The sequence below is a fragment of the Myotis nattereri genome, assembly GCF_964212035.1.
Source record: "Myotis nattereri genome assembly, chromosome: 3".
Classification (NCBI taxonomy): Eukaryota; Metazoa; Chordata; class Mammalia; order Chiroptera; family Vespertilionidae; genus Myotis; species Myotis nattereri.
In genome coordinates this window covers 62161610-62233698 of record NC_138077.1, presented here as the reverse complement: position 1 = coordinate 62233698, position 72089 = coordinate 62161610, and positions in this window count along the sequence as shown.

The window sequence follows — 72089 nt, the reverse complement described above, 5'->3', positions numbered from 1 at the left end:
GCTGTCATATTTACAGCATGAGATTGTAAGGGAGAAAAAAAAGATACAGTCTTGGTATTTAAGCAACTTGTACTCAGTTTCAAGATTGAAATAAGTCTTTCTATGTCTAGTTCCACTCTAGCCATTACATTTTACTTATCATTATTTTTGCAGAAACACTCTTCCTAAAATTAGACTGGTCTTTTCACTCCACTCAAAGAATAATATTCTAGTTGCTTAAGTCTCATTTTTCCTTCTGCTTGAAAGCCTGCTTCTACCTGTCTGTATCAGTCAGGACAGACTAGTTTCCATTGCAGTAACAAATGACCCCAATATCTCAATGTCTTACTAAACAAAGCCCATTATAGGTTGGCTGTCCTTCTATTCCACTGGGAAGACTTTATTGGAACAATTCCCATTGTGTGACAGAAGAAAAAGACACCAAAACAAAGCATGACTGATCCTTAAAGTTTCCTCTCAGAAATGACGAAAATGTCATTGGCCAGAGCAAACTACCTGGTCAAGCCTTATGCCAATAGCCCAGAAAAGTAAAATCCTCCTCGAGGGATAGGCAATGAATATTTGAGACCCACAATACAGTCTACTCCTCTGCACCAAACTTACTCACATAGAAACTGTCAGCTCAAAGCCCACTATCATTTGTCCCCATCTCAATTCTTACTAAACCTTGTAATGTTCTTCAACAGGGTCTATCTTTGCTAGAACCATAAGCATTTATCTGTTATTTATTATTTTGCAACACTTTTAAATAATCCCACATTTTGTTGCACTTGTATTTTTCACTGAATTTTAAATTCTTTAAAGGCAGGAAGCATATTTGAAATATCTTTCTTGCATAACCACATAGTTGACAGATCTCAGAGTTGTGTACCGTAGAGGTTCTACTAGCCTTATATATTCCATGTTGATTGACTTTAAAAATAACTCATCCTAATGCATGAGCTATGTTTCCATCAAGGCAAGTAGAAACAAGAAACAAGACTCCGCCCTCTGCAAGTACTTGAAAACTGAGTCCTTGTAACACAGCTTACTTTTATAGCACACAGGAAAACCACGTTATATGTAATGTTACCAACAACTCATGTCAAATATCAAAAATACATTTATACCTTATAGAGAAAAAGAAAAGGTTGCCATTATTTTAACAAATATAGAACCTTCAGGTTACATTTCAAGACTACATTGGGATAGAAAAAAATGCAGTTATCCCATAATGATCTAGAAAATAATTAGACTAAAAGATTAAAGGAGTTGAAGAAAGTATCACTAAACAGTTCTTGCCTACATTTAATATTGTTGGATAAAAATATTTTCATGCACTTGCACCTCTCATTAGATTCTATATTATGTTTGTCAAAGCGCTTCGAGTATTGGTTCTGATTTCCCTGCTTGTAACTACAGACACATTGGGTGCATAAGCCTGTGCATTGTTTACTTTTTGAGAAATGCTTGAAGCATTGGAAAAGTACTGTGATGGATGTTTCATTCAAGGGGAATACAAGGGAACCTGTGACAAAGGTGCTGACCAGGTGCCTCCAAGAGGATGTGCAACTAGGAAATGGAAACATCAGCAGGCAGACAACATAACAACCTCAGGACTGTAAAGATCCACTTAATAACAATCAACTAAACACATCAGTTGTATTTGGCTCCTTGAAATGATTTCATTAGTCTAAAAAGTAAGCATATGCTACTTCTGAGAGGAGGAACAAGGGAGACTGGTTTGCTCGGTAAAAAGCATGCAAAGCTATTTATCTTGAAACTATAGGTCTGGTCTCAACCAAGAAGCTGAAGACAGTTATTGCTACTTTATGGTCCAGATGAAATGAACTATCATTATCAGTTTAGATGCTTATTTCAGTAGGCTGTCACCATAATATGGGTTTGGGTAACTGTAGTGGCGATGGGGACATGTCTGCCTTGAGAGGTAATATAGCACACTGAAAAGAGCCTTTGGCTGGGAAACGGGAATCAGGGTTTTTTCCTCCTTTGCCTCTGAGAGAGGAGTAACATGGGTGCCACCTCTCTGGGCAGAGTGAGCAGAGAGAGAGGGAAGCAATGAGGTGATCTCCCAATTCATTCCTAGTCTTAATAGTATCCTGTGTAGGAAAGTTCCTTTCGGCTCTTTCTAATAGGAACCTTGTCCTCAGTTGCCCCAAATCATCCCTGGACTTGCTTTGGGATCTTAGTCCAGATATTACTGCCTTCCCCTGTATATAAACGGGATGGGATGGGATCTTCTCTCTTTTCCGTCCCAATGTGTAATCTCCAAATTATCCCTTAATCTAGGAGAGAGTCTCAGGCCTACTTATACGATCTATCTCACTCCTCAAGCCTTGTTCTTTGATCTTTATAATATACCACCACCTACTACAGAAGATATAAGGATACTAACCAAAGCACATTGGTTTCAAATAAATTTTTAAATAACACCATATTGTTCATGTAAGTCTTCTATCACTCCTTTAAATGGAATACAGTGTGCTGAGTTTTGAGTGATGCAGAGTTGCCCTCAACTCTTTGAGAGGCTCGCCATTATTAAAAAAAGAACAGCAACAGGACAGAACTGCACATCAGTAGCTTAATTACAACCTACCCCTGGGCCTCCCATTCATTTGCTATTTCTTGCTGCTTTCAGAGAAAGCTGCATGTTGCTTTGTGGGAAAGGACAACATAAGTGCATATTATTCTGTTTGTTCCTTTTTAAATTTTGTATTGAATTTATTGGGGTGACATTGGTTAATATACAGGTTTCAGGGGTATAATTTTATGATACATCATCTGTATATTGTACTGTGTGTTCACCACCCCAAGTCAAGTCTCATTCCATCACCATTTATACCCCCTTTCCCTTTTTTTTTTTTTTTACCTCCCCCAGCCCCCTTTCCCTCTGGTAATCACCATTCTGTTGTCTGTGTCTAAGAGGTTTTTTTCTTTGCTTATTCCCTTCACCTTTTTACCCAGAACCCCAACCCTCCTCCCCTCTGACAGCTGTTAGTCTGTTCTCTTTATCTATGAGTCTGTTTCTATTTTATTTGTCAGTTTATTTTGTCCATTAGATTGCACAATAAGTGAAATCATAGGGTTTGGTGTTTACTTATTTTCATTTTCTAGTTTGAACCTTGGGGTTTGGTTCTGAAAGAGAAAACATTTATGCGTAGGAAACCTACTATTTGTTAATAAAACCTCTGTTGTCTGCTTTGAGGAGCTCTAATCATAAACCTTGCAATTAGTTGCCTTTGAATTACAGATGTGATTTATTTAGTTTTAAACACACTACAACATCTAGCACTTCAGACAGATTTACTCATCAGTTCAGAGGAATGAAGAACTGGACTTTGATCCATTACCCCAGTGCCAGGAATTGATTTTGGGGAAGGATATGTGATTATGGTATAGAATGTGAATGGGGACGGTTTGGGCCAACCTCAGCCCTGATTCTCCATTTGTGTGTGGTGCGGCATGAGTGACATGGGCGTGAGGAGTGTTTCATAAGATGTAAAAAGGACTGATTGATTTATCGATCTGAGGAAGACAGTCTCCTTGACGGAGACATGCTGTCAAACAGTGGCAGGATGTGCTGCTAAAAGCCCTCGAGATTGATAACCCTACCTGGCACCTGATGCCTCGTCACCTTGGCAGGTGGAGCGTGCTGGAAATGCACTCACAGCTGCATTAGTAAGATAGCAGAACAAACAAGAAAGCCTGTGTCAGGCAGGGCTCTCAGACTGAGAAGAGCGTTCCCCCTTGTTCTGAAATTCCTCAAAACGGAAAGTCTCTCAAATGGTGTGAAGCACATAGCCTGACATGAGACAAAATAGCTAATCCAGCTGAAAACGTGTGTGGCAGTAAGGGTACCTCTGGCTTCTGAAGCTCTGTGACTCGGTTCTCCCATCTGCTACTGCTTCTAAAATTTTACAATTCCCATTTGAAATCTTATGTAATTAGAAAATGCTTTGGAAATAGTATAGTAAGACACACACCTGGTGTAATATGCAAAACACTTCTCCTTTTAACCATGCTAGAGTATCTCCTCCACACATAAACACTGCCACCTCCTACCAAGTTGATCAATAAAATAACTTACAAGGTGCACACACAGACACTCTCACAGAAGTTATCTTTAACCCAGACCCTTCTAGACAAGTCATAGCCAAAGATCAACATGAGTTAATCAGGGAAGGGATCCAGCTAAGAGTACCCCCGTGAATGAAAGTAGTGGGGGAAAATAATCATTAAGGTGTTGAAAGAAGGCATTGATGCTGTTCTCTCTCAGAAGACCAGTATAATCTTTGACAGGTAGAGTCATACCCTTCTCCAAGAGACAATCCAAAGTCTTGAAGTGTTAAAAGAGAAATTAGTCAACTCCAAATCCAGAAAGAAAATTGGAGTTTTGACATGACATTTATGTGTTGAAAAGATGAAAAGAGCACCTACAGATGGGAAACATTAAAAATGGTATTGCAGGATTTCTAGCACTAAAAGTTAAACTGTAGAATTATAAAACGTTTGATCTGAAGAGACTGGAGAATTCTCAATCATCTTATTCTACTTATGAGAAAACTGAAGCATAGGGAGGTTAGTGAAATTGCCCAGAGTGATACTTTATATTACTGGAGATGGAGCTGGGATTTGAATGCAATCTGACTTCTGGATCCAGTGATCTTCCAATGATATTACCAATGTACAGTCAATCTCTTCTCTTATCCAGATCTTCCCACACCTCTTAAATATGCTTAAGTCTCCCCTCACTAATAACAACAACAATAGCAACAATCAAAACAACAATGCTAATAAATGTACTCTCCTGTGGCCACAATATCAACAAGTGTTCTTTTAATTTAAATCTACTAACATTGCCTGGCTGGTGTTGTTCAGTGGTTAAGCAACCACCTATGAACCATGAAGTCTTGGTTCCATTCTTGGTCAGGGCACATGCCCAGGTCGCAGGCTCAATCACCAGTAGGAGGTGTGCAGGAGGCAGCAGATCAATGATTCTCTTTCACATTGATGTTTCTTTCTCTCTCTCCCTTCTCTGAAATCAATAAAAATATATTTTTTAAAAATCTACTAACATATATCTTTCCAGACAAGGTCTAATTGAAATAGAATTCTCTCCTTGCTGGGGAGATGATAGCATTACACATGGTTGCCCACCATGATTCTAGAAAGTGTGCCCTAACCTTCAATGCAGTATCAGTACAAATAGGAATGTTACAATGTCAGATCATGGTCTTGGAAAGAGAGGTCATTAAGGCTCCGTAAAAATAAAATCTGGGGGTGGGGGGTGCAGAACCCTTTACCAACCAAAATTTTAGACAGAGACAGGTACAGTGAATTAGAACTCTAAAGGTAACACTTCAGATGGAGCAATAGGTCTATGCAATTTGACAACCTACTGGATAACCCTTCTGGACTAGGTTTTTAACAAGGGATCTGTGAACTTTGACTAGAAAATAAATATTACATCATTGTTTTAAATAAGCTCTAACTGTTGATACAAATCAACATACAAAGATCAGTTGTATTTTTTTTTTTGCAGTAACAATGAATTATCTGAAAAGCAAAACAAGAAAACAATCCCATTTACAATAGCATCCAAATAAAAGCAAAATACTTAGGAATAAACTTAACCAAGGAGGTAAAATACATATGCACCAAAACTATAAAACACTGATAAAACAAATTAAAGCAGACACAAATGGAAAGATAGCCTGCATTCATGGATTGGAAGAATTAATGTTGCAATGTCTATTTTGTAAATTTTGAGCTGACTATAGATAGTTAATTGTATCAAATTATACAAAGAGATATCAGGTATCATTTATACAATTATCCCCAATGGTAACATTTTTCAAAACCACAATATAATATACAACCAGGATGTTCACTTTGATATAGTGAAGGTAAATAACTGTTCCATCTCCACAAGGATAACTCCTGTTGTACTAATATTTCCCACCTCTTAAACTAATCACACTTACCCCTCTCCCATGCCCCATACTCTGCCCTTATTCCCTGGCAACCACTACTCTGCTCTCCATTTCTATAATTTTATCACTTCAAGATCCTATCTAATAAAAGAGAAACATGGTAATTAGCGTACGACTGCTACCCTTCCCATTGGCTAATCAGGGCAATATGAAAATTAACTGCCAGCCAAGATGGCAGCTGGCAGCCAGGCAGCTTGAAATTAACATGAGGCTTGCTTGCTTCAGTGATGGAGGACTCCAAAGTTCCCTGCCTGCCGCTGCAGGCCTCTGAGCTGCAACTCTAAGCAACTATGTAACAAATATAGAAGCTAAACAAAACCCCAGAAACCTGCTTTAGTCCACCAGGCTTCAGCCAGTAGAATCGCAACATTGTAAGCAAAGGCCAGAAACCTACTTTCAGCAGCAGAGGCCTGAGAGCTGGAGTCAAGCCTCAGAGCTAAAGCTGGCCCAGAATAAAAAAAAAAGAAAAAGAAAAAAAAGGAGCCAGTTCCGAGCTTCAGTCACCCCCAGCCTGAAAACAGCCCTCAGCCCCTCACCCAGACTGGCCAGGCATCCCAGTGGGGACCCCCACCCTGAAGGGTGTGTGACCAGCTGCAAACAGCCATCATCCCCTCACCCAGGCTGGCCAGGCACCCCAGTGGGAACCCTCACCCTGATCCAGGACACCCTTCAGGGAAACCAGCCGGCACCCTCCCGTGCACCAGGCCTCTACCCTACTCTGCTCTCCATTTCTATAATTTTATCACTTCAAGATCCTATCTAATAAAAGAGAAATATGGTAATTAGCATACGACCACTACCCTTCCCATTGGCTAATCAGGGCAATATGAAAATTAACTGCCAGCCAAGATGGCGGCCGGCAGCCAGGCAGCTTGAAACTAACATGAGGCTTGCTTGCTTCAGTGACGGAGGACTCCAACGTTCCCCACCTGTTGTTGCAGGCCTCTGAGCTGCAACTCTAAGCAACTATGTAACAAATATATTACCCTATATAGTAAAAGGGTAATATGCCTCCCAGCACTGGCATCAGCGTGACAGGGAGCAGCGCCCAAACCCCCTGATCACCCTGTGGCTCTGTGTGTGACAGGGGGCGGGGCCACAACCTCCCTATCCACTCTGCTCTGTTCCTGACAGGGGAAGGCGCCCCAACCCCCTGATCAGCCCTGCTCAGTGCCTGATAGGGGGAAGCTCCCCAACCCCCTGATCGCCCTGTGGCTCTGTGTGTGACAGGGTGCGGCGCCCCAACCCCCTGATCGGCCCTGCTCTGTGGGTGATACAGGGTGGCACCCCAACTCCCTGATGGGCCCTGCTCTGTGCGTGACAGGGGGCAGTGCCCCAACCCCCTGATTGGCCCTGCTCTGTGCATGACAGGGTACAGAGCCCCAACCCCCCTGATGGGCCCTGCTCTGTGAGTGACAGGGGGCAGTGCCCCAACCCCCCAATCGGCCCTACCCTGAGTGTGACTGAGGGTGGCATCACAACCTCCCGATCACCCTGCTCTGTGCATGACAGGGGGCGGTGTCCCAACTCCCCAATCGGCCCTGCTCTGAGCCTGACCAGGGGCTGCACCTAGGGATTGGGCCTGCCCTCTGCCACCCAGGAACAGGCCTAAGCCAGCAGGTGGTTATCTCCCAAGGGGTCCCAGACTGCGAGAGGGCACAGGCCACCCTGAGGGACTCCCTCCCCCCCCCCCTGAGTGCACAAATTTTTGTGCACCGGGCCTCTAGTTGTAATATAAATGGAATAACATAGAAAGTAACATATTGTAATTGGCCCTTTTTTCTCACTATAATTCTCTGAGGATGTATCCAGGTTGTTGCATGCTGAGTAGTATTCCATGGTATGCACATACCACAGTGCATTTAATCACTCACACACTGAAAGACATGTGCCTTGCTTGCTTCCAGTGTGGAGATATTTCAAAGAAAGCTGCTCTGAGCAGTTGTGTCCAGCTTTGTGAGTGTGTTTGTGTGTGTGTGTGTACATTATCATTTATCTGAGACAAATATCTAGGTGTTCAATTACTCAGTAATGATAGTTTCATGGTTAGTTTATTTATAAAACTATGAAACTGTTTTCAAGCTGTAGAAAATTTTGCATCACCAACAGCAATGCATGGGTAATACATTTCCTCTGAATCCTCATCATCATTTTATATTGTCACATTTTTAAGTTAAAAAAATAGTCATTCTGATAGGTTTCTAGTGACATTTTATTGTGGTTTTAATTTGCATTTCCCTACTAGCGATATTGAATATATTTCTATATGCTTATACTTAATCTCCATATCTTCTTCCATGAAATACTTGCTCATGTTTTTTGCTCCTTTTCTGATAGGACTATTTGGCTTTTTACTTTTGAAATTTTATATTTCTTTGTTTATTCTAGATAGTAGTCCTTTGTAGAATGTGGTTTGAATTTTTTTCTACTAGTGTATAGCTTGTCCTTTCATATTCTCTAAGGTTATTTGCAGAAAAAAAGTGTGCATAATTTTGATGAAGCCTAATTTATCATTTTTCCTGTTATGGATGTGGGTCCTGTGTCAAGCAGAAAAAAATATTTTCCAAGCCCCAAATTCCAAAGATTTTCTGTTGTGTGTTTTTCCTGAAAATTTTTTTTAATAATTTTATGTTTTACAGTTAAGTTCATGACTATTTTTATTTATTTCTATATAAGTTGTGAGATTTAAATTTATAATTGTTTTGGTCTATGATTGTCAAATTATTCCATGTTCCATCTGTAAAAAAGCCTATCCTTCTTCAGATGCTTTTCACATTTTTTTGTAAGACTCAGTTGAGCATATCCACGTGTATATATTTCTGGGCTGCCTGTTCTGTTCCATTGTTCTATAAGTTTATCTTGCTTCCCAAAGTATATACTCTTGATTATTATGGTTACATAATAATTCAGGAAAACAGTAGACTGATTTCTCACATTTCATTTTATTCTTCAAAATTATTTTAGATATTCTAGTTCCTTTGTCTTTTTAAATAAATGGTATACTAATCATGTACAGATATACAAAACATATATTTCTGGAATTTTAATAGGAATGGCATTAAACATGCGTATCAATTTTGGGGGAATTGAAATATGTATATAGTATATATTTTTTGTTTATTTAATTTTTCCATCATCGTTTATCACCTCTATGCCCTCTTCCACCTTCACTCACACCTCTCCCCCCAGCAATTACCACACCTGAATCTTTCAATCCATGAATATGGTATGGTCTTTATTTATTTAGCTATTCTTTAATTTCTTTCTTTAGAGTTTAATAGTTTTCAGCATACAAAATCTGAATATTTTTGGCTACATTTACATCTAAGAATTTAATTTTTGAGAAAGAATAAACAGGACTGAATTTTTAATGTTGGTGTCCACAGTATATAGAAATACATATTTTTGTAATATTTATCTTATATTTTCTGTCCTCTCGCTCACTCATTAGTTTTAGGAGTTTTCCTATAGAGTCCTTGTGATTTTCTACCTACACAATCATGCTATCAGGCTATAGGTACAGTTTTATTTCTTCTTTTTGACCTCTAGGCCTTTTATTTCCCTTTCTTACTATTTCACTGGCTAGGATTTCTAAGATTGTCCTAACAATCTTATGTTGAATAAGATTGGTAAGTATGGATATACATGACTTGTTGGTAATATCAGGGGGAAAGTATTAATTTTTTCAATTTTTAAGTAAAATATTAGTTGTAGGGTTTTTATAGATGTTTTATATCAAGTTGAGGAAGTTCACTTTTATTCCTAGTTATCTGAGAGTTTTTATAATGAAGGGGTGTTGAATCATGCCAAATGTGGGTTTTTTTGTATCATTAATACGATTATGAGATTTTCCCTCATTAACCTGTTAATATGGTATATAACAATAATTGATTTTAGATACTGAACCAACTTTCTATTCCTGAAGTAAATTTCACTTGAGCAGGGTGCAATTTTTTTTTAATAAATTACTGAATTCTATTGGCAACATTTTGTTAAGAAATGTTGCATCTGTAATCATAGGGACATTTTTATATATTTTTCATTATTGCAAATGAAAAATTTTTATTTAGCTATGGTATCTGGAGAATGCTAGCATCATAAAGTGAATCAGTATGTCTCCTCTTCCCTTGTGAAGAATTGGTGTTAATTCTTCCCAAATGTCTGGAATATATTATAAAACCATCTCATCATAAATATTTATTATAGAGAGTTTTTAAACTACAAATTAAAATTTAATAGTTACATGGTTATCAAATTTTGTATTTCATATTAGGTGAATCATAGTAGTTTTTGCTTTTAGAGAAATTATCTATTTCACCTAAACTGTCAAATTTATGTTTATAGAGTTGTTCATCCTTTTATGTCTGCAGCTTCTCAAGTAATATCCCCTTTTTCATTCCTGATAATGGTAATTATCTCTTCTCTTTTTTTCTATGGGAAAGGAGAGTGGTCAATTTGTCAAATGTTTGTCAAAGAACAACCTTTTGGTTTCATGTTTTCCTTTATTGTTTTTATGTTTTCATTTTCAAGGCTTTTTGTTCTTATTTTCTTCTTTCTACTTTTTTTAGGTTTATTTTGCTCTGCTTTTTCTAGTTTCTTCAGATAGGAGATTAGATTATTGACTTGAGATTGTTCCCTTTTCTAATGTAGGCATTAACTGCTATAAATTTCCTTCCCGGCACTGATTTAGCCATGCTCCACAATTTATTTTCATTCAGTTAAATATTTTTAAATTTTTTTCTCTTGAGACTTCCTCTTTGATTTGTTGATTGTTTAGAAGTGTGTTGCTTAGTTTCTAATTGTTTGAAGTTTTTCATGTCATTTTTCTTGTATTGATTCCTAATTTGATTCCACTGTGGTCAGTGAACATACTTTGTGTGATTTTAATTCTTTTGAATTTGTTGATATTGTTTTAAGTCCCAGAAAACTTACTACCATGTTGATTTTTTAGTTTAAAGGTGCCTCATCAGTCTGCTCTTTTCTCTCCACCCTTCAGAGTTTTCTAATATTTCTTTTATATATAATGTCCAAAGTGTTTATCTTAGTGGGAGAAGAAGGCATAGCACATCTATTCCATCTTATCAGAACTTGAAGTCTAAATCCTATATTTTTTTTGTTTATGTATTAAGCATTATTCTGGGAATAGGCCCATTGGCTTTATCAAAATGGCAAAGGACATTAAGGCACATAAGAGGTGATGGAGCCCTTTGCTAGGCCTTTCCCTTAGAGTGAGTAGCCCATAGCTACTCTGCCTTTTACATGTCTTGATAGCTGACTAATTGAATAGTTGTTTTTATTAGTACTAAACCATTCCATTATACCCTACACACTTCCTGACCTCTCAGATATACTCTGGCACTTAAAGCCAGCTTCTGTCCCTATCTATACCCTGCCTGATGATGGGTAACACAGTTGCTTCCCTCCTGCATGGACATGTGCCTTAGCCTGACTTAAAATACTACCTATGATGTTAGCCATAAGATGGACTCCAGGTCAGCTTTACAACCCAGGATCGTATTGCAGTTACCATGGCATTATTATTTTTGGGGGTGGGGGGAAGGGTCAGCCAGCTGCTACATATCCAGGTAATGCCTTCACATCTCTCTGCAGGAATAAAAGTTCACCAGGACCTCAGACAATGCCATTTCTTAGATAAGCCCTCTTGATGATAAATAGCTCAGTTTCTGCAGCAGAGATGAGGAGGAGAAAGTAAGAGAAAGAGGTAAAAGGATGTGTGTGTTAAAGTAGAGGGTGAAACCTGTGCAGCCAGGATAACACCTGCCATGCTGATGGATTCTCTGAAGCCCCTAAGGGGAATCTACTGGCAGCCTTCACATTCTCAAGTTTTGAAAATGAGGGTATGATTCAAGAAAAAACATCTATTGATCTCAAATGTAGAGGGTGTGAGATTTATGATTGAGAAATTATATTAAGTAATTAATTTATTTACTCACACAAGTGCTGATCTTGGATTCCTTGTAAATTAAATTAACCACAAGGACAGAGTCATGCAGAGGACAACCATGCATCTCTGTGAAGTTAGAAATAACTAAGTCAGGAAATATCTGGGGCCTGAAAGTTAGACCACCTGTCTGGGTTGAATGACGACTCATCTGCCCTGTGTGATTTTTAATAATTTGTTAGATATGGTTGAGGTGAAGAATTGTTCAAGTAAGAGAAAGAACATTGGAAGTGGAAAAGCATGAGGCAAATGTATAATTATTCTCCATGCCCCTCTACCTTGGGCCCTGGGATTGTTTACACTGAGCAATTTGAGATGCACTTAAGATTCAAGCTGTCGCTTTCCCTGAATACAGGCAAAATGTGGCTACATTTTTAGACTTCAGCTGCAATCCATGAATTTAGGTAACAAAGGCACTTTATTTTTTTAAGGTATATTTTTATTGATTTCAGAGAGGAAGGGAAAAGAAGAGAGAGACAGAAACATCAATGATGAGAGAGAATCACTGACTGGCTGCCTTCTGCATACCTCACACTGGGGATTAAGCTCGCAACATGGACATGTGCCCTGACCTGGAATTGAACCATGACCTCCTGGTTCATAGGCTGACACTCAATCACTGAGCAACGCTGGCCAGGCAACAAAGGCACTTTAATTTAAGGGCAGGATGAACCAAAGAAAAACATGACAAATTTCCACTTACTAATTTTCCAGAGAAGAGGTTTCACATATTCCTAAAGCTCTTTCGGGTACTAGCTGATTATAGAGACACCTGGACCCCAAACCATGCAGTCCGTATTGCAGTGGCTCTAACTACAACCTCAGGCTCAAGTGACTACAGAGTGAAAGCGACTGGATGCAGATGGAGAGAAATGGAGTGGCAGTGCAGATGTGAGTACGATAACGATAATGGCCTATTCCCCCGTAGCCTGTGCTCATCATCGCTCTGACCTCCATCCAGACGGGAGATTGCAAAGGAAAGTCTGACCTCTCTTCCACATTCCTCTAACCTCTATTCTACCTCCAAACAGCTAGGAAATAATAAAGTGAGGACAAGAATGACTACTGAAAAACATTACTTGAGAAAATGATTGTGTGAAACCGATATGCTGAAAATGGCACTGGAACCATGCATTATCCAATCACAAAGGAAGGAACAGCCTATGGAGCTTTCCCCTCTCACTCTGTGTTTGAATGACAGGGAATATTTAAGTAGCTAGATGAGAAATGAGTGCCTGAGACCCAATATCACTACGTCCAGCTCGCTTTAAGTTATCTCCAAATCTAGGTAAGTATATGATAGGCAATTGCTCTGACATACACCTTCAGCAAAAGAGGATGACAAAACACAGGGACCGATGTGGGGACTACTCTCTGCATTTCCATCTGAATACTGTTCATCCTTCATTCTCTTTGCACATTGGGGACACAGGACTGGTCTCAGGGTGGCTATCTCCCACAGCCTCTCCTTTTCTTTAAAGCTCTGGAGATATCTCTGTAAAGCAACCACCCTTTCACTGGCTTCTAGACTCCACCCTTAAACAAACAGTGGAGTGAGAATGTGAAGGGAGGAAGAGGACAAAAGGATAACAGAGCGAGGAAGGATAGAAATAAGAACCACTCATTCAATCGATCCTCCCATTATTATTGCACCCTGGAATCATGGAAGATTCTCTTCCCAAGGCTCTCTTCAGTGTACAACACTGGGAAAATGATAGAGCTGGAAAATCCAGAGATTCTGAAACTCAACAAAACACAGTATCATCAATAATATATACCTTCCCCACAGCTTGGTGAAAATAAAATATTAATATCCCCAATTTTAAAGAGGAAAACAATGCTGTGCTTGAGAATGTCTCTCATCTAATATCGATGCTCTTGTTCACACACACATGCTCCAGTAAATCCCATGGTTCCTACCCCATCTGCCACCCTGACTTATACCTCAGCCAGGAGAGAGAAGTCACGGGCTCCTGGGCTCATGAACGGCAGGATGGCTGTTCAGAGGGGCACATGGGATGCTGTTACTTTTACTTTGGAGATCCTCCAAGTACTTTCTTTATCTTCCTCAGGGCTCTGTGTTTTGTTTGTTTGTTTGTTTGTTTTTTCTTGTCTTTTCAGAGTCAATGTGTGGGCTTTGCATTGCTCATTGGCACCCCCTCAAACAGGCTCTTCACTTGCTCTAAAATTATAAGAGTAGTTATTGAGAAGAGATTTTTTAAAGCCAAAGGACTAAGGTAGGTTTCATAGCATCCCAGCCCAAGGGAAATGTTAATGTGACTTGATGGGACATCGTTAAGTTTATGACAGTATAAAAGCAATAGCAGAGCCAGTAAGAAAGACATAATACCCTTCAGATCAAATCTAGAAAGCTGGTGTTCAGAAACTCTAGGACTGAAGCTGGATGCTATGCACATGCAGAATCATTTATCACATTTCTGTTACAGAATCCCAAAAAGTGTTAAGAAGAAATCCTACCCTAAAGACTAATGCCAAATTTCAATTTAGTAACAAAATTTAAAAGTATTTTTGAGTTTATGATCATTTAATATGATTTTTAGTCATTAGAAAAAAGTGCAGGTAATATTTTCTTAAAGATATTTATTGATATCAAAATATATCACAAAAGAAATACAAATATAGGCAAATAATATCCAGATTTACAGAATATTGGTCTAAGAGAACACCAGAAAATGTCTAATTCACTGATTTCAAACAGTTTTTCAAACATTAGAGCACTATTGAGTTACCTGAAGCTCCAGGCATGGGCAGGGGAGAGGTGAGCAGATGCCAATGAACAGGACTCAGAGGCCTTTAGTTGGTTCAAGTAGGGGACTCTACTTTTTTTTTATGTATCATAGTCTGACATCCAAAAAGACAGTTAGGGACAACATACCCATTGGAAGCATCCCTCTCGTTTATCAAAAAAACATCATTTTCCTTGAATTGGTGGGAAGGATTACATAAAACACCATATGTGGGGGAAAAAAAAAAATATATATATATATATATATATATATATATATATATATATATATATATATTAATTTAAAAATAATTTAAAAATAATAAAAGTAATATAAGTAATGTGTCTTGTATAATTGAGAAGTTATTTTTGGTAAGGTATATTGCATATGTGTATCACCGAATACTACAGATTCCCAACACTGCCAAATTTCTATGTTGTGATTTTTCTGAACTTAAAATTGCATTATCACATCGGTAAAATTAACACTCTCAATTACCTAAAATAAATATGCATAGATGTGCACCTGTGCATTGGCCATGCAAATGAGCACATGCAAATATGCCTATAGATTAAAATGAATCAGAGTATAGAACTAAATGAAATCAGTTGGTCAATTTAAACTTCACTAAATCCTCTACTTTGGTATATTTAGGGTAAGTGCCCGTTGTGATTTCTGAGAAGTTACCACCCCACAAGGCTTCAGATACCCTGTGCTTTATGGAATGGCCTGGGAAGGACAATTATAAATGCCTTGCTGATAGGGTTGCTAAAAAAGCTGATGAAGATGGTGTTTTAAAATAGAAATAAGAATAAAAGCATGTCCATGGAAATTATGGAAAAGCTCCTACACAAGGTATGATCATGCGTGCTGCACAAAGCAAATTAAATATACACTGTCCTTGCACCCCAGAAGTTTAAAACCCAGAAAGACCACATATGAGAGGATGGTTATTAATGGGATTATAAGTAACTGCATAGGAGGAAGAATCAATATCAAAGGGTAACAGTAGTTATAGTTGGAAATGATAGCAATCATAAAAGGTATTAAAAACACAAATGCATAGAAAAGGCATGGGAGGTGGGCTGGTAGAAGAATGCCGAGCAGGTTGCTATGACAGAATATGGTATCCTGAGCAGGAGGACTATGCAGTTCAGTCTAAAATGGATGTCTTTGCAGCAGGTCCAGCACATTGTAACTATTCAGAAATGATGTTACCAAATGACGAAGTGATTGACATTAAGGAAAGTTAAACACAAATCTCCTGATTTTTTTTAAAACTCAGTACTTAATTCCATAAAGTAAACAAAACAATAAGGACCAAGCAAAACATAAATCTGATGTACAATCACTGACCCATATACTCTCAGAGTTTATAATTAAGGGAATTGAGTTCTCAAGAGGTACATGGCGCCCAGGAGCTTCTAAGAGGGCACTTGAAGCTTAGATTTCAACTCTTCTAACCTTTATTTTTTTTTAATATATTTTATTGATTTTTTACAGAGAGGAAGAGAGAGAGATAGAGAGTTAGAAACATCGATGAGAGAGAAACATCGATCAGCTGCCTCCTGCACATCTCCCACTGGGGATGTGCCCGCAACCCAGGTACATGCCCTTGACCGGAATCGAACCTGGGACCCTTCAGTCCTCAGGCCGACGCTCTATCCATTGAGCCAAACTGGTTTCGGCAACTCTTCTAACCTTTAAACAAATAATCTGCACCGTGGAGATTATAAAGATGAGAAAACTTTCCTCCCTGCCCTTACCGATTCGGCTCAGTGGATAGAGCATTGGTCTGAGGACTCAAGGTTCCCAGGTTTGATTCTGGTTAAGGGTATGTACCTACCTGTCAGGCTTGATCCCTTGACCCGGTCAGGGTGCATTGCTGGAGGAAACCAATCCTTATGCCTCTCTCGCATCCATGTTTCCCTCTCACTGTCTCTCCCCTTCCCTTCCACTCTCTCTCTGAAAATCAATAGAAAATATCCTCAGGTGAGGATTAACAAAAAATAAATAAAACAAACACACGCACACATTTTTGTCTGTTCCACTTTTCATATATTCTTTTACTTGCTGAAGCCTTGAATGATTATCTTTTATACATACTGGCTCCTTGCTTTCACCCTAACAATGTGTTCTGCATCTCAGTGGTGGCCATAATACAAATGAGACACTGCCTTCCCCCTTCTCCCAGTGGCTGTGAGGTCAGCATTGTGCTCAGGCCTGGAGGGGCAAGAGCCTACCTTTCCCTGCCACCTCCCCACCAATTCTCCAGGACAGAATTTCAGGACAATCATGTTCTCCCTGTCACCGAAAGACCTGCAAGTTATTTAAGAGGTTTTAGGTCAGAACATATTTAAATTGTATTCATTTTTCATTTCGCACTCATGTGCCCAGCATTGCAATTGTTCCACTTTAAAAATAGTTTTACTTTGCTATTTTGGTTTCCACTTTCTTGGCTGGCATTCATTTCTGTCAAAGGAAGGAAGCAGAAAAGCAGTGTTGTACATGTCAGAGGGAGGAATCTGCTAAGTGTCATTGAAAGAAAAGACAACGGCCTATATTCTGCAGCTGTTATGCATGAGCACACTGTCCTGAAGAATAGGGTTAGGGTTACAGAAAATTATTCCTGAGAAATAGCTTGTGCAAACATAGCAATCACCAGATAGTGTCTAATAAAAATTAAGCAAACTTCTTATTCGATCTCATTTCTAAGTAAATGGGGGTCTTGCCACTTAGCGTTATCGCTATAAGTGACCTTGTCATATCTGGCCAATTGAAATAGCTTGTCAAGGTGGATGGCAGAGTTCGAGGGCGAGTTCTTGCAAACAGAAAACACACTGGTTGACAAACAGAATGGAGTGTTCTCTGCATTTATCAGGAGAATATCAATCAGGAATTTATGCCTAGGCTTAGGAGGTGAATAAACAGAATCATGTCTTCTAAAAATATCTGTAAATTTACCCTTCTAACTCCACATGCGATGTGGGGTCAAGATAAGATGCTCAACTGAGCAAAAGTTACACTTTTTACTCATTTGGAATCCTTCATAAAGACTTTAAGAACTGACATGCCCACAGTCATGCTAGGTACCAAGAAAAGTAATGTAATATAATCTTCGACTTTCAAGTGAAACGGTCAAGCAAAACAATATAAGAGAGTTTTTTGACAAGATAAAAATATTTATAAACATTTGCATATTTGGCATTATCAACTATGATATTCTTTGATTGGCTGTGCCTGCGGACACCCTGGAAAGGATGAAGACATAGAGGTAGAGCAGAATTTGGTGCAGAGGGCAGTCTTTGGTGAGGGTGGGGCAGGGGAGTGGGAGCCCCAGACACAGAGCACTGAGCAGGCAGGTTAGGTCAGCCCTGGCCATATTTGAGGCCTCCTGAGTTAGTTAGTATAAGGCTTTTCCAAAGAGGAATGGGACGCTCTGCACCTAGTCCTATTTTTGGCCACAAACTGTTATTCTTCACTGGGGAAACTCATCTAACATTTCATATTAGAAGGTTAAATTACATAGAAAAGTAAAACATAATCTATGAAAAGTCCTCACTGAGAGACAGATAAGAGTGTTAGAACATAAGTCTTTTGCACAGAGACAAACACTACCCCAGTCTACTGAGTGGTCATTTGATATGTTTTATTTTACCCCTCTCTTCAACATGATTCCTCCATAGGTGGGCAATGTAAGATTCAGGACAAATTCTTATTAATGCTTTAGTAAAGAAAATAAGGCCACACTTCCTGCCCAAGTTGGGGCAGTTCCATTTGAATAGTGCAAGACACCTGCAGGGCAAACAGTCACCACTGGTGGGGCTCCCTCCTGCCCAGGCTCTCAAAGGGAAGTCACTCTGGCTGGCCTGGCCATGGCTGTTCTGCCTTTACTCTTCAGGGCCCGCCTCCTGTTGGACAAGCAGGTTTCTGAAAAGGAGTTGATTTCAGGCACACAGAAAGAGACATAGAACCTCAAGCAAGAGAACAGAACTTTATTGATGTCTCTCAATTTGCCCGTGAATCACAAGTAACTGCTGGTGAGCTTGATTGACATGCATTAGGTGCTGCCATATGAGGATGGAAGTTCCCTGAGAGCCTGGGGTTTGTCCACCGAGTCATTGTTTTATACCCAACTAGAGGCCTGGTGCACGAATTCATGCACAGGGGGCAGGTGTGTCCTTCAGCCTGGCCTGAGCCCTCTCCCAATCCAAGACCCCTTGGGGTATGCAGCAGTGTGCCAAGTGGCAGGTGGCCAGGGAGGAGCCCAAGCCGGGGCTGGGTGCCGTTCTGTTCCTGGCCCGCTGTGCCTGCCACCACTGCTTGGTAGTGCTTCCTGATGCTGCGGCAGCTGTGCTCACTGGCCATGAGCCAAGCTTCTGACTGAGTGGCGCTCCCCCTGTGGGAGCGCACTGACCACCAGGGGCAGCTCCTGTACCGAGAGTCTGCACCCTCATGGTCAGTGTATGTCATAGCGACTAGTTGACCAGTCATTCTAGTCATTCCAGTCATTCAGTCGTAATGGTTGCTTGGGCTTTTATATATAGAGATAGAGCCCAGAGCCAGCATATTGTGCTCATTACATACTAGTACTTATTAAACTAATACATTAAATGTGAGGGACGTTTATTTACATTAAGGTCCTCATTCTGTCTTACTGAATGACATTGTGAGTATGCTTTCCTTCCACAAGCAGGCAGGCTCCTCTCCCCCTCCAGCTTATATGAACCCAAACTAGCATTATTATACATGAACACTTGCTATAATCTATCCCTAGAGTCTTACAGAAATTAAAATTTCCTGACCACCTTTGAACTCAGCTGTCTGGAGAATTGATATGATCCATAAACCACAAAGTGGAGGGCATCCCTATGGTTGGTCATAGTTCACCTGGGATGGGAAACTTCTCTGGGACACATTTACTAGAAGGAATTTGTCAGTGTTATAAATCCTAATGAGTGATCTAAAATGTCTTGAGCTCTCTCTGTGATGTGGAGGAAAGGTTCAGAGGACATCTTTCATAAACATACTTCAAAGACAGTAGTAAATTTTAAGTTTATACTAGGTCACATATAATTTAAGTACATTTTCAGTATACTTAGATAAAAAGCTTTAGGCCTAGCTCTCTAGATGTTTAGAACTCCCATTAAAATAATATATATACAGTAATTTATATATATATACAAAATATAGTCACATATATTTTTACTGTATATTAGTAAAAAAGTATGAGACTTTTCTAAGTTTAAATTCCTATTTAGACTAATAAACTAAATTTGGTGGTTAAAAAGTAAGTTGGAAAATAATAAGAATTTTTCTTTTTTTCCCATAGTATGTATGATTGATTTGACATAAGCATATTCACTATAAGGTGAGTTAAATATTATTAGCAATTGTATCAAGTAACAATATAAGAAGCTAGGAGAAAGAATAAAATGTTAAATCGAATAATATAAATTGGACAGAAATTCATAGATGCATTAATTAATTAAAAAGGTTAAACTCCAACTATGAGCCAAGCATTATGTTGGGTAGAGTAAAACAGACATAGTTCCTGTCTCATGACTCTTAAAACCCAGTGGAGGACACAGAAATCAATATAATAAATATAACATTTCAAAATGTGACCCACACTTTCAAGGGAAACCCAGGTCGCTCAGACAACACATAACGTGGAACCTATTCCTGACTGGGTTAATGCAGGGGGTGGAGGGGCTTTCCTGAAGCACTGAGGCCTGAGATCGGAAGGGTGAGGAAGGACAGAGGTAACCAGATGGGGCAGGTGGTTATAGTAAAGAGAGCACAGCATGAGCAAAGACCCAGGGTAGGAGGGAGCCCATGCTTTCCATGACCTGGAGTTGGCTAGTGTAGCCTGAACAGAAAGAACGAGGCACAAAGCAGTTGAAGGAGTTGCTAGAAGGTCTGCCTGCAGGTCACACAAGGCTCTGAAACCATGATAGAGACTTTGGTCTTTAGACTAAGAACAAGGAGAAGACTTGAAAAATTTTAAACATCAGGTGATTCTCATTGTAAAAAATAATAATAATAATTAATAAATAAATGAGAAACTTCTCTGCTTGCAACATGGAGACTGAACTAGAGCGAGGCAATAGCATTTGGGAAATAAGTTAAGGAAGCTTTTTCCCTGTCCCAGATGAAGAGGGACGGTAGTTTGCACTGGTGTGGCAAAAAGCACCTGAGTTTGAGCAGCACTGGGCAAGTAAAACTGGTAGTGTTCAGTCATCTGTTGGATGTCGAGGATGAAAGAAGAAGACGCAAAGGTACTTTCAGAATGAAAAAAGCTAAAGAACTCTGCGGCACTGTTATGGGTTGAATTGTGTAAGGGTGTCCTCCCAGAAAGATATGTTGGTGTCTTAACTCCTTTACCTCACAATATGACCTTATTTGGAGACTGGGCCTTACAAAAGTAATCAAGTAAAACCGAGGTCATTAGAGTAGACCTAAGCCAACAGAGGTGGGGCGAGGTGCAGAGACACAGGGAGAAGATGGTCATCTGCCAGCCAAGGAGAGAAGTCTGGAACAGATCCTTCCCTCCCAGCCTCAAGGAACCAACTGCACCCACACCTAGAATTCAGACTCCAAGTCCCCAGAGCTCTAAGACAATACATCTCTGTTGTTTGGGGTACTCTGTTTGTGGTGTTTTGTTGTGGCAGCCCTCGCTAACTCACACATACATATGTAGCCTGAGTCGTTATTTCCACCATGGACACAGCAAGGAATCATAAACAGAGAGTTCCGTTTTCTTTATGTGATCATCCTATGTAAGCAGGGCTCATGAACCCCAAACTAAGAAATTAACATGGTAGACTACTATTGACAAAAATGCCAGCTTTACTCAAATTCTACCAGTTTTCCGATCTTTTTCATGTTCTGGACCCAGTGCAGGATTCTACCTTGCATTTAGTCACAGCCTCTCCTAAGTCTCTATCTGTGATAGTTCCTCAGATTGGCCTTTTTATTCAAGACTTTGGCGGTTTTGAAGAGTACTTGTCAGGTATTTTGCAGAAAATCCTCAAACTGGATTTGCCTGCTATTTTCTTCTCATGATTTTTCTGGGGTTATAGGCTTGGGGAAGAGCACCAGACCGGTAGCATGCCCTCCTCAGCATAACATATCAGGGTTATTGATACCAACATAACTCCTTACGGGTGATGTTAACCTGGGTAACCTGGTTAAGGTAATGTTTGCAAGATTTCTCCAATGTAAAGTGACTATTTTTCCCTCTCCATACTGTAGTCTTGGGAGCCAGTCACTATGTCCTGAACACATCCAAGGGAAGGAAAAACTTTTAGATTTTATTTTTAAAGGCTAAAAGAAAATAGTCTTCATAGCATATCTGTTTCTCTATCTCTATATCTATCTAGCATTTTTACTACTGGCCTCACCCACCCATCAACACTGCACTGAAATAGCTATCCTGGTGTGATCCTGCTAGATAAGAACAGAGCCTCTGAGTGCTAAGTGTTGCTTTTAGATTGCAAGAAACTTACTAATGACTGAAAGGCAATGTGGAAATTGCAAGGTAGAGTATAAGATCAACAGAAAATGTTGGATAAATTCACAAAATGTTGCCTATAGACTTAGCAGATAAAAGTCAGTGTATGTTCTTAGATGACACACCTTCAAATAAGGTCAGGAAATTTACTAATTTGTGACAGCCTTGGCAAGTCACAGCATAATTACTAAGGGCAATTAAGAATGGTGATGAACAAGAAGCATGGGATCCACTAATTTAGATGGGTGAGGAGGTGTCCATCGCTGTTGACCTCTCACTAAGGTTGTATTTTGTATCCTGTCACAAATGATTAGCTATGGTACCTTTAATGGTTGAAACCACCTAGTGGTCCAGTGCCAGGATGTGCCCTTAGACATTGCTCCCTCACTGCAAACATCTCATGATGCAAGTCCAGAACACCTAACTGGCATTCTCAAGTTTATACGAATACCTTGGATCCCAGGAGAGATTAGAGTGAAAATTCCTGACTTTTCTCAAGTATTTATCCAGCTACCACTTCCTCCTTATTATATCCATCTAGTCTGAAGATAGGGACAAAATTGAGAACGTTATATAGCAGTTGGCCCAGATAAACCACACAGACCTAGTGACTACAGCTTGAACTGATAGCGATGACATGTTAATTAAACTCTTTGTTTTCACCCAGATTGCAGAACTATGTTATAAGGCTCATCCTATCTAATAATAGACAAGCGTGGTAATTGACCGTACCTTCGCTACGCCTCCCATTGGCTAATCAGCGTGATATGCAAATTAACCCAACCAAGATGGTGGCCGGCAGCCACGCAGCTGAAGCGAGTAGGAGGCTTGCTTGCTCCAGTGATGGAGGAAGCCAAGGTTCCCCACCTGCTGCAGCCCGGCTCTGAGCTCCAAAAGCAACAAAGTTTCAATTATAGAAGCTAAACAAACCCCAGATAGCTGCTTTCAGCAGGCCATGGCCTCAGAGCTGGAGCAAGCAGGAGCCTCTCAGCTCTCAGTGCCAGTGACAGCAACAAAGTTTCAATTATAGAAGGTAAATAAATCCCAGAATAAAAAAAAGAAAAAAGAAAAAAAGGAGAGGCTGGGAGCTTCAGTTGCCAGCCAGACTGAAAACGGCCCTCAGCCCCTCACCCAGACTGGCCAGGCACCCCAGTGGAAACCCCCACACTAAAGGGGGTGTGGCCAGCCTGAAAACAGCCATCAGACCCTCATCCAGGCTGGCCAGGCACCCCAGTGGGACCCCCACCCTGAAGGGGGTGTGACCAGCTGCAAACAGCCATCAGCCCTTCACCCAGGCTGGCCAGGCATCCAAGCAGGACCTCCACCCTGATCCGGGACACCCTTCAAGGCAAACCATCCGGCCCCCACCCATGCACCAGGCCTCTACCCTAAATAGTAAAAGGTTAATACGCAAACTGACCCTAACAACAGAAAGACTAGGAATGACTGGTCACTATTCCACACACTGACCACCAGGGGGCAGACGCTCAATGCAGGAGCTGTCCTCTGGTGGTCAATGCGCTCCCACATGGGGAAGCTCTGCTCAGCCACAAGCAAGGCTGATGGCTGCCAGTACAGTGGTGGTGGTGGGAGCCTCTCCTGCCTCCTCAGCAGCACTAAGGATGTCCTACTACAGCTTAGATCTGCTCCCCACTGGCAAGTGGACATCCCCTGAGGGCTGCCAGGCTGCCAGAGGGATGTCTGATTGTCAGCTTAGGCCCAATCCCCTGGGGAGCAGGCCTAAGCCAGCAGGTGGTCATCCCCCTAGGGGTCCCAGAGTGTGAGAGGGCACAGGCAGGGCTGAGGGACCCCTACCCCCCGAGTGCACAAAGTTTTGTGCATCAGGTCTCTAGTTATTACAGAATTCAACTTCATCTTAGGTAAAAACTGTTTCCCAAAAAGTTAACAACTCAAAAAATAAGGAGCACCAGGATCCAGACAATATATAATCTACCTAGAATATATTTCATTTTTGTTTTCCAACAGTATAAATAAGATTGCCCATATAAACCCTCAAAATGATATCAACTATTCTTATTTTATATTTTTACATTATTTTTCAACAGGAAATCACTGAGGAAAGTCTTTTCCACATTAGAACTCTTGAAAAACCTACTTAACCTTAGACTATTAAAGTCACATTTTAAAAATGAGACTAGGAGCAAACAAAATAACTAGCACATATTTGGAACAACAACAAAAAAATCTATTTAGATTGTTTGTTAAATTAGCAAAAATAATGAAATAGAAATTGCCAGATATTCCAGATGTTTAGGTGAACATTTTTTTAAAACTACATCAATTCATACTGCTGATCTTTTAGTCTGGCAAATAGGGCCATCTTCTGAGCTCAAAACACTTCCTGAATGTCAGAAATTAGCTTAGGCCTGGACACCTAGTGATGCACTAAATGGGTTATGTTTCTGTAACTTCATGCTTTCATACACTCAGGTAACCTGAACAAGGGAATTTATACCACATGGCAATAAATAATTCCCTGCTTCTTGCTGGTTAAATCAGCTTGATAAAGAAAGTACTTTCCTTACTTCTATTCTCCTTCCTCTCTTTCTCCCCGTCTGTTCCCTGGCATCTTCTCCATTATCACCACCTTTACCATCACTTCCTTCCACTGACCCTCCTCTATCATCAGCCCCTGTCTCTTTTTATTCCTGCAGTGTACCTCCTCCTCCTCATCCTTCTGAGAAAAACAAATGAGAGCCATTCCAAGTTACCCAGTACTGGAGTTTGAGGAGAAAACGAATGATTCCTCCACACTTGAATGGCTTGGGAAGAGAGTGGCATGTGGAGGACACCCCAGGAACTCTGGAGCTGTTCTTTACAATATCCTTTCAGTGAGAAATGCTGATCCTTCAGGTTTCATTCAATGTGCTTTAAAGTTATCTTTAGGCTTCCTTTTAATTTTTTAAAGTTTATTCACTTAGAAGCACATTCTTGAAATAGACTGTTAACCATAATTCTGAAAATTCACATAATACCTGTTGCCAAGGTAACACAATATGGGCTGATAAAGGGAACAGGGACCCCATTGATTATTTTCAAATTCTCAAGTCATATGAACGTGTGCAATGATATAGCTCTAATTAAAGCATGTCAGGGCCTTGGCCCACGTCTAAGGCTACTCAAATGTTTCTCCAGACACAGTGATATTTAATAATCTTTCAAAAATCTTTTTTCAGTTCTCTGGCTTAAATCAATGTTTGTTTCCTCCACTTACTTATGTACAACTTGTTATGTGATCTCTACAAGCTTTACCTGAAGCCTTGTCCACTTTTATTTGTTTTCCCTTTTCGAGACTTTGTGGTGGAGCCACTCAATTCTGAGTATATTTATTATAGGGAAGAACAAATTCCCTTATATTGCCGAACATACCAAAGGTTGGCATGAGTATCCAGAAGCCGCAGGTAATCAAACAAACAAACATGGATCCCACAGTCAATTTATCTCTGCATGTGGCCAACAGGGGAGAGGAATGCACTCCAGAACCTCAAAGTTGTATCTTTTCACACTACAACATGCTGAAAACATTCAATGATTCCCTATTTTGTCATTTTGCTATAATTATGCTATACAGTAAATATGACTATATACCTAAGTTCTCAGCACAGTTTAGAAATGAGAAGTAATGGCATTTCCTGATATAAAATGTGATAGAGACATTTTAATTTTAATAATAAACTGCTGTGCACTTGGCTGACTAGGTTCCACCTGATCTAATGGGTTTATAACAGATAATATGGATTATGAAATGTATTATTGTTATGATTGCCACCAATTTACTGAATATCTATCACTACCAAATGACCTCATGGTGCACTCACAAAGAATAAAAGCTCATGGCTGTTCAATTTTAAGAATATACAAAATCACAGATTTGGGAATCTTAAGGGATTAATATCAAAATAGTGCATAACAGCGCTTGTACATATTTACAGCATATTTGTCCCCAGGTAGTCAACAAAAGAAAATAGATTTGTCCAAGAAAACAGATTCAAATTCTAAAACGTGACCAAAATACTGGAAAGAGGTATAAGGAGAATGGCAACCACTTCTTCTGATAGAAAATCATGATTTGATCATTTGTGTTTCCATGTTTATTAACTAAATCCAAGGGCCCAGCCAGTTGGTGTCCCCAAAAGAGTTACGCTGGGTGAATACAACCCAGAAACATTCCCAGGAGGTGTCAGTGAGGGAGCACTCAGCAAGTACACACTGACTCCCATGGGGATTCACTGGGTCTAGGACCCCTCTGGTTAACACAAGACCCTCCGAAGCAAGCAGGAAGGCGCCCCATCCTGAGCATAAATAACGCTTAAAGCCCCCTTCCTATGAGCAGAGCCACCATGCTTTCCTCTATCAAACTATACAGCTTTGAAAAATTTTTTTCAGGAAACACCAGAGTATGAGCACTGTCACAACATATGTGGAGGACCGAGGTGATAAAAGGCAATGACTAAGTATGTAGCAGCAAAGGCGGGATGGAAAGAAGCATTCTCACCTTTGCTGGGTGTCATACCTAAAGAGAAGAGAAAAAAAAAATGTTTCTGTAAGGAATTTAGGACAGACTTATACTCTCCTCAGACATATGAAGTCAAAGGTAGAGTAAAAAGAGCAATGAACTTGGAGTTTGAAGGTCTGTCAGGATTTTCGTTTTGATTTTGCAACTAACACATTTGCTAAAAATGTGCAAATTATACCACCTTCCAGTGCCTTGGTTGTCTCATCTGGGAAACGAAGAGGTTTGAACTATCGGCTATCTGAGCTTGCCTTTTGGTCTACTATTCTTTGATCTTAAAATAAAAATACAGGAAAAGTCTGTGAGGGCAGCCGTCATCTTTGTTCTTTCTTTTTCCCATAAGGGTCCCCAGTACCTCCTGCTCCCTGAGAGCTGTCAAATGAGCAAACTGAGGAGCCAGACTCAGACCTCCTACAAAGCCATCCCATGACTTTCAATGTTTGAATTTCAGCTCCCCCTTTCTTTCCCTCCAACTTTGAAGGGCATTTTACCTCATTCTCTCATCCGTATATGTTTCCTATGTCCCATCTTCTGTATAGAACCATTAGTTCAATAACTAAAGAGATTCCCTTTACCATTATTAAAACAGACAACAACAAAAAGCCATGTACCTCAGCAAGTCCAGAGTTTTCATAGTGGCTCCACAAATAGTTCTCCCCATTCCTTGTTTAAAATACCTTCAATGTGTCGCAAGTGGTCCTGAGGCCACCTAGCTTTGCAGGGGAGAAGTTAGTGGCCTAGAAAGGCAGATGCTCAAAACCTGACATAATTTGTGGGTAGAAGAGCAAATGTAAGATGCCAGAGCTAATTGCTGTCGGTAGCCCCTAGGGACTCCTGTCTAGCGGATACTGCTGACAAAACTTTCCATCAGACATAAATGAGGGCTTTAAAAATATCCCAGGATTTGGTTTGGGCAGGCATGGCAAAAAACAAATCCCTAAAATCCCTATTATATGTGCATCTCAAATCAATCCTTTAAATACTCAGTGACTCTCACAGGTTGGAGGTGTTTTCTCCTCCTGAATGGGTGCCTTATTGGCTGGCCTCAGAAGACAAGGTTTATGGCAAAAAGAACTCATCAGAACACTTTCTTGATTAGAACTCAGGGAGACTAGTAGTTCTCGGCTCTTTCTGACCTCTCTACTGCCTTCAAGTTGGGTGTTGTGCTGAGGAAGGAGCACGGATGGAGTGTAGGTGTATACTCTGGTTATACCCTGTAACCAGTGGAATATAACAAATGTGAGATTTCTTGAAGGAGCCCAACCTTGTTGAGTCTCCGGCCCTATTCACCAGACCCTGGAAGAAAATGAACTTGCAGCTGTGATCATGAATTAATAGACAGAACATTCAAAACCAGAAGCTGATTTCCTTACTTATAATTTTCTACTTTCCTTTTTTGCTGTTAATGCCAGTAATCAATGAAAGTATTTGTGTTTGAGTGAGATTTCTGTCCCTCCCTCTGCATTGTTAGTGTTGGCTTTGGGATCCCACAAGCTTCTCTCTATTTGTGAGTCAAGAACTACACCCCGAGGTGCCATGGTTTAGAGGAAAACCAGGAATAAGGCCAGGGAAAAAGGCAAAGCAAGAATGAAAAGAATCTAACCTCTAGAATAAAATAAACTTGTTTCAACTAAGGATTATTTAGTCAGAAAATACTACTTTTTCTTGACTTAACTGAATTTATTATTTCAGTGTCAATGCGTGTATATAAATTAATCATCTCTGAAAACATGCTTTTTTTCAACCTAATGTAAGTTCCCTTACCACACAAGGACATTCAAGGACATGCTATTTGAATTGTAGGGGGAACACTTGCAACATGTAGCTCATAATCAAATGTCAATATGGAGCCTAATGTCATTGTTAACTTTTGTAAAGTGGTCTCTATGCAAGTTCTATTACATAATTTTATTTGATTCTCACAACAACACAATGATGGGGTATAAAAGTAGTGAAACTTAGACTCAAAATGTTCATGTAGCCTTTATAAGGCCACACAGCAGTTAAAACTACTGAGTCCATGTGATCACAAAGCCAGTGATCTTAAGGACTACTTTACAGTGTGAAATAAAGGCCTGTGGGATTTTCTGCAGGTGAGATTATGTGCAATGTGTAGTCATGAGGTGAGAGTACTGAGTGAGAAGTCAGTAAGTATGGATGTGAATCTGGATTCCATTGTGCATCCATTACATAACATTCACTAAGTCATCAGTGCCCTTATCTGTGAAATGGGCATAATTGATTTGTTGTTCTTGTTTTAAAATACAGTTTTTTATTGATTTCAGACAGGGAGAGGGCGGGAAAGAGAGAGAGAGAGAGAGAGAGAGAGAGATATCAATGATGAGAGAGAATCACCTATTGGCTGCCTCCTGCATGCTGCACACTGGGCTATTAAGCCTGCAACCTGGGTATATATATATATATATATATATATATATATATATATATATATCCTGAACAGGAATCGAACCATGACATCCTGGTTCACAAGTCGATGCTCAACCACTGAGACACCTCGGCCAGGCAGGCATAATTGTTTGACGAACCTGAGGCCTGGGTTATCCTGAAGGCCAAATGAGAAATAAACACTAGCACTCAGGAAACTGTAAAAGCTCTAAATATAAAGTTTGATTATTTCAACATTATAAAGAGATACATTACCATCCTAGTTTCTTAAATGATAGATAATGATGTAAATAAGAACAGAACCGAGTCTTGCAGACATAAGGAGAAGTAAACGGAATAATGCAGAATAAGAGAAACAAGATCCATTGGAGGGGAAAATATATGAGAAAGGTTGGTGGGCTCCCATAGCAGATGGAGCTCAGGGAAACCACACACAGCCCAGAGGCATTGTCTACCACACAAGATCCAGAGGAGTCAGCCTTTCCAGGCCAGACAGAAAAGCAGATCTGCTGGGGCAGAAAATTATTTGACACTCTCTGGACTCTCACAGTCTATTTCTTAGGATTTAGAGAAATATAAATCTGATCATTAAGTCTTAGACAATAAAAAATATTGTGTGCAAGTAAAAAAGTGAGGTAAACATGGGATGGAATTTGAAATGAGCCAGCAATACAAATCTTGTTCCAAAAAGGAAGGCTTTATGTACATCTCTGTGGATGGAGTTAACTTCCTGCTCTTGAACATTAGCCAACCATAGAAGCCTCCATTTTTACACCCATTCTCTCCTTAACCCCCTGTAATTCACATTTTGTCCTCAGTAGAATAGGATTCTGATTTTTCCCCCATTTCCTAGAGTGGTCCATCTCTGAAAACTGTATTTTTTACTTCTGACCTTTGAGGGAGGTTATAACACAGTCTCATGTCTTGGCTCTCTGTCCTTTGTCCTGTACATATTCAACTTTCAATATGTTGTATCAGCTCATGACTTCATACTTGTATATACATGGCTTTATGCTATTAGCTCCAATGGGCCACCTTTACCGAGCACTGGCTCTGTATGAGCACCACAACCTTCTAGTTCATATCCCACTGTTACATACAACTCATTATTCATTCTCTCAATCGCCTTATATAATATCTCTGCTATTTCACCTTCCTTCATATTGTCAGTTATGTTACCATTTTCCAATGAGCCAAGGTCAAAACCTCTGAGTTGATCACATAAAAAAAAATCAACCCCTTTGACACAACTAGGAGAATTATGTAGACAGATGACTCTCACATCTAACCTATACATCATATTTACCCCCTTCTTCTTGATCCCATAAAGTAAATGGAGCTGCTCCATTATTTCTGTGCAGTATTTCTCCCACCCACTCACCAACCCATCTTTACCTTCCTTTTTCATTGGGCCCTAATTTACATCCTTTAACTTATGACAGTTGACAGATTTTTCTCTAACTGAAACCAGTGTCTCTCACCTTTAGTCTTTCTAATGAATTGTTTACATGCTTCCAGATTTATATTCCTAAATTTTTAAAGTCAAATCTTCCCCTAATAAATATTGTCATTGGCTCACAGATCTTAAGAGGAAAATCTCACAAGAGATAGGTCATTCTTTTCAAAATTTTATGTCCTTACACCCTACCAAAACCCTTAGGTTCTCTCAAAACAATTATTTTGTTTCATTGCCTTTACACACATCTTGTATTTTCCTGCCTTTGTGCCATCCATCTTGTGGTATGTCCTAACAATTTTTGTGTATGTGCCTATAACCTTTTAACTCTGAGGTATTATGCCTCATATAAACTTTAAGTCCTGCTTTCATTACCTTCCATTTGCTCTTCTGAAACTATAACTGTCATACATGTTCTATATATATCTAATTTAATGTGTAATTTACAAAAGTAAATGCATATTATTAAACCAGAATAATTTGTCCCAAGGAGCCCTATCATGATGTAAATTCAGGTCCTCTGAGTTTCACCTTGTAGTTCCCTGTCAGTTTGAGAAAACATGTAGACATTTCATGACCTGAAGGTCAACCCACTCAGGTTCATGGACAATAGTCCTATGTAAACAAACCCAGTGTCTCATCTTATCTTCGTACCCATCCATCAAGCTGAGAAACCTTAAGCTGTTGCAGATGCTCCCTGTGGCCACCTCCCATGTCTAACACTCCTAACCTTGGCAGAGGTACCTCCTTTCCTTTCATGTGGTGAGAGAAATGCTGGGGGTAGATCATAACCTCAACGCAGCAGGAAGACAGTGTTGGACTTCTACCTGCCTCCTCTGAGACACAGCTACAGAGCCAGGCACCTGCTGTTGGATGAATGCCCAGTGCCAGGGAGTGCTCGTCAGCACATGAGGCAGAGCTCTGCCAGAAATCAGTGAGGCTCCATGTTTCCATGCATAAGTTAAGTTGCAAATGCAGCAGAAACAGGAACAAATATAGGACTAACCCCATGTGTGTTTGGGAGCGGTGGTAGGATGAGAAGGTAAAGGCAAAGAAGGACATGGCAGACTACAGGAAGGATGGCCTTGGTTGCTGTAGCAGGAATCTGAAAGTTTAAGTTTTAGTTCAGTTTCTTAATAACCAAGTTTCATCTGTTAAAAACAAGATTGGTTTTCCCCCTGTTTATATGTTTATAATTCTAGGAAAGAAAGTATCAGAGAAAAGAGAGGAGGAGAGAAAATGACTGCAGTCTGACCAGGTAGATTTATCCATCTAGCCAATCCTACAATCTTCTGCTATCTTCCACATATTAGGAAATAAATGAGGAAGGGTTATAGAAATTTACCACTCCTTTTATGCTTTCTTCTTTTGTCCCTTCCTTCCTTCCTTGCTTCTTTTGTTCTGCTTCTTTTCAATACCAGCCTCAGCTGCCATCAAAGACTCACTGGGGCCCTATGGGAACAACTCCTGTGGTGCCCAGCTCCTTCTTGTCAAAGGTAAACAGAGGTCAAGTTGGAATGGCAGCCAAGAGCTTGGCACTGGCCAGAGTAAGGATCACGAGATGAGAACAGCAAATCAGGGCTCACCCCGCTACCTGGAGCCAGCTCTTCTCACATCCCTCATTGTCCCCATGTTACATTCTGCCAGGACCTGGGGCTGAGCTTGGCAGTGATAAACTGTGGCCAAAATACCTTCAAATGATCAGGAAAGCAACATAGCAGTGAGACAGGCCTGCGCTGCTTGCCTAATGTCTTCTGATCATCTCCCCGGCATTAGAAGCATCCAAGTAGAGAAGGGTGACCTCGCAAAACCCCTGCATCTCAAAGATCTTCTGATCTTTCTCTAGATCAGAGTTGCTTAAGCCCCAAACATGACACTTGAAAGAAAAGAAAATCCTAACCTTAGTTCATTAGCAATCACTGTTTCTCTCTCCCTTTCTGCTCACGTTGCAGTGTTGGTCTCTACTTGTTTCAAGTATGTGCTTTGGGAAGAAGCCTTTCAAGGTGCTCCCAAGTTAAAGTAAAAATGACAGGAGATTTATGTTTCAAGTAGCTTTGTGAATGACGGTTGTGTACAACTTGGGGTTAATGTTGAGAACACAAGGATATCAGCAGAATTAATGAAGGTTGCTAATCATTATGATCTAGTTTCTGCCATGGATCCCTGCATACACATTGCATTCAGTATATTTGTGCTTCCTGAGGAGAGAACGTGGGATATATATATGGACACACACACACACACACACACACACACACACACACACACACATTTCCTTCATGTCCCCACCTACTAACCTTCAGGTAGGGAGCAGAAGACAGTGATGAATAGACTCCAGGAAAGAAATTTAAACAGGATCTAGGAAAAGCAGATTTTGGACATCTTGCCAACCAATCTGTTAATTAAGTCAAAGGTAAGTCTAGTTATTTTCCTCCAGTATTCCTTCCCTATATTTTCCAAAGTTTCCTTGCATAATTCCACAGAGAGTAAGAGATTGCATAATTAAAAGGAATTTATTCATATATCCAATATCATACATGGTGGTACTGAGCACGCACAGGTCAATTATTTACGCTGTTAATGTATCCCTTCTGTAAGATGAGATAAGCACATGCCAGGATGCCCAGGAAAGGTGGCTGAAGAATGGGAAATGGAAACACACAATATGGCAGCAGATAATGAAGACAGTAAAGATAATAACATACTAATTTATCAAATATTTACCACATGCTAGGCCTTGTGCTAAAAGCATTGCATGTATGGCTCTAACAACCTGGAAACAAAGATACACAAAAAATATAATATTCAAAACCATGTTCATTTCACTCATTCTTTATATTTCTCTTGTTTCTCATGTCACTAGCATACTATGCAGAATAAGTGGCTGGGAGGTATTGTTCAAATTCTAGCACCGGTCCACACAGTTTATGTAAACCTGGAAAATTCTTTAACCTCTCTAAGCACCTCGTTTTTATTTTATAAAAGAAAATATTAACATTTTTCTTACAAGGTTATTGTTAAATTTATATGCATTACCTCATAGACCTTGAAACAATATGTTAGATTTGGGTGCTTAAAAATGTTAATACCATCTGACACCAAGACCTTTTGTTCCCCCCAAGGTCTTGATTTCTAATATTCTTCTCCAATCAGAGGAACCAGGGTTCCTTAAAGAAATGGCTCAAACTAGGACTGGGGCAGTTAATAGTCAAGATGAACCTGAAACATTTTACAGTGCCAGAAAGAAAGGAAATTCTCACAAACAAATACTCCAGTGCCCCACAGTGATGGAGAGGTATCAAAGAGACACAGGAAACAATTGATTGACCTCCCATTAGCTAAAGCTACACAATTTGAACAATAAAATAAAATAGTATTGGATTATAATCCAAACTATAAAATAAACAGATATGAGTCTATACTGTTATAAATGACTAAATTATTAACCAATGAGGAAAATGGGTAAATTTCATGTTCAAAACATGACTTCCTCTCTTTCCTTAAGTGTGGTTTGTGGATAGTGATTTTATTCCAAAAAGTATAGTGTGGAGAGAGGAAATAACAGTAACTTTACAGGGGAGAAACCTGACAAACACTCCCTCAGCCAGGTGATCAAGGTCAACATCAACAACGATAAGTCATATTGATAGTATACACCCTTGATATGATGTGTTGAAAAACGATAAGTCATATTGATAGTATACACCCTTGATATGATGTGTTGAAAATGGTACTTTACCTCTGTGGTTTTCTTCCCCAAAACCCATAACCTCAATCTATGAGAAGAATATCGAACACATTTCAGTTGAGGGATTTTCAACAGAACACCTGACCAGTACTCCTTAAAACTGTCAAGGTCATCAGGAACAAGGCAAGTCTGAGTAACTGTCACAGTCTAAAGAAGCCTAAGGAGACATGACTAACTGTAATGCAGTTTCCAAATGGGATCTCGGAACAGAAAAAGGACATTAGGTAAAAATGAGGAAAATCTGCGTAAAGTATGGACTTTAGTTCATAACAATGGATCAACCCTGGTTCATTAATTGTAACAAATGTACCACACTAATGAAGATGTTAATAATAGAAAGAAATAGGTGTGCGGTATTTGGGAAAGTCACTATACAATCTTTGAAGTTTTTATGTAAATCTAAAGCTCTAAAATAGCTCTGCTAGTGTTGCTCAGTGGTTGAACATCGACCTATGAACCAGGAGGTCACTGTTCGATTCCCAGTCAGGGCACATGCCCAGGTGTGGGCTGGATCCCCAGTAGGGGGCATACATGAGGCAGCAGAGCAATGATTCTCATCATTGATGTTTCTCTCACCCTCTCCCCTTCCTCTCTGGGATCAATATATTTTAAAAAAAATACAGAAAACTGCTCTAAAATAAAAACCTAAAAGTTTAAAAGTATTTTGAAATGTTGGATCCTTCTTTTCTTTTATAATGATCGATGGATAATTGTGAATGCAGGGGAAGCATTCACAGCAGAGGTGCTATAATTAGGCAGTGAGGGTAGCTGTGTATTTAAAGAGGCCTTCACTACATGTTTTCTCTTTACTTTCCCGAGTCCCTAACAGGCCAGAGTTAGGAAACCTCAGTTAAAAGGAGAGTCTGTTTAGGCCTGAATGTGGAAAGCACATGGTGACAAAGTGGGTTTAGGAAAGATTTCCAAAGAGCTGAAATGGAGGAAGTGTGTTTTGTTGTTGTTATTGTTGTTTTTAAGGCCCTGTGCTCAGGACATGAGTTACTGTCATTGACGGTAGAGGTGTTTGTTTGGTTTTTTGTTGTTTTGTTTTTTTCAAATAGAAAGGATGAAACCTCACTCCACACTCAGTAAGGAGGCTACTTGGAGACAACTTCTACTCACAAGTATACCGAGGATCGCCTGAGGCAGGCCAGGTTAAAGAGAGAGAACGGGAACTGCAGGGACAAAGGGGAAATGAGCTGTCTGAGGAATAGGGAGAAAACTGATCTATACTTTAGCAACAACAAAACGTCTCAGCTCAGGGACATCTCTGTGCTGGGGTCCCAGCTCAGCCTTGTGCATTTCCAATTCCCTCATTTCCCAAGTCTTTGTATCAGCAAAAGACAGATGGTCTATGACTGCCAGGCAATCAGAAAAACTGCCAAGTCAAGGAAACTTGGTGGAGTGAAAAGCTGTGGTAATCCCTGTTAGCTGAAGAATGAGGGCAACTTGCAGAGCTGGGGAGGAGCGTGCTCTACACACAATAGCTCTTTTTCATGAAAAGGTATGTTTACAAGCCTGCAACTAGCACCCTTCCACCCCGGGCCTCCTCCCGCTCCCACTTCTGGAGCTATGAGTCGGGGAAGCCCATCTATTATATCTCAGGCATGCGAGCTGACTATAAAAAAGGCAGAGCTGATTTATTTCTGTTGTGTGGAACACAAGCTCTATTGGCATCTGCTTTTCACTGCAAAAGCTGAGCATTCAGATCTTAAAGCTACAGCTCAGAGAAGTTATGCTAACTTCTACAGATGATTTTTTTCAGAGACCGTGTACTCCACAGCTATCAAAACTATCATCTGCATCAACTAATTACTAATCACCTCCCTTCCACCTTCAATGTCACATGGCTCTATAGCAGTGATGGTGAACCTATGACACATGTGTCAGAGGTGACACGAAAACTCATTTTTTTGGTTGATTTTTCTTTGTTAAATGGCATTTAAATATATAAAATAAATATCAAAAATATAAGTCTCTGTTTTACTATGGTTGCAAATATCAAAAAAATTCTATATGTGACACGGCACCAGAGTTAAGTTAGGGTTTTTCAAAATGCTGACACACCGAGCTCAAAGGGTTCGCCACCACTGCTCTATAAGAATGGTTAACATCTAATAAGAGAGATGGTTGCTCTATAAGAATGGTTAACATCTCTAAGAGAGATGGTTGCTCTATAAGAATGGTTAACATCTAAGTCAAGAGAGCTTGGGAAAGTTGGTAGTGAAAGCAGAAAGGAGCGGCAATTATATCATAAAATTGGGAATTCATAGTACAAATGCCATATTATGGCAGACCAGTACTATGCAGTTGCAGAGTTTAGAGATAAAATGCCTCATCTGACACTTAATTCAGTGGCACCCAGGTGAGTGATGTTCTGGCTGTGAACTCAGAGGTGTCAAAAATTTGGGGGCCTCCTATATTTCTGCTTGGTCAATTTTTGTAGCCTGTGGAGGAATTCCAAACTCCAATCTACAAGTCTCTATGCAAAGCCATGTATAATGGAGCACTGGGAAAATGGACCAATGAAGGCAGAATCTAGGTAGTCATATTGGATTCCAGCCTCTCCTCTGTTAGCCAAACAGCCCCCAAGTCATCTCTCATTCCACAGACCTTGTGCTGGGGAATCATCCAAGGAGGCTATCTTAGCTCCAGTCTCTCTAATCTCCATGCCATCAGTTTGGCAATGGTGGCAATCTCTTGTGATGCCACTTGGGTCCTGTGTAACCTATTTGTTCAGAAATCTAGATTTGCATCCGCATCAAGTCTCCTCTCCTCCATCAGACTATCTTTCAGTGAATTTCCTAGCCTGGTCCTGTGGCTCCTTGCTCACAACCAGGCCCTCCTTTGTCATCTTGCCAACCAGTTCACTGTCTCTGAACTGTAGCATGTTCATTCTCACAGCAGGGTTCAGGGCACTCCTGCTGCCTGGAACACCCTTCTCATCCTTCCTCCTTAGCAAGGCCTGAGCAATGCCACACAGTGTCAGCCTTCCCCATGGATTCTCATTTTGATTCTCATTTCGTGTCATGATTTCCATCATGCATCATTTGAGTCAAAATTCTGTTATTTTCACTTATTTCACAAAGAATATTGATTATTTTGCCACAGCTGGTTTGGCTCAGTGCCCTTGATTCTGGTCAAGGGTACATACCTTGGTCGCAGACTTGACCCCCAACCTTGCTAGAAGCTCCTGAGGGAGGAAACCAATCCATGTGTCTCACATTGATGTTTCTCTCTCTGTGTTTCTCCCCCTGCCTCCCACTCTCTCTAAAAATAAATGGGAAAATACCTTCCGGTGAGGATTAACAAAAAAAAAATATATATATATATATAGAATGATTATGTTTATATATGATCTCACACTAAAATTTTATGTAGTTTCATGTTTTCATCTTTCTTCAGCAGTTAAATATTGTTTCTCAAGGAACAGAAAGTATGACCATATTGCATTGTTACCTTAAAAATCTTAGGTCTCAAAGTTGGGGCTCATGAAGATATGGACTAGTTGACAATTAATTGGAATCCTCTGTGGTAAAGTGAAGAAGTTTTGGAGTCAACCCTTCTGTCAAATATCATCTTTGCCACTTTCTAAGCACCTACCTCATCATATTGCTCTAAGGCAGTGGTTCTCAGCCTTCTGGCCCTGTAAATACAGTTCCTCATGTTGTGACCCAACCATAAGATTATTTTCGTTGCAACTTCATAGCTGTAATGTTGCTACTGTTATGAATCATGATGTAAATAGCTGATATGCAGGATGGTCTTAGACGACCCCTGTGAAAGGGTCATTTGACCGCCAAAGGGGTCGCGATCCACAGGTTGAGAACTGCTGCAAGGGCTAGAGGAAACATCACATGAAGCACTTAAACAGTACCAAACACAAATCCAGCACTCATTCAGTGGGATTTGTTTTGTTGTTTCTGTTGTGACTGTTATTAGCTTTATCTCTCTCGTGTCCAGTAATAAATCTCATCAGAACAGGAATGTGTGCTAGATCTTTCTTCCATCATAGATTCCTTCTCATCCTTTCTCATACAAGGGCTCTCCACTGATGTTTCTCCTGAGAAACATTGCACTACATGTACCATACTGTCCTGCCTGTCTCTGCTCTCCCCCATCTTTTTTGGGTTTTGTTTTTTGGAAGATGGTTTCTTCTGAAAGGCAACTTTGCTGGACTTCCCTAACATTCTCTGGGGCAAGAAACACTGGCACTAGAAAAGAGCTGTCTGAAAAGAGCAGGGAGGTCCCAGGGTGAAGATGCTTTAACTCAACCACCTGCTGACTTGACGGTCAAAGCCATATGCTACCTGTGGAGACATCCTACAGGTAGACATATGTATGCCTCATGGTGGAAACGGTAATCGGCACTACCAACTAAAAATTAACATTTTGACTTATAAAAAAAACAACCCAGAAACAATCTCATTCTGTCTGCAATTATCTGAAACATTTCTATTAGGCCACCATCCCTTCTCTGGATGGACACATTATTGCTCCGAGACTTGTGGGGGATCCATTGTGAGTCAAGGCCTTAAGTACCCTCTTGCCAGCCATCTTTTTAGTATCGGTCCTTTGACAAGATAGAGTTTATCAGGTCGTCCTGTTATCAAAGTGGACATTGACTATTTCTCTCTGCTTAGGCAAGACTAACCTCCAAAATGTCACAGACCAGTCATTCACAGCCACATAAAAGGTCTTCTATTATTACCACCACTCTATTGATTCAATCTTTGTCATCTACCTTGCCCTATTTTTCCTTCTCTCCTCCTTCTCAGTCCAGCTCTTATTGTCCTGTCAGACAGATTTGGAGACCTGTGGATCCAAGACCAGCCCCTGAGGACCACGTGAGCAGCAGGGCCATCTGGAGAGGCAACACTCTCCTCACTCATATGCTCTCACTCACCCCTCCCTCTGCTCACACTTTACCCCCAGTGGATTGTGTTGAAGGCATGAAACGATCCTGGCAAGGTCACACTGTTTGGTTCTGCTGTCAGTTTAAATTATGTCTCAGCTTTTATATCTAAATCAAAATACAAGAGAATTAAAAAAGAGAGAGAGGATAGAGAGACAGCAAAGAGATATGGCAACATCCTACAGTGAGTGGAGAAATAACATTTCTTTTTTTTTTTAAATATATTTTATTGATTTTTTACAGAGAGGAAGGGAGAGAGATAGAGAGTTAGAAACTTCTATGAGAGAGAAACATCGACCAGCTGCCTCCTGCACATCCCCCACTGGGGATATGCCTGCAACCCAGGTACATGCCCTTGACCGTAATCGAACCCGGGACCCCTCAGTCCGCAGGCCGACGCTCTATCCACTGAGCCAAACCGGTCTCGGCAGAAATGACATTTCAATTGGCCAATTGATTTGTTTCCTTGACAGCTGCCCCCCTCATGCACCCCAAGAGGTTAACATACACAAACTCTGAGTCTACTCCAAGCCTCTGTAGATGGAGCATACACCTTCTTCTGGTGTGTAAGACAATAAGATATTTTCTATGATGATCAGAATACTAAATTATTTTTAGATGATGATTTTAATAAAATTCTTGATATTAAGCTATTTTTTCTCAGAATTTATTATTGCAGTTCAATAAAATTTCTTAAGTTCTTATAGAATATGTGTGCTTTGTAGTGCCTATATTTTGTTCAGTTCAGCTCAGCCATTACCAAGACTAAATTTTAAAGCTATATTCCATTATTGGGCTGTGTCTAAATAACATTTTATGAAGCCAAGGGTAAGAAATGGCTTATTTACTGCATGTGGCAGCTCTCCATTGGCCCTGAATTTTATATGCCCTATTCAACAAAAGGATAATGCTATTTGTTTTACAAGGAGTTTGCTTGCAGACTTTCACTGAAGCATACCCACAGAGAGTTAAGACATCTGTCCATTAGTTGTTGTGTTTTTTTAAAAAACAAAAACAAAAACCTTCAAAATGTATTGCAGTGGTCATAAGAAAAGTTGGTAGAATTAGGGGCAAACACTGAAAAGTACTATACAGGTGTGAGACAGCACCCCATTTAAACATGGTGTGAAATGGTATTTTACTGACAAGATCACCATTTCATTAAAAATAAATTACAGCTTTACTTATTAATTCTGAGATCGTCCTTCCTCCGCTAGAATAGTCTACTGGTTTTATAACCTTTCCTGAGTCTATTTTATACTGAAAATGTTTTTAAGCTCTTATAGTGGCCTCCAATTTTCCTTGCTTATCCTCACGTGGTGTTTGATTTATTCTGATCCAGCCATGACACATAACTAGCATTTCTAACAAGGGGTTTTCATTACAATTAGTAAACAAACATTAAAAAACAATGACTGCCCTCAAGTCATTTACAATTAGTTAAAGTTAGAAGTGCTAGTGTATTTCCACTCTACTACTATTTGGTCACTAATTGATAAGTTTCTAAATTTCTCAGAGCCTCAGGTTTTGTTTTTTGTTTCTGTTTTAATCTTAGAGTGACCACTACTTACACAGGTACTTTACAGAATGTTTATAAAGGCTAAACATGATAATATGGCATTGATTTTTAATTGTCAAGCTTTATTTGATTGCAAGATATTATCAGGATAGAATAATGATTTTGACTTTGTTGTCACCAAGTACTAACCCTGCATGTCAGTGATTTTCAACTGGTGTGTCACAAGAATTTTTAAAACATTCAGTACCTGCTTATTTAGTCAGGGGCACTAACCTCTTTTCGCTTAGGTTGTCAAATAACAAAAATGACAATAGCCAGCACAACAATAGCCATCTGGTGTGAATAAGACAAAATTATACTTCTATTTTTTTGTCACATCAGTGAAAAACACAATATATATTTTTTAGTGTTCCACAGAATTTTAGAATTTGAGATGAAAAGGTTGAAAATTGATTTTCTGCATTAATAGGCACTTTGAGTCTCAAATTCTGCAAAGACAACTTTATTTACTAGGTAAGAGAACATTATAATATTTTAGTTAATTATATAAACTCCTGAATTATGTCTAGTGAAATAGCCAGTGGTTAGATGAAAACTGGTGATAGTGTAGATATGAAATGGCTGGTCGTTACTTTGAAAACCCTCTTTGGGGTAATAGGTTAAAGTGGTAGGTTCTTACAATCCTCCACCGGAGTAGTAACAATTGCAGAGTGTTGTTAGTCTTGCTTCCCCTTTATGCCAACAGCAGGAGAAATGCTGACTTAACACCCCCTATATCCACTACCCCCCTCTTGGGCTATGACAATAAAATGATCAATTGTAAGACTTCGGTACCAAATATCTCAGAAGCAATATGCTTTAATTTTCTTGTCTCACTGAAACTGAACCATGTTTACTACTTTAACTATTAGGTGGTAAAATATAGATGTCTCTTGAGCATAGGTACCAGAATACAATGATACCATTTCTTCATCCAAATTTAACCTTATATTTATTTGGTTTATTGCAATCAGAAGTCATTATATTTCGAAGGTTTAGAGTACAAGATTTTCACAAGTTGCTGATGTTACCTAACTCCAAACTGAAATAGAGAAAAAGAGGGAAGTTACTCTGAGAATTTGGTATAGTTTACATGGAAACTTAGTTGGTGATTTACTTAACTTGCATAAAATAACTACCCTTCATTGTCACATAAAAGATCAGGAGTTTTTTGTTTGTTTGTTTTGTTAATCCTCACCCAAGGATATTTTTCCATTGATTTTTAGGGACACTGGAAGAGAGTACAGGAGACAGAGAGAGAGAAAAACATCAATGTGAAAGAGACAAATCAATTGGTTGCCCCTCCTAGAGCTTTGGCACAGTGAAAGAGATGGGAGAAGATATATAAAGCTTTAGCTTCATTAGCCTTAAGGCAAATTGACCTCTAGATGCATCTTATAACTTTAAGTACTTTTGAAAACAAAAGAAAAATACTTATCCAAAAATGAAAATATATCACATAACCCAAGGAAACCTATAAATCAGGTATGGTACTAAGAATTTTAGTATTTGATCAGTCAATTCAATTTTTTGAATATATATTTTTAATTGATTTCAGAGAGGAAGGGAGAGGGAGAGAGAGATAGAAACATCAATGATGAGAGAGAATCATTGATTGGCTGCCTCCTGCCCACCCCACAGTGGGGATCAAGCCCACAATCTGGGGATGTTCCCTGACAAGGAATTGAACCATAACCAGGAATCAAACCCAAACCATGATATCCTGGTTCATAGGTTGACACTCAACCACTGAGCTATGCCAGCCAGGCATCAATTCAATTTTTATTGTTTACCTACAATGATGTATTAGCTGGGTTCTCCTTAGAGGAAGGTTCACAGATGAGTAGGAATTAGGAGTTCAGGGTCTAGGACTGGAGTCAAGCATATCTCTAAGTAACTCAACAGATGATCAGGTAATAAAGTTCTATCTACTAAACTAGTTCATTTGACATTGATTATCTATGAAGGCTTCTCTTAAGAGGTGGATTCTGAACTGGGCCTTAAATAATTAATGGTACTTGCAAACACAGAACTAAGATCTAAGAATTCAAAGAAAACAGGAAAGAAGAGAGATATTTGTAATGAGAAATAAAGAAGGAAAGATTAATTAAAACTGAACCTTGGAAAACTTTGATATGCAATTACAGAAACATGTTTATTTTTCATTTCCTTTGTACCATATGAAACCTGCAAAGTTTCTTTGAACAGGGAGTTGACTTGAACATGTGTACTTTGGACAGAGCTTTTGGTAAGGGTGACCAGGAACTTGAGACTGTTGTAATTGTCATGGTAGGAGTGGTGAGGGCCTCTTCTAAGGATGAGATTGTGGGAATAGAAAGAAGAGAATATAAGTGGGATGCAAAAAACAGACTACCTAGATGAGGGGATATAGACAGAGAGGAAAAGAAAATATATATAATAAAAATAAAGTTTAAAGCTAAAGACTGCAGTGACACTATTCACTGAGATGGAAGTTACTGAAAGACAAAGATGGTAGGGAAGTGGAAGAGAAGGAAAATAGGTGGGATTCATATTAGACAGCCACAGGATATCATGTGTGGTTTCCCAGCAGGCATTTGGAGAGACCATGAACACTACACTCAGCTGTACAAAGTACTGCTCTTTCTCCTCTGACCTGAAGTGCCTTGATTCTTCTCTTGAACTCTTAGGTCCTTCTCCTAAAAGTTATTGACATTTTCCAACTAACTGGATAGCTTCTTCACTCCTTTGAATAACCCTGTTCGATAAACACCTTACTAATGGAATCCTCTATGTTTATCCCCTGAAGTATTCTAATGATACATTTTGAGTTATACTAAATTGATTGGATATTCATGTCAACTTTATATCTGCTCTTCCTTCCTTCCCTGCAGGTTAATCTAAAACTCCTCTTAGAATAGGCTGTAAGATTTTTTAAAAGCAGGGAGCCCAGACACAATTTACTGGTATACCACTATAGTGACCAATTCAGAACTCTTGGCAAATAGTAGGTTTTTAAAATAATCATAATCATAAAAACTAATATTTTTAAATATATTTTTTATTGATTTCAGAGAGGAAGGGAGAGGGAGAGAGAGAGAGAGAAACATATATGATGAGAGAGAATCATTGATTGGCTGCCTCCTGCATGCCCCCTACTGGGGATCGAGCCTGCAACCCAGCATATGCCCTTGACTGGAATTAAACCCAGATCCTTCAGCCCCCAGGGCCAATGCTCTAGCCACTGAGCCAAACCAGCTAGGGCATAAGAGCTAATATTTATTGAGCATCTAGATTGTGCCAAGTGCTGCTACCTGTACCAAATCCTATCCTGCAGCAATACTACAAAATAAGATTTTAATGCACTTTACATGAGGAAAATAAAGCTAAAAGAAATTAGAAACTTCCACAAGTCCACTCTACTAGGGCAGGGTTCTAATCAAATATATTCTGCTCCAAAACCTACCAACCTTCCACAAGAATACAAAGATTCTCCGTGTAACAATTTCCACTTAGCCCTATACTGAACACAATTTAATTTTTTCCTAAAAATGGAAGAAGGCATTTAAATATCTTACTATGCCTCACTGTTGGACTATATATAATAATGATCTTGTTCTTTAGCTGTACTAAATGTTCATTTCCAACATTAAAATATTAACCTAATTCTTAATAGTATATTTTATGTAACAGTTTTAAATAAGAGTTAACATTGCAGTAGGCTTATTTCTAGATAATAAATAAATATTTTCCAACTTATATTACAAAATACAATTTGTAACTCGGTTATTCAAAACTTAGGATGTATAGTTCCCCATTAAAATTATGTTGTAAACAACTATTGTATTCTTCTAGATTGCTTTATTTTCACCTTTGATTTATCATTTTTGCCATAGATTATAATTATTTATGTCTGTTCCCCTTCTTCTTTCCTTCCTTGCCCCAACATAGACTGTTAGCTTCCTGAAGGAAGATCACATGCTTGACTTCATATGAATGTACAACTTCAATATTTAACGCAGTTGTTACAGTACATACCCATTCCTTCACCCACTCCTTCATTTATTCTAGAATTTATAGCATGTCTGTCGTGTGCACTGAGACAGATTCTGAGGATACAAGGTAGGTTAAAGAGGCTCTTGTTAATCTTATGATCTGATGAGGAAGCTAGAAAATATTTATGAAACTATGTATTTGAAATGTATTGTATGTGCTACACAGAAATATTATGAGGAATTGTCAAAGCATAAATAAAGGAGATTAAGTCTGAGGAGTTAGGATAGAATTTTCCCATATAAGAAATGAGATAAATTACATCCATAGGTATGCCTATCACTAATGAATTTTTAATTTTTTTTCTTTATTGATTAAGGTATTACATATGTGTCCTTAGCCCTCTCATTGCCCCCACCCCCACCCACTCATGCCCTCACCACCATGGTGTCTGTGTCCATTGGTTAATCTTATATGCATGCATACAAGTCCTTTGGTTGATCTCTCTATTATTGGCTAGAATGGTATTTTAAATAATCTATAAACAAATACTAATTTATAACACTTCAATGGAAAAAAATATATACCATGAGCTCCTTCTTCAAAGGCTCAAAATACAACATGGATCCTTTCTGACCCTCCATCTTTGGCAGCACAAACAGTTACCTACTTATTCGTGCTGAGACTCGTTATCCTAAAAGCTAATAAAAGTACAAATAAAGGCCAATTTCCTCCAGTCACTGAGGATAATACTACAGTTATGGGGCCCATAAGGAGGAGAATGATGGCTTCTAAGGCAAAGTGTAAGGCCTTATCATACTTCAGAACCATTCTGGAGTATTCTTAATTGAGGATCCTTGGAAACTGGCAAGAGAAAGAAAAGCATATCATCAGACCACTGTGAAAATGGATGATTTCTTTCTAAGTCACTTTCCACCCAGCTCCTTCCATGTCCTTCATGTAAGGACTGCTCAAAGGATACGGCCACATTTCTACTGGGACAACTGTCTCTGTATGAGTCAGGGTGAGAGTTGGCATGGCCATAAGGCCCCTGGCTATTGCCTTTGCACATGTGGCCATGAGATTACCTGATCCTGTACACTTAGGCACACAGAATACTTGATAATTACTGATTTGAAATACATGGTAGACATGGCCAGTGAAATAGAGGGATTGGTTTTCAACACCAAGTTTTATGTAATCCACAAGTCAGTGTGAACTGCAACAGCAACTTAGTTAGTAAATAAAAGTCAAATTGAAAAAATAAAAACTGAACAGCTCCAAACATATTTCCAATTTAAATAAACCAAAATCAAAACTATTATCTTCAATCTGTAATCTTTATCCGTATTACTGATTTTATTCAAAATGAATGTTTCTCCTATAAAATAGCTGATTATATGTTTTCTTCCCCTGCTTGAATGTTGCTTTATCTCCTCTCTCCATGAGATATTCTTCTTTTAGTCTTTTGAAAAATGACTTCTATTTTGATATTGATTTTGAAATCATGCATTCCCAAACTTTTCTTTTCTAAGCAACCTTGTATCTTCAATCTTTGTTCTTCTTACAGAGCATGTCCATCCCATCCACACAATATAGCCTTTCTATATGAATAGCAATGACTAGCACAATTCTCTATTTAACATATTCTTGAATAAATGATATCATAGAGAAGAACTGCCAGTTATAATGTTCTAGATCCAGAAAAAAATCTGGTACAGTTTATAGCTGAAAGGAGGTGGACAATAGTTCCTTATCTGGGGAATAATGATGTACCATTCATTAGTGTTCCCAGTGCTTTGTACATGTTCCTGTTAGCTCTTACTTTAAAATGATGTCTTTTTAAAAATATATATCCTTTCTTCTTCACTAATCTCTGAATTTTAAAGGATCAGAATGGCTTCTAGTTTCTTTGTATCTGTACTTAACACAGTGGCTGATTCATATTAGCTGCTTAATGAATACTTGCAAAAGAAAGAAATAGAAGGGAAGGGAAAGGAAGGAAGTAACCTCAACAGTAAGCAAGGGTTAGGGGATCTGAGTGAATAATTAGGCAACTCAGGCAGAGTTTATGGGTTACAGATGTTGGATTTGATTGTCTTTAAATTTCTCCTAGTACTGTATTTTATGGCAATGAATGTGGAGAGAGTTATATTGCATATGCATTTTGCATGGTGCTTATGAAGTGTATTGCAGTGTAAGGAAAAATATAATAAATGCAGCCCTGGCCAGTGTTTCTTAATGGTTAGAGCATCAGCCCATGTCCAGAAGGCTCTCAGATTTGATTTGCAGGTTTGATCCCCAGCCTTTTTTGGGGCACAGGGGGACGCAACCAATCAATGTCTGTCTCTCTCTCTCTCTCTCTCTCTCTCTCTCTCTCTCTCTCTCTCTCTCTTTCCCCCTTCCACTCTCCACTCTCTCTAAAAACAATGGAAAAAATCCTCAGATGGGCATTAACAAAAAACAACAATAAATCCATAAAAATAGATGACTGCTTTAACAAAACATTTCTGACATTTTTTTTGCAATTAATCAGCTTTGCAGATTTTTTCTTTGAAAACTTGTAAGTGCATACATCCTGAAGACATTTACCTGCCATAATTCATATAATCTAAGGGGGGGGTATTAAAGTCCCAAACGAGAGGAGAAAAAGAGACAGAAATAGACATTTATTGTAGACTTATACTATGCAAGGTGCTGAGCAAGGCATCTTGCTTAAGTTATCTAATTGAATCCTTGTGACAACCTTATTAAGTCATCATCACTCTTCTCTAAATGAGGAAACTGAGGTTCTGCAAAACGAAGCTACGTGCTCAGTCTACAAAGCTAGTAAGTGTCAGACCTGTAGGTCTGCTCTAGTTATGTCTGACTCTGAACAAAATGCCCTTTCACTATGCAAAACTGCAGCAGATGATAAAAGACGAGCTTTAAATTTTATTTATATCGCAAGCCATGTCAATAAATATTTTACATACTCTGGAACACTGCCTCTCAGACATTTCCTTCAAAATCTCCTAGAGGCAGAGGAGAGAAAATGCAAACATCTGGGGTCGACTGTAGGCACCTGATGCATCTGCTATAACAGCATCCTTTTGGAATCCATGTGTTTCTTCCACATTAACACACGACTTATTCTCTTACATAAGAGATCTATGGTTATCTTAATATGAAAAGAACAACCCCTTTTCTTGAAATCAGTGAGTAAAATTGACACTCCATGAGCATGTATGTTTTTCAGTGGCTCAGAAAACCTGTTCACACACTTAGTCACCACTAGGAGTATCTACATCTCCACTGAAGAGCAAGATTCCAGAATTTTCCCACAGCCAAGCTGAGGAATGTCTGTTTTGCTTTGCTTTGTTTTGTTTGTGTGTTTTTTTTCTTAAAAAATCCATTTTATTCAAGTGCTCAAAGCTGTGTTGATGGGTTTCTTGAACCTTAGTGAATAAGGACCCTTGGTCATTTTCTACCCTTTCTGTTTTTCTTGGGAAAGACTTTTTTCATGAATAAAAAATTTTAAAAGAGTGGAAAATAGAATTGAACATTGTGGAAGTCCTGGAAACTGTTTTAGAATATTAGGAATTAAGGTATCCCTCTTGTTCCTACTTATCTAAATATGAAAGTTTTGAAAATATTCTCTTTCTCTTTTTACTATAGTTATAATACATTCTTCCTTGGAGCTAGAAGCAATCTTATAGATAATTTATTCCAACCTCTTTTTCTATATGTGAGGAAATTGAGACCCCCATGGATGGAATTACTAGTCCACTTCCACAGAAGTGATTACAAATAGGTCCAGGTCTAGAACTCCTAACCCATGTTTCCCAGCCCAGTGCTTTTAGCAGAGCAGATACTTCCAATATTAATCGTAACCTGGCTAAGAGAATCTCCAACCTCACATTTGAATTCTATTTGGGCAGACAAAAATTCTGAATTATAACTTTGACTTTACATTGCCAGTTTGACAAAATTCAACAAGACATCCAATTGTCATTTAGGAACTTAAAAAGGCCAAGATGGCTCAGAAATACCTACTCTCATTGTTGTCGATGGGTGGCATAGTTCACAAGTAGTAAAATCTGTTCTCCAGAATTAAACTTTGCATTTTTGCTGGCTAATACAATTGCTTTCTAATTTTGTTTGACAAACAAAATCCAAAGTGTGTTATATAATATCCCCAAAGTGAATTATATACTATCTCTTTAAAAAGAGCTGCCATGGAACTAGATATGGCTAATCTAATCCAATTTGCTGTCTGCCCCCAGGGTACAGTTTATAGTTTTTATGATTGGATGAAAACAAATAAGTAGTAGGGAGTGGCGGGCTCAATTAGTATGTTTCTGTCTCATAGTTGTAAAAAAGTAAATGAGTTAATACATGAAAGCCTTTGGAGCAGTTTCCAGTACATGTTAAGCTCTCCATAAGTGTTTGTAAAGGAAGTATTTAAGGATCAAGTACTTGAAAGAGGGAAGGACAGAGTGATGAGACTTAAAACTGGGCTGGAGACATGTTCAAGTTGTTTAAAGTGGCCTCAGGGAGTCTTCTGCTCTTTCTGGGATTGCTCCTCAGCTTAGATAAGTCCCTCATGTTCAGGAAGAATTGCATTTACATAAAATACCTAAATGGCCAAAAGGCTTCTTCTAAGACACCAGGAATCCATAGACATTTCCTACCAAAACTGCAGCTCTGCTCATTTAGCAAAGTATAATTGCACAAAATTATCCTCGACTTCTCTGTCTACAATATCCACTTCAGCAAAACCCTGAGGTTATATCACAGTTTTTAAGTAAAGAGCTCAGAAGCTCTCCTGATTCTTGCTAGTCTCCTCTTAATTGAATTAGCTAGTTAATAGAATCAAATCGCTATTTTCCACAGTGATTGCAACACCTGGAATTCGTAAAGATTTGTCCTTTATTCTGGACCTTTAGGATTTCCACAAATCAAAATGGATGACATTAAGCCAAATACCCTTTCTTCTCTTCTGAAAATGAAATACACATAACCACTGATTTTTTAACACCAAAATTTAAATATGTATTCACGTATGTTAATGAAAGGTTTGATTATATAAATTTATCGCCACCTTCTTCCTTAGTTCCCCACAGCCTTGATAAAATCATCTGAGAAGTTTATTCTTCCTAAGTTATTAAGGAAATACATTAAGAATGGTTACATACTCTGACTTGTTTAAATGAAATAGCTCTAATGAAGAATAAATATATCTAATAATTACTCAATTTCTTTCTCCTATTTCAACTGCATATTTAAAAATTAAGTTTTGTATTATAAAGGCTATATATGCACATTGTTGGAACTCTAAGTGTACAGAAAAGTGGCTGTTTTTATGGATTTTTAAATCCACATTTAATGGATTTTTATTAACTATGATTCATAATTAGGATTATATGGCCTACAATACAAGGTACACTGTTTTCAACTGTATCAAAAGATCAGGTATAAAAACATCACATTTAATATTGTATCTTCTTTACCTGAGATATGCAAGTTTTGATTTTTTTTTTGAGAGGGCAGGTATTCTTGAACATAATTCTATACTCACAACATTCCACCAGCTCCTAACATTCTGCCTCTGGTCTTCTTATAGAAAGAGCCTAATGGCTGTGGTGAGCAGCCACAGAGGTAAGCAATGTTGCCACACTTTTAAGGAGTCATGGTGAAGTTTGGGTAACAATTTACTTGAATCCTAAAAAGAGCTATGATAAGAGTCTATTTAGGAAGAGTATTCTTGATTACATAGATAATGAGACAAAGTCATCTGCAGGTGGAGAGAAAGACCAGGACACTATGTTAAGGATGCAAAGCCTTCAAGGAATCCTTTCTCTTTCTGGTATGGCAGGGAGGCAAAATACATAGTGTATCTATTGAGTCATCTGATTTGGGGGAAAAAGAGCAAATAAGCAAGCAATTTCGAAACTTACACCTTTCCAATGTAGGGAGACATACTTATGAGCCTGGGTAGTCAAGTTGAAGGTCAACAGAAGAACACAGAGGTAAAAAGTGGGTTAATATGAAAGGAGGAGAACATAATTGTAGCCTCTGATCTAGGCAAGAATTCAAAGGTTGGAAACAGTGTATTCATGTTAGGTTTCCTATTATGTATATGTGCGGGGATGAAGAGAGCAGAGGGTGAAGAGTGGGGCTGTTGAAAGGGAAGGAGGCACGTTTGCACTATTATGTGTTTTCAGTTCAGAACAAACAGAGCCTTGAAGTTTGTGAGATGACATTGTGGTTATAGCTCAATCAGAGGCTAAGCCTTTGAGAACAGGTGGTTACAGAAAGTTCTAGAAAGCAGGGTAGTGCCATCTGTTTGCAAGGAGTCCTTTGCTTTTTAAGAAGAAAACTAAAATCACCGCCCTACTGATGGCTGGGTGATAAGTTCTGTTGGGGAGACTATGGAATTATAACTCAAAAGAGAATGGATATTTCATGATCTTCCAGTGACTTTCCATGAAGTATTATTTTTTAGTAAATAGTATACACAGAAAACATGCTTTTCCATTCAAAGAATATTACAAAGATCTACTTATTAAAACAGTGTGTTGAACTCCTGGTAAATAGATACTCTATTAATAAAATATGTAATTATTTATTGCCATGGGCCAGTACATCAGACAATGATTTTTAGATGTATTTTAAGCTGAATTTAATTACATTTTCTGAAACTTGGAAATAGTCTATTTCTATTTGGACTGATGCCAGGATGGCATATCTAGTGTATATAGGCTGATTTATTCCAACCAGCTCTCCTAAGTTAGTATCAGCTGACTTTTAAATACCAGCGAATAGGCTTTTGAAAGTTTCTCAAAAATTAATTACAGTACATTTAAATTAATTGCTAAGTTGCTAAAGAAATTCCCAAGGAATCCTCAAGTTTTAGAACTTACAATGTTGCTGCTGGTAAATTACAGAGAGCCATAGCTATACCCTCGCTACTTAACTATAACACTCCTACACTTTCAGACTATCTTGTCCAATTAATAAATAAAACATCGACTTCGTCAACAAATATTTAGGGAGCATCCATAATGTGCCAGACATGGTGCTAGATATTGGAGATAGAAATATAAACAAGAAATGGACCCTGAACTGTTTAGTTGACAAAATTATTATACAATCATGTAAATTCTAACAAAACATACCAGTTGAAAGTGTATAAAAGGAGAGGGTTGTGGGTTGGGCTATGGCTAAGGTGACAAACACATATGGCTCTCTGGTTAGAAATCCCTTAGCAGGTGTCTGTCTTGGTAAGCTTGTTTAAACCAGCAGGTTATATGTAAGTATCACATGATCTCACTCATATGTAGAATCTAATGAACAAAATAAGCTGATGAACAAAATAGATCAAAAAGAAACATGGAAGCATGGAACACACCGATGAATTTCAGAGGGAAGGTGTGTGTGTGTGGGGGGGGGGGGTTGGGGAGGGAATCGGGGAGATTAACCAAAGAATTTATATGCATAATCCATGGGCACAGATAATAGTGTGGTGAAGGCCCGGGGATGGGGGTGGGTGTGTGGTAGGAGGGATCAATGAGAGAAAAAAGGGTATATCTGTAATACTTTCAATAATAAAAATAAATGATAAAAAAAGAATCAGCTCAGCAAGTCACGTGGACAATCAAAAGCGCACATGTAGGAAGCTTGCTTAAACCAACAGACCACACTTAATCTACTTGGAATTGTTTACACTGTAAGTTTTTAGGGAAAGAAATTACAGTAATAATAAAATAAAACAAAAGTGAATCAGTATGTAGTTTTCCATTATTACCTAGGAACTCTAGGTAACCTAGGAAAGACAAATAGTGGTAAACTGTAGTGGTTTTATAAATGTTAACCCTAGTTGATTTTTCCATCACAGGCCTCATTAAGTAATGAAATAGAGAAAGTGATAACTTAAATGACATCATCCTGGAACAGTCAAATGAGAAAAAAAATGACACCAAATTGAACTGCGTGCAAGAATGATGGGAGGATTCTCCTGAAACATTTAGCTTTCTCTAGACACCTATTTGATAACCTGAAACACTGATGAATGAAAGGTAGAGAGGTAGAGAGAGAATGGAGAATACTGAGAGGGGAGTATTGAAAATGCTTAAAGACTAAACATATCAAACAAGAGGAGCATACACAAATTAGAATTTTTGGAAAACCTATCCATGGATGCCTAGAAAAATTACCTAAGTAAGTAAAAATTCAAAAATATGTATTTAAAGAAATGTTGTTTTAAGGCTTTCATATAAATTCAGTGACTAACTGCTGACAAAGTTTATCCAACTTGCTGGACTAGTTTTAATGAATAGATGAGACTAATTGTAATTAGCAGCGCTCATCTATATAAAACGAGTATCTGAAAATTTATTTAAATTATCTTTCCCTTTCTTAAAATGGTCTGTAGAAGTGCTTTCCTATAGAGTGAATTAAAATTAATTTTGTTTAGAGGCTTTTTGTGGATGTATTGAGATGTTCAAAACTAAATGGAGGCATTTTGAATTGTAAAGAAGAGGTTGAAAATCATTTATTTATAACCCTATTTATTGACTGAATACATTTTAAGATTTTACAGTAATGCAAGTAATTACAAACTAGATCATCAAATCTTATAAAATATGCCAAATATATTTGAATTATAGGTTAAATAAAATGCCAACTATATGAAAAGTGATCAACCAGTAAAATATGAGCACAGAACTATCCCTGATTAACTCTTCAGGCAATGTGATTCCAGAAAAAAGGCTGCTAGAAGAGCAATGCATAGACAATCATCTTGTTTTACTTAAGATGAAAAGTATAAGTTATTAAAACAACCAAAAAAAGACAAGCCAAAATTAAATTTAGTAAAATGTTCTTCTATGTATTAAAAATAATGTTTACTCAACTTATAACAATTATATACTTTCGTAGAAAAAGTCACATAACATAGAATGTAAAATAATGTATCACCTCAAATGCCACCACCTAGAAATTGCCATTATAGTGACTTTTAGATATTGATGCATATATACATATATTAATATAAACACAAGTATATATGACTTGGAAAATGTCCTACATAAAATCTCTTTTTCCCCCAACTCACAGTGTGTTCTGGACAGCTTTTCAAATAAATTAATTCTACATAATTATTTCAATGGTACTATAAAATTTAATTATAGCTTGAGCTATCATTCAATTCAATAATAATTGATGAATATTTAGAGTGTTTTCTTTATTATAATTCCTATTATAAAGCGTTCAGCTGTGAATATTTTTATAGTTATAATTTTAGCTAGAATAACTTTCTAGAACTAAGACTGATAGGGCAAATCTGTGAACAATTAGCACTGGAATATATTGTATATTAGTGTGCAAGAGGGTCCCATTTGTCCAATTTGTTAAGTGAACAATGCTATTTTCTTTTCTTACAGTACTTCTTTCATCACTTTCCTTTGTCAGCTCTTACTTCCCTACATTTCTTTTGGCTTTTTTTTTTTTTTTTTGCCTATTTAAATCCTTTGCCAATTATTTTGTTGGTATTATCATTTTTACCCAATTGATTGGTAAGAGCTTTTATATAATAAGGAAAAAAAATGTTTTATCTATGATGCTACTGCAAATATTTTCCATTAATTTCATTGTTTTCAAATTTACCAGGTTGTGTGTTTTTTTGTTTTTTTTTACATTACAACAGTGTTGTGGGTTTATGTGATAAGATTTATACATCCTTTTCTTTATTGTTTCTAATTTTATGTTATTTGATGAGGCTTTTAAAAATTCAATTACACTTTCTGCTAATTTTTTGTGATTTTTTTTTATTCTTTACATTTCAGTCTTTCATTCATTTTTACTTTTCTTCAAATAAATACAAGATCTTTAGTCTAATGTAAGTAAGAAAGAGATCAAACTTTCCTTTCTTCCAAATAGCTAATGTCTCATAATTTCTTAAATAATCTACCCTTTTTAGAGAGATATGAAAAGCTTTTTTTACCATACTAGACATTCTTTTATACTCTTGGGTCTATTGTAGACTCTCTCTGTTCTACTGATCCATTATATCAATTAAATCACAGTGCTTTAGTTAGTAAAGTTCTATAATAAATTTCATAATGGATGAAATATATTTTACATTTAATTTTAATTTTTGCATTCAGTCTTAAGGAATATAGATGCATTTAATTTAATCATATATATATATATATATATATATGCCTAAGTGACCATTACAACCAGTCAACTGGCTGCTATGATGTGCACTGACCACCAGGGAGCAGATGCTCAATGCAGGAGCTGGACCCTGGTGGTCAGTGCGCTCCCACAGCGAACCTCCTGCTGCTGGCCAACCTTCCACTGTCCCTCACCCCTGCCGGCCCCAGTCGCCCCCTATTGGGACTGGTCAAGACAGCCCCGATTAGCCCCAATTGCCAGCCAGGCCAGGTACCCCACCAGTGCACAAATTCATGCACCGGGCCTCTAGTGAAATAAATAATATCTGCAAGAGTACTGAACAATCTGTGAGGCATACCCTTTCAGTTAAAATCTTCCAATTAAAAAGCTGACCTGATGATTTAATATTTTATTTTCCTGCACTTACCATATCTTGACATAGCCTAGTGATTTTCAACTTGTATACTTCAAGAATTTTAAAAAATGCAATAGCTGACTATGTAATCAGGGGCACTGACCTCTATTCCCTTATATTGTCAAATAAATAAAAAATGACAACAGCCAACACAATAATAGCTATATGGTGTGGGTGAATCAAAATTATACCTATTTTTATCAGATCAGCAAAAATTATATTTTTTGATGAGCTGCAGAATTTTAGTAATTAGTTTCTGTGTGCCACGAGATGAAGAAGGTTGAAAATTGCTGATGTAGACAGGTTGTCCTACTCACTTTTCAATATGATGGAATATTAGATTCATAAAGTTATAGGTAGTCAAATTAGGAACATAGGCATTTTCTTTTCTTTAACTCATCCATCAGTGGACTCCTATCTTTAAAAGGTTACTATAATTAAGTAACTCTTTTCCATTGCATTTGAAAGCAAGACTTTCACACAAATTGTTTTAGACCCCTCCTCCTCTAGTGATAGGTACTTTGTGTTTGATCCTTTTTGTCTCCCTTTCTCTGGCTCCTGAAATGGAATAGCAAGAGGGATCTTCCTGGAGGAGCATCTTTCTCTGAAGTGACAAGGAAGCAGCATCCTTCACAGCTGGCAGCGCAGGCCTGCATAATGCCTGGATGCCAGAAGTGCTCTTGAAGAACAAACAGGCAACCTTTTTCCTCCTCAAGCAGCAGCAAAAACTGTCAAAACCACAGGTGCATCAGGAACCACCTCTCCATCAAGCTGTTTACATTCCTCTTTCAGTCTAGCATTTGGCAGCTCAGGTCTATTCTGGCCTTGGCAACAGAGACAGTCTACCTCTCAGGATTTCAGTCATACAGATGGTATTAGGATTTAGCACATTAATGCCTGCCTCCTACAATGAGATAGAGTCGTGTCCCTGGGCCAGCAGTGCAGCATTTTTATTTAGAGAAAAGGTGAATAGGGTCATACAAGCCAATTATGCAATACTCCTGTTGGAGGACTTTGAATTCATGTTTCAAACTTTGAATTCACATCGTCTTCACATAAGCTCATGATTGGTGGCTATGGAGCTAAAAAGTAGAATAAAATATAATGCATTCGCTCTCATGTTAAAAGCATATTTAGAATTAAATTTGTGTAATCTCTTTACAGATAACTTCCAGGAACATTAATAAAAACCTAATCTTTCTCGATACTTGCAAAAATGCTTGACCTCAACTTTCCAATGAGTTGTCTCATAAAACTATTAAGTTGTCTAGGAAAAAGCATTTATTTTTCATATGTAATATGATTCCAAATTTTGTGACATTACTTACAATGTAAGAGATTATTCCATTGAAAAAAACATTAACCATGATATGATTCAAGGTGTTAGAATAAGATATAAATATATAAAGTTAAATTTCCATATGTTTTAGAAAAAAATATGTATGTTTAATAGTCAAATGACATTCTGGCTTCAATAGTAGCCAAATATGACTATACTGAGTGTTCAAAGATATTTATTCTTTATGAAGACAAAGCTAAACATAGTAAGAATCATAGGGTCTATTTACTTTGGTTAATCAAAATGTAAACTTAATTTTAAGTGCTATCCCAACTTAAATTTTACCAAGTTATCTTACTAATATTTTTTTCTTCTTTATGAAAATGAAGTTTATTCTAACATTCTAACAGGAATCCCATTGCCCTGCCAGGGCACTTGAATATGATTTCTATGCAAACCATTTTAAAAAATACTTCTATTTCTATTTCATTTGAACAAATATAATGTATTTCTTCATTGTGCTTTATCAATACACAGCCAATTGTTTCTTAGTTAAGTACACTACTTTTTGAGGAGGTACAATCCTTTATTATAATGCATCTCTACTTGCATCTTACTATGTTCAACTACAATGTGCTGGACTCACTGAAGGTTGAGGGCTTTATACAACCCATAACCCAAAGACAGTGGTATTATATCCATAAAAGACAATGCATGGGAATAGGGGCTTAGAAATTCATCAACCCTCTTTCATTCAAACACATACCTTACATTATTAGCTTTCTGCCACCAGGGGACTTTGAGTCTGTGGATTGTGTTCTACTTGTGAAACTATGTTCTCAGTCTAAGTAGATGAGTCTAAATTCAATAGAAAAGACATTTCCATTGAAAAAAGATAGATATTGTTACTTTGAAGGCAGAGTCTGGCCCAGGCCTCTATCAGATCAAAGCATATAGGCCGCTGTTCAGAACCAGTCTGGCTCATAAATTGTTTCTACTCTGTTAAAGTGAGGCAAAATTTTGCTGAATTTCCAAGGGAGCAGAATGCTATAATTATCACCTCTGGCCTCATGTCTTCCCTTTGCCAGACATATATATTACCCTGGGCCTAAAACATATCTTAAATGCTCCTTTGGGGTTGCTTGACCTTCCTGGGGCTTGATCCATCAGAGGTATATGGGAGAGCTGATCACAGGGCAACCTTAGTTGAGTAGATGAGCTCTCTTGGCCTCACATCTGATTCATAAATTTGTTTTAAGATTCCCAAGACAACTCAGAGGACTCTTTATCCCTGTCTAGCAGGTGGTTAGCTGAGCCAATTCCTGCATTCCTGGGGTAATACTGTCAATGGAAAGCCAAGTGGGCCAACTCATGAAACATCCAGTCCACTTTAAAGCACACTGTTAAGAAGAAGGAGGAGGAGGAGGAGGAGAAAAACTCAGCATGGGAGTGATAGGTGGTGATGCTAAATGAGACCATTCTGTCAGCCCTCAATAGAGAACTTGAGTACACGTGCATACCACAGGCAACACACATGTCCCTGTTCCTGAGAATTGGCTGGGAAGGCAGAGGAAAGGGAACCCCACACAAACACAGAGAACTACCCCGATAGGGTGCTCCAGGCAGCTTGAGTTCTAGCCAGAATGTGGGGAGCTACTGAAACCACAAGCTTATTTCACAATCTCCCACACATCCCATGGAACTGATGTGAACAATAAATTCAGCTGCTACATTATTATTTATTGTTTATTATTTTTATTTTTTTAATTGATTTCAGAGAGGAAGGGAGAGGAAGAGAGAGATAGAAACATCAATGATAAGACAGAATCTTTGATTGGCTTCTTCCTGCATGCCCCATACCCGGGAACAAGCCCACAACCCAGGCATGTGCCCTGACCAGGAATCAAACCTCCTGGTTCATAGGTTAATGCTCAACCACTGAGCCAAGCCAGCTGGGCCAGGTGCTACATTATTGATACCACACAGTCAGTGCTATAAGATAGGCAAACTAGGTCCTAGAATGATGCAGTTTCTTTCTTTCTTTCTTTTTTTTTTTTTTAAAAAAAGGTCCTTGTTTTGAAGAAAGGACTACTCAGTGTGAAAATGGGTAGTCACACTTTCTAAACTGCCTTTGTGGCTTAGCCTAGGGACTAGGTGGTATTCTCACATCTTCGAGAAGGCTACTTCTGAAATAAGTGTGCAAGGAAAAGCTATTGAGTGCACAGCGCTGGGTCTGGCACTGCCATGGTAGCTCATGTTTTTAAAGAGTTCTCTTACTAACTACAGAGCTCTCCACCCTTCTTCAAACCACCCTGCCTATGACAAATCAATGTTGCTCTCTCCAATTTTCCTCAAAAATGTCAAAGCAGCTTTATCCTGAGAAGAATACATTTGCAATTAAAATCTCTGGGTTAAGGCACAGACATTCCTGCCATCAACAATTTCCATTTTTACCTAAGGCAGAAATGAAAAACTTCCCTTTTCAATTAACTTAAATCTCAACAGCAGTGATACTCTGGCCTCTGCCAAAAAAAAAGTGTTCCTGTAACGCAGTGGTTCTCAACCTTCCTAATGCCGTGACCCTTTAATACAGTTCCTCATGTTGTGGTGACCCCCAAGTTCATTGTTACAAATTGAACATAATTAAAGCATAGTGATTAATCACAAAAACAATATGTAATTATATATGTGTTTTCCGATTATCTTAGGCAACCCCTGTGAAAGGGTCATTCGACCCCCCAAGGGGTCGCGACCCACAGGTTGAGAACCGCTGATCTAAAGCCTGAAAGAAAGGGCTGCTTTTGCACCCTTTCTTATTTAGTTCCCTTCCTAGATCCATCTCATATTTCTCTCTGTCCCCAGCCCCTCCTTGCCTCCATCCCCTCTGAATAAATATGTATGTTCCTTATTTTTATTTGTATAGAGAGGATAAATTTGTTCCATTTTAAAAGTAATACTAGCCCTAGCCGATTTGGCTCAGTGGAAAGAGTGTTGGCCTGCGGACTGAAGGGTCCCAGGTTTCATTCTGGTCAAGGGCACATGCCCTGGTTGTGGGCTCAATCCCCAGTGGGGAGTGTGCAGAAGGCAACCAATCAATGATTCTTTCTCATTGTTGATGATTCTATCTCTCTCTCCTTCTTCCTTCCTCTCTGAAATCAATAAAAATATATATTTAAAAATAATTAAAGTAAAATACTAAATTTTGTTCAATTTTATTTGTAATTATATTTTCTATGGTTGGAGGGAGAGGGAGTCCCTCTGCCGACTCAGCACTATGGCAGCTGAAGGTGGCAGGAACAGCCCTGCTCTATGCAGTGCTGTCAATGTGATATAGCCCATTGATTTTCCTGGCTGAGTTAAGAATAACACTAGGGTTGAAAGATTTGTGCAAACGGCTGGCCCTAGGCAAAATAAAAAAAATGGGAAAGGTTTGTTTGGTGCTCAGGTGTCCTCTTTATTTTTTTTCCTCCAACTCCCTGTTTTGCTTTAGGGAACTATGGCTCTTATGGTCTTTCTCTAGATCAAATATGTTCCAAAGAAACAGCCAATAAACACCCTCCCTCCCCCTCCTTCCCCCCCACACACACTTCAACATCCCTCTTTACCTACAACAGTCCTTACTTTCTCTACTCACATATGAAAAATAAGTCTATTTTCTCTTCAGACTTAATTAATACCCTCGCCGAGAATATTAAATGTAAATCCTATGGTTTCTTGATGAATCGCATTAGAACCTCTCTGATTCTCTATCTCCAGTCCTTCCTTTTCCATTGCTTGTCCACTTTTCCCAAACCAACATGCACCCAAAATGAATAAAGCAACCAACAACACACAAACACAAGCACACAGCCCCCTGTTCCCTCAGCCACCTTAAATGTCCACTCTCTCAGTTCAGTTCTCTTATCCAAGCTCCTAAAGCCATTTTCTACAGACATTTCTACTACCTTCTCCATCACACTTTCCTTACCACTTCACTCTTTGAAATCGCTAGGTCTTCCAAAGGTGTGTTCTTGAAAGACTGAAGAAGCCCTGGTTATCTAATCCAATCACCCTGGGGCAGTTCCCATTCTCCCATCTCTCTTTAGCATTTGTATTTTGCTTTGCCTTTGATGCTATTATTTTCCCCCTGGGACTCTTATCCCCTACCCTTGTTCCAATAACCTGCATCTTTCTTTAACTTCTTAAGTGTGTGGACCACCCCATCAAGCTGTCATGGGCCTCTGCACTTTGCTGTATGTTGTCTTTGCCTTAGTGATTTCATCAATTCCCCTGCTAAAATATTATTTCTTTGAATGGGGGCATAAAATCTTTATCTTTAACTGAAGTCATCTGTATAGCTCCTTCCATGGTTCTTAATACATTTTGTAAAAAATTTACCTTGGTACATTCATCAAACACCCCAAACTCAATTTTTTTTTAAAATATATTTTATTGATTTTTTACAGAGAGGAAGGGAGAGAGATAGAGAGTTAGAAACATCGATGAGAGAGAAACATCGATCAGCTGCCTCCTGCACATCTCCTACTGGGGAGGTGCCCGCAACCCAGGTACATGCCCTTGACCGGAATCGAACCTGGGACCTTTCAGTCCGCAAGCCGACGCTCTATCTACTGAGCCAAACCAGTTTCGGCCCAAACTCAATTTTATTACATATTCTTTTCCCTTATCCTCTTAATATCTCTTGTTATTCATTCTGCCTTCACTATTTCAGGCATCAGTTCTAAACTAGACAGCTCCTGATACCATGCTTCCCTTTCCCTATATTGCTGCATTCAGTGTGCCACCTCAGTTTTTGCAATTTATCTGCAAAACAGATTTCTTCCCATGTTAGTATCACTATAATGAAAAGACATGTTGTCCCTTACCTGAAATACTTGGTCTTCTCACTTCTACACACTGCTGACAGATTAATCTTTTAGAATACAGCTATTATCTTATTATCCTATGCTTAAAAACCATCATTAGCCACTCACCACGTTCAATTATATCCTAATTACTTTACCTGACACTTAGGGCTCCACATAACACAGTGTTGAAGCAGCATGACCAAAATTCCAGCTAAATAACACTATAAACTCCTTCTAAAATATGACCTAGCATTTTCTTAATCTCTATGGCTTTGCTATTATTATGGAAACCTAAGAAACACTGCTTCCAAGCCTATTTTAGAAGCTGATTTTCATCATTCTGGGCCAAGCTAAATGCCAGCTTCTTCATAATAGATCTACAGATCTCTATCCTTTCAAATCAGATGGAGGTGCTCCTTCTGAGTCACCGACTTATCTGTGTGGTTCCTTAAGGAAGTTATTTTGAAATGAGGGGAAGTGAAAATGTTTCAAAAAGTATAACCATTCTAACATAATGAAATTATTATACTTTTTTAAAAAGTGGCTTGACATAGTAGCATATAACACAGAAAAAGTTTCTTAAAACACATAGTAGATACCCAATAAATATTTTTGTATAGTTATCCCAGAAATACCTTTGCAACATTGAGTTGACCCAATATCTTTCAGTGATATTTAGATTAAAGCCTTCTTTCTAATTGTGCAAAGAGCTACCAGTCTTTTATTAAATACACGGTTTATTAAGTAGGTTAGGAAGTTATTCTTTGTGACTGCCTTGTGGATTTTACTGTGCAAAGAGCCTTTTTTAGGTGCTGCTAAAGTCACCCTGCTTTCTTTCTTCTCATTGGCTTAAGAAAAGCCCATTTCTAATATAAAGCTGGAGCACGTCCAGTGTGCAGCAGCTATCACAAGTGTGTCACATGTGACCAGAGGGATGCCAATAGGTAGATTGTAACCTGTTGGTTCCAGATGAAATATGTGACTGACTCAAGCTGAGCACAAATTCCTTGTCAATAAGGCAGCAGTTAACTCTAGGGAAATGAATAGAGATGAGGGGATCAACTTCCTTCCATTTTCTATAATCCACTTCTAGTCCACTGTGCCTGCACCGTCTTAAACTGTGCGTGAGTGTGCAGGCCGAAAGCACGTTGGCTGGAAAACATGTGCAATGAGATTAGAAAGTACCGTAACTATTTTGCTGGTGTAGAAATATGCAGAGAGCAGTTGACCCCCTGTCAACAATGCAGTGTGGGGGACTTCACAGAGGGCTCAGTTCTTCTTTGCTCATTAGCACCTCATTAAGCCATCCTAATCTAAAACTTTTGGTAAAGCAGGGGCTGCTTAAGGAATAAACTGAGAAATGCCCCTAATAATAGTATCTTCAGAATACTTGCCTCTGGTTACACTCTCCTCTCACCACTTGGTTTTAAAGCACAGGCAGGGCTGCAGGGCACACTCCCACATTGCCCTGGGCAAAGCCATTGCATATTTAAACCTGGAATACATCACACACTGCATGCTGATTTAAAGCAGAAAAAAGGGAGAGCTGCAATCCCAAATCTAAGTCCCTCTCTAGATGCTAAGAGCATGAGAAGCAAAGAAGGAGGAATGGGGAATCTCTCTGGGAAGACAAGTTCTTTCACCCCAACTTCCAGCAGCAGACAAGGCAAGGCTGCCTGGTGGGTCTCTGTTCTGTATCATGTGTGAGGAAAGCAGTGGGTATTAGGCTAAGCAACACTGCATCACAATAGACTCCAGTCAGCAAGTGCATTTTCTGTGGAAAACTGGAGATACACGGGGCAGATGACCTTATATTTTCTTTTTCTTTTTTTTAAGGAAATGGGCTGTGACATTTTGTACTAATTCAGGCCAGGTCTCCTGGATAATTGCTTCATCTGACGAGAAGCCCAATAAGAGGGATGAAGTGACGATACTTCAGGGAAATGAGTGCACAGGGCTGTCATGGGGTCTAAACAGTGAAACCAAAGGTAAGGACAAGGCAAGGCAGGATGGGATACAGCAGGTGGCTCGTGAGTTGAGCTGGGTGTTTAGGTTGACTGGTGCATGACCTTATCAAATGGTATCTCAGGCCTCTTTAGCATCTTCTGTTTATTACGTGTGTGCTGGAGGGACTTGAACAAAGGATGGGAGGAAAACGATCAATTGACCCCAGTTACAGAACACTCATGTTTCCCAGCTAATGTAAAAGGGCTGCTCTGGCAGAGAGAGGGGGCAGGAAGGAAATCACCATTAATTGTGTCTTTGCTGTGTGAGTCCATGTGTGCTCAAACACTGGACTTAACATTGTAGATTCATTTTATTTAATTTTCATTACAATGCTAAAAGGTTAACATTAAAAGTGTCCCAATCATAATCAGTCACACAGTTAAGGAATCAGGGAGAGTGTGAGCTGCCTGCGATCTGCCAGGGAAGGAGTGTGTATGGGGATGCTGTGTTCAGGAGAGTGAGCACTTGGAGGTCAGATCCGAACAGCTACTTGTGCTTCTGTCATCCCCAACACTGGAGGCAGCTGGAGAAAGAGGGACCTTCTGATGTTACACGTAAGATTATAATTCAAGTTGAAAATACGATGGTGGATCCTTTTCTCTGTAGTAAGACATGATCAGACTATTGTGTGATATGCAAGCCTGTTTCTATGATATATGAAGCCCAGGGAAATATTAAAAATTGAGGCCTACATTCTATTTCTCAAAATAATTCCATCATATCCTCCTAGAAGGCAGATCTCATATTGGAATCCTCAACTCTTTGAAGGTCTGTGTCTGAGCAAGGGGGAGCTGAAAGCGCTGGCCCTGCCTGATGGTCCTTGCCCAGGAATGCCTCTCCTTCTCAGCCTGTTCGCAGCCTCAGTCCAATATCAGACCCATTTGTAAGGGCCCCTATCCTCACCTGCATATTCTGGGACAGCCCCTGAAAACTGCCCTTGGCTAAACCTCTCTAGGGCAGGCAGGGAGAGGCCAGCACAGACCTAGGAAATGCATCTGGGCTTCTCTGGGAAGGGATGCCAGGTACACAGGACATGGAAGGTGGGGTATGGATGCCAGGTGGGTATTCCTTCAGGCTGCTGACTCTTCTCCCTAGAAGGAGGGGTATGCTGTGGAAGGATCAGACAGAGTAGTCTAATGGGTCTAGGAAATGACTTACATGATTGTTAATCTACTTCATGTAACCAGGTGGGATTCACACTAAGAAAACTGCTCAGCTAAGAAACTTCTGAATTTCTGTAAACACTGTGCAGACCAGCAGAATTTTATATTTATTTCCTAGGTTAAGAAGGCAAACTGTCACATAGTACATGTCACATCATTCTTACCTACAGATAGTAACCTAGTCAACAGATAAAATAAATTAAACCTAGAAAGGAAAACAAATGTTTCCCCAAAAAAATACAGGAAAAAAATATATCTTTTGAAGTCAAGTAACCTATGTGATTTTAACTAAATGACTTAATTAACATGAGTTTTGGGTTCCATAGCTGTAAAATTAAAGCTAACACCACTTATTTTCAGGTTTGTTGAGAACATAGTAGCTACATGTGGAAACCCAGCTATTCTTGTTAGTGCATCCTAGATGCTTCATAAACATTAGCTCCTCTTTCCCTTCCTCTCTCCCTTGCCTTAATTCCCATTTGCTAAAAAGCCCTTATAATAAAGTGATGAAAATATATTTTTTCATTTTAAGATTCTTGAGGGTTATTTGATAAGACACATTTTGTATCTATGTATTTACTGTTTTCATTAAGGAGAAACTATCTGTGTTTATTGTGATACTCTTGTCTCCTTGGGTTTATCCCTCCCTTACTCAAACACACACACACACACACACACACACACACACACACACACACACGCTCACACACACGCACATGCAAGATAAAAGTATGCATAGATCAAATTTGTACAAATTAAAAAGTATTAAATAGATGGGTGAGACTAGGACACCCTAGAACTCTGTTTTCCGTTCATTTCCCTTCTATATCTCCTTCTCCTTTCTCACCATGCTTTTATCACTTCTAACTACTGAAAGAGAACAAATTAACTTAGTGCTAGGAAAGAGAAAATGGGAAATTATATGACCATGGCTGAAATGACACACAAGGGCTAGATGGAGAAACACGAGGCAAATTTGTATCAGACGGGTGGCCCTGACCTTCCCCAATGAGTCATTGCACCACCTTTGAGAGTTGGTGTCTTATTTTATTCTTCCCATAGAATATGCATTTAGAACCCTCAGTGTCATTGCTCAGTATAAAGGGACAATATGCTATGGCTTCTAGTTGATCATTTAGAATGTCAATCAACAATTTTAGGCCCCTGTATAAAGGCACATTATTTAAAATATAAAATCTTAGCCTCCTTAGGCCCTTTAACGTCTTTAGCATACAAATCAATGCTTCACATTTATTTGAGAACCCAAATCATTTTTGTATGAGATGTGCATCGTGTAGTCTCAGCCTTTTAAGCTTTAGCTTGGCCTGAATGATGTTGCTCATGCATAAAGATATGAAATAAGGCAGTGGAACGATATGGATACATCTTCTAAACTGAAATGAACACACCATTTCGCAACTGCTACTCCTTCTACCCCTCCCAGAGGACATGGGCATTAATATACAGTTTCCCCCACTTTCCAAAAATAGAGCTTTCCTGTGAAACCTTCTGTAAGTTGAAATGGTATAAAGTGAACAAGCAATTGTATACCATTAATTTATATGGGAACAATTTTTAGCATTTCCAGACCCACAAACAAAAGAATGTATAAGGTCTTTATTTTGCTCGCCACAATAAAAAAAAAATTATGTCCAGTTTTACACTAAGCATAACAGCCTTACAGGCTCTCTTAGGCTTTTCTGATACCCGAGGACACATGTAGCTAATAAATGTACAACCTAAATCAAGATAAAGCACAGAAGCTCACAAACACAGTTCAAAGCTATGGCATTTGATACTGAGATGCTGAGTACAGTTCCTGGGAAAGGAGCTTGGCGGGGCCACTCTAGCTACTCAGATGCATGCTGCCTCTACAGTTTCTCTGTGAAAAATAAATGCTGAACACCATTTTCCCAAAAGCAAAAATCCTCTTCGGATATATTTTGGTTAGCGAAAACACGTACTGATGCAGGTCTTTCATAAAAGCAAATTATATATGGTGCATACTAGACTTACTGGGGTGATCACATTGTGAGGTCTACAAATGTCTAATCACTATGCTGTATGCCTGAAACTAATATAATATTGTGTGTCAATTGTAATTGGAAAAACATAAATTTAAATGAAGGCAAAGTGGCATAACTCAATCTTTAAAGAAGCGGAGGATAACTACATGTATCGTAAGAGGTAAGAGAAGAAAAAAAAAAGAAACACACACCACAAAACAGGCTCACAAGTTCACTTGGGGCTGAGCAATAGACAATTACATAAAGAAAACATATTGGAGAGGGAGCAAGAAACTCAAAAGGCAGCATGGACAAAAAGCAGCTTTATGGGATACTGAAATGTCAGAGGGCAAGACTGAGGGAGGAATCTTAGTTCACAGAAACAGTCAGCTTTCAGAAGAGGGGTTGGCCTGTGATTAACACAAGGATGGGATAATTAAAAACAAAAAGTGAAAGGAATCTCACACTAAGTGGTGACCAGAGAGGAAGGAGAGCGGGTCTACTGATATTCCCACTCACTCTCCAGGAATGGAATTCCAACTTCAATGTACAAAACGTGGGAAAAGGGGAATGGGTGGGAAAAAACAAATTAAAAACACAGAGAGAAGACAACTGCTGATGCAGAAATATTTTCTTTCTCCTGCATGTAGATACACACACATACACATATAAACACATACACTCCAGCGATGAAGGTTGCAATCAGCAAGGGTATTTCTGCCTGAATGGCTTGTAGTGGTTGACTATTGAATTAAATCTAATGAGAGAGTGAAAAGAGGCAGATCATAGGACACGGAGTGAATTATAGTGTAGGTCTCTGAAAATTATAGGAGCTGTGCACATTGGCAATATTAGAAAATAGAGATGTATGGTCCTTTCTCCCTCCAACTTTAGTGATGCATGGATATTATTTGTGCACATTTCTCTCTAAACCACACAGAATTCCAGGAAGAGTGTTTCTGAAGTGACTTCTCAGAATCCACATTTGGGGTATGCATAATGCCCTTCACATTAGCTAAAGCACAGAGCTGGGAAGAATTTGGACTGGTTGAAAAGAAATCAGATTATGACCAAAGACTATTTCAAAACCTAGGAAATGCATTTCTCAGCATTGATCTTGAATTTCTTCATGCCTTGAGCTTGGCATTGGCATAGGGAGCAATGTGGCATGGTGCTGACAAGCTTTTGCAAGCTGGGGTATTTTCTCCTCTATCTGCAAAAGTAGAGCATGCAGTTTCTCAGAATGGGAAGAAATTAGTAGATTAGGCATTAGACTCTGTTTTCTCTTTTATTTTCTTCTTATTTATCCATTTTTTTTTTTCTGGCTGGCATTTAAACACACTTATCCTAATTTATTTCTATTCTTGTAGAGCAAGTTGATGTCATTTGGTTTAATTTAGCCTACTTAGTCCAATACGTCAATTAGTTAATAGAACGTCTGTATGCATTGGGTGACAGGAATGCTCATAGGCATGCATTAAACCATGGGACACACACACACATGCACACTCATACACACTCTGTTCAATAAGACTGTGTGGATGGGTGAGGACAGTTCAGCTCCTCCCCTCAGAGACTGCTAAGGTAAGGTGTCCCTGCTCTGCTCTGCACTGTAGCATTGCCCTTCATATTTAAAGTTCTGCTTGGTAGAGTTCACAGGCCAGAGCAGTTCAGAAATTAATTTCCATAATTATCTCTTTAACTTCCTCATTATAAAAGGCATCATCCCTGGATGGCAAGAAGCCAACCTGCTGACCCCAACAGGACAGTGCTCCACACAGACATCCAGATCAGCATGTGACTCTTTTGTCTCCTTTCATAAAACACAAGTCAATGGCAGGAATGCTGTCTTGACTGTAAAATGGGATTGAGAGAGAAATAATAATGTAAAATAATGATGCTCTGTCACAGAGGCATCATGGAGCCATGAGTAGGGTATGGACTTCTATATAAGATGACCTTGAATTTGAATAACTGCTCCAAACTCACCAGCCCTGTCACCCTGTGGAAGTGAATTGATTTGATTGAGCCTCAGTTTATTGCTGTTAATGGAGGATGACAGTGTTGAACAACAAGAATTGGTGTAAGGCTTAGAGATCATGACATTTCTCCATAAATAGTATATTTGTTAACAAACTAAGGGTTATTTGCTGGGAACATTAATTTAGTTGGGATATATTGAAAGAAAGTCTTATAGAGACATGGAAACTATAGAGTTAAGTGTTGCAGTATTGACAGGAGGGGCATTTTATATTCTGCCCTTTGCTTGCTTTTTAAATATTGAAGAAAAAAGGGACTTTTGGAGAATGTATTATAATGACACTTATGTAATATCATAGAACATTATTTCTAAAATATTTTACTAAATAATATTTTACATAGAGAGTTTCATTTAATAATCATGTGATATAATTTGAAATGTATCTGGTCTTTGTCCCAGTGGTTCATGACACAGAGCTCCTAATACCCTTGGAATTTCTTCATAATTATCCACTTTCAATCACTCCTGATTCCATGCTAATGTGATGATGTAGGGAAGGGCCCCTAGATAGCCTCAGAATGGGGCTGGTCACCCCAAAGACCAAGTAATTGAATAGTTGGAACTTTCAGATCTACCCACCGACCTCTGGGAAGGGGAGATGGTTGGATGGAAAATCTCTCAAACAAGGAAGTATGATGAGCTTCAGAATTGGTAAGCAGATCTACATGCCAGGATGGTAGTATGCCCCACTCCAGAGACATAAGCTCTTATGTTTGGGACCCTCATGGACCTTACTCTATCTACCTCGTCATCTGAATGTTCATTTATACTCTTTATAGCAGGGGTGGGGAACCCTTTTTCTTCCAAGGCCCATTTGGATATTTATAACATCAATTTTGGTCCATACAAAATTATCAACTTAAAAAAATGAGTCTGCTATATTTGATCAAATATTTAATTAACTCACCCCTTAGCAGGGCCAGACCAAATGATTTTGTAGGTCTTAATGACACTTGGGCCAGATGTTCCCCACCCCTACTTTAGAGTAAATAGGTAATTGTAAATAAAGCATCTTCCTGATTTCTGTGAGCTATTGATGAAAATAGAAAATATTGAGCCTAAGGAGGGAATCATAGTAACTCCCAATTATAGCAAGCTTGTCAGAAGTATGTAAGACTTACAACTATTGTTTAAAGTGAGTGATCAGTCTTGTGGGACTATCCAGGGGTGGGCAAACTTTTTGACTCAAGGGCCACAATGGGTTCTTAAACTGGACCAGAGGGCCGGAACAAAAGCATGGATGGAGTGTTTGTGTGAACTAATATAAATTCAAAGTAAACATCATTACATAAAAGGGTACGGTCTTTTTTTTTTTTTAGTTTTATTCATTTCAAACGGGCCGGATCCGGCCCACGGGCCGTAGTTTGCCCACGGCTGGATACTCTTAAACTCATGCAATCTGACACTAACTCTAGATAATGTCAGATTTTAACTGAATTGTAGGTCTCCCAGTTGGTGTCTGAAGAATAGGAGTGTGGGTTGTTGGTGCTGGTAAACACCCTGCATCATAACAAATTTGCTAAGTAGCTAATAGTTTTTATCTTCATTTACCAAATGAGTAAAATAAGGCCCATGGTGTGTAAAACACTATCTGTCCAAGGTCATGTATTAGAATTGAGACTGCAATCTTGGTCACTGGACACTTGATGCTAAATAAGAAACATCACACCAAGTCTTTGGTGGGTGGTTTTACTTCAATAAACTATCATGAAAATAATAGATCCTTATCAGTCTATTGTGATCATTACTTAAGTAGACAAAGGAATGGTGAGCAGTGGAAGTAGAGATGATTGTAACAGACATTGCAGAGAAAGAAAATGATGAAGAAATGTGAAAAGGATGTTCCAAGAGAAGAGACTACCTTGAGCTTCTAATACAAGGAGAAAAAAATTATATGGAAAGAATAGTAAACACCCCTGTTCAGGCAAATCAGGGCCAAACCAGCAGATATCAGAAATAGTTTAGTTGAAGGGAAGACCAGGCAATGAGTCTCTGTGTCCATGCTGAGAAGTGTGCACTTGCTAAGGTAGGAAACAGAAAACCCCTGCAAAGTCATTCATTTTTCTTTCATTTATTTATTCATTAATTTACTCATTCATTCCCACATTCAGTTATACATTCATTCTTAGATTGAGTGGTTATTATGTCCCAAACACACTTCTGGATGTTATGTGTACAAAGAAGAATAATAGTACTGGCCACAGGCAATTTAAAATACAGTGAAATGACAAACATGTACATGATACTATCTGACTAGTCCCAAGGTGATGGTAACCAGCCACAGAGTGATGGGAGAAGGCCTCAGAGAGAAGTTAGTATTTGCTCTGGGTCACAGAAGATGATTGGAAGTGCTTTGGGGACAAGAGTGTATGATTGTGGATTGGTATGGACAGAATGTAGGATAGCAAAGGCCTTTTAGACCCATTACTGCACTTTAGAAGGGAAGCGATCAGAGCCTAGGGTAGAGTTATAGCTGTGGAGATGAATTTTAAAGGGAGATATAAATAACATTTAGTCACTGATTATATTTGGAGGTCAAAGAAAGGGGAGCAATTGCATGCATTTACAATGATGAGACTGGGGCACTGAGAGGATTGTAGTGAAATTATTAATAATTAGGGGATGAAGAAGGACTGATGACACTGCTCCTCAGGGCTCCCAACACGGTCCTTTCTCCCCATCCAGAAAAGAGCTCCAAGACCTTAAAAGCCATGGCATAATTTTGGTCTTTATCTCTCCCTTCAGAACATAATTAATAGACCAGGGGAGAAGAGGAGACTGTGAAGGAGATAGGAACTGGCCCCGATGGGGCTCTCAATTGATGTTTGTTCAGTTGCATTTGGTCAGAGATGTGTGAGAGGCAAGGGCATCACCTATGATGACCCAGAGGGAATTCTGAGGGCAGCACCACAGTTTGGCAAAAGGCAGAGACTGTAGACTCCTGAGCCCATCTGGGATGGCATGCCAGCATCCCCAAAGGCGGAAAATTTAGGACAAGTGTCTTCACCTTGTTCTATCTCAATGCCCTTATCCATGGGTTGAAAAGCATAGTACGCTTCACCTTAAGAAGTATTGTGAGAATTTGATTAGTTCAGGAAATACTTCAGTAACTTGACTCTACATTTAAATTGATTAGAACAACACTTGGTACAAAGGAAGTGTTCAAAAAGTTTTGCTATTATTATCACTTACTGAGAACACCGTTAAATTCAAGGTAGAGATAGAAAATAAAATAAATGAGAGCTGAATACAAGTACTGGATATTATTTTAAAGAAAGCCATTTCAGGGAAGGGGTAAAAATGAAGGCCTGCTTCCTGCAGTCGAGAAGGAAGGAGACAGTGAACTAAATGAATCATCAAGTAGAA